General features: G+C 44.2%; 1 protein-coding gene across 4 annotated transcripts; it reads left to right on the forward strand.

The window, feature by feature from the left end:
- Window positions 1-2,882: 2,882 nt before the first annotated feature.
- Window positions 2,883-56,630, forward strand: CDHR5 (cadherin related family member 5). Of its 4 annotated transcripts, none has more exons than XM_084828610.1 (15): window positions 2,883-3,324; window positions 4,144-4,325; window positions 5,100-5,150; window positions 7,464-7,556; window positions 12,471-12,569; window positions 16,289-16,399; window positions 16,906-17,079; window positions 19,521-19,611; window positions 24,502-24,599; window positions 26,595-26,801; window positions 27,681-27,797; window positions 29,607-29,679; window positions 30,180-30,866; window positions 50,831-50,982; window positions 52,383-56,630. In XM_084828610.1, exons 1-15 carry the CDS (start codon window positions 3,246-3,248, stop codon window positions 52,863-52,865), a joined length of 2,697 nt encoding a protein of 898 aa, XP_084684736.1. In that variant the 5' UTR covers window positions 2,883-3,245; the 3' UTR covers window positions 52,866-56,630. The 4 variants fall into 4 exon arrangements, with proteins under 4 accessions (XP_084684736.1, XP_084684746.1, XP_084684756.1 ...); XM_084828620.1 differs by having other exon boundaries at window positions 3,114-3,324; window positions 30,204-30,866; window positions 52,383-53,639; XM_084828630.1 differs by having other exon boundaries at window positions 3,124-3,324; window positions 30,204-30,311; window positions 52,383-53,639.
- Window positions 56,631-72,089: the final 15,459 nt, after the last annotated feature.

The following is a 72,089-nucleotide window of genomic DNA, read 5'->3' on the forward strand; positions in this document are numbered from 1 at the left end:
GGCTGGAAAAATGGTTCGGTAAACGGAAACTTTTAGCAGCCTCTATCCTTATCTCGCTTGTAGTGGTAGTTGGAGTTTTGGTACTGTTTGGCTGTTGCATCATCCCCTGCGCTAGGGGTCTGTCCCAAAGATTAATTGAAGCTGCCTTGTCAAAACAAATGCTTTTGCTTTATGACAAAGTCGAGATGGCTGACTAACGTGTTTAATGCTCGATGAAAGGCTTTTAAGGGGGGATTGATAGAACCAAAGAGGCACCATCTTAAAGTATTGGCAGCTATCTGAGGCTGCCTCCTACAGTGGAAAAGTCCCAGAGGAAGATAGTCTTATCAACTGCCTTGTTGAAACCAACAGTAACGGTCTGTTTCATATTAGGTACAGCCAGAGGAGCCCCCCCCCCCCCGAGTAGCCGCCACTCCTGCAGCTGGTTAGAACCAGGTCCAGCTAGATCGCTTCCTGCCCAGCTTGCAAGGACAGGTCAGCCGTAGAGACAAGTCAACTACGCATGCTTAATGAAGTTCATGAATATTATGTGGCCCACCCCGCATAGCTAATGAGGTCATTATACTGAATGCATATAAGCTGTACCAAAAACATCTAGGGTGTGGTTCTCCTCTGTGGCGTTAGCCACGAGAATCCACCCGGGCAGCGCCGTTTGTCTCCTGCCAAATAAAACTGCGTTGGACTGAATCTCAGAGTTCTGTGTCTCTCTAAGGGGATATTGGCATACCCCTCCTGGAGGGAACGAACTTGAGCATAATTTGTGCAACAAAGGCGCCTAAACTGGTTGGATAAGTTTAGCCTGGCAGATCCCCTTTTGTAGGGAGATCGGCACTGGGGGCCCTGCAATGGCTGGCCTTTGCATGACTAAAGAAATGACCAGAGCTTCTGCAAGGGGAGTTACCTCCTGGCCACCACCGTCCTGTTTAAGCCGGCAGTCCCTAGGAGACTGATTCTGAAGGAGGAAGCCCTTTTCTGTCAAACGGTGAAATAGCTTTCCGGGGGGGAAGTCTGCCACTGACCCCAGCAGATTGATCAAGCCTGCCTGTAGTCCTTTGCCAACAGGAACGATGAAAGAAACGTCAAGAAGTTGCTTGGAAACTTGAAGATGTTGGCACAGCATGGGAGGAACAGGTGTAAGCTACAATAAAGGTTTGCCACTTGTTAAAGCCTAACTACAAAGTACTGCCTAAACTTTTCCCTTGGGAAGATTTACTGGGGGTGGGAATCCCCACATAGGGGGATAGTCTGCCATGGTGGATGATCACAAGCGGTGTCATGACCTTTATACACTACTTATGATAGCTTTTATGGGAATATGGAAAAGAAATGCTCTGCCATTCCTTCACGCCCACCTCAGCCCAGAATTTCAAAGCCTTGGATAGTTGCTAGGATCTAAATGTTGGGAAACAGATACATTCTCACAGTCCCTCCCATGGCATTTTATTTGGAAATAAAGTTGAAAGCACAGGCAACAAAAAAGAACACCACACATTGTAGCAGCCATATCGGGGGTCAGACTAAGTAGCCTCATGCAGTCTCATGCTTCGTGTTCTTGCTGAGCTCTTTCTCCCTTGAATATATTGTTGTAAGCTGACGAGACACAGGAATTCCTTATCTTGTCAAAGGTCATACAGTTGTATATCTTGTTCTCTGCTGTTCTCTTCTGTTCTCTCCTTATCATGGCTACCCTATAACCCAGTTCTTGTATTATAAACAATAGTGCTAAGAGAAGAAATGTTGAGGATTGCAACCCCATGCGGGAGGGGGAGGAGGAGCCGTTTCATATGTGTCACAATGTCTATAAAACCAATGTGCTAATGTAAATCGGGGCTTCTGGCTCTTTGGAAATGATTCCAGCCTTAAGCTCGCGCGTTAAATAAAGAATCTCTTTTTCCTTCACTCCGTGGTCTCTCTGACTCTGGGTTCTGCAACAACATAACAGTACAACAAGATCATTCAATTATAAGCCTTAGTACATCATAGATAAGTTTGCAGGACAATTAGAGTAAAATAGTCTGAAGAGAAGCTCACTATCTAATGAAAGCTGGGATACACGAATTACATAACATATAAGTGTGTGTGTATGGGCAGGTGCACACACGTGTGTGTGTGTGTGTGTGTGTGTGTGTCAGAGAGAGAGAGAGAATGGGGAGACCGTCCTTGCAGTCATTCCCTCTTGCTGGAAGGGTCTCGCCTTAAACCCCAGAGTGGTTGGATTTCCTCAGTCATGAGCAGTGATGTAATGGAGCCAGGGCTCACAGGGGTGTAGTGGAGGCACTTTTTGATCAGCAGGGGCTCTGACATCACCTGCCACCCACCTCAGAATTCCCTGTTCTCTCGGAGCTGAGCTACAGTCCTCTCAGTGGCTGGGGAAAAATGAATTGTCCTAACAGTAGTAACAGGATATTTGTAATGCAACGTATTTTGGGGTGGCTTGCTCTTGAATGGGCAATTACATTTTACGAAAGACCTGCTCCTGTTGCAGATGACAACTGTCAAAAGTGGTGTGCTGATAGGGATCAGTACAGCTGCCTGAATTTTGGGACTCTCTCTGGGGGAGTGGCTACTGGGACTGTCACGATAAATGCCCGCACTTCAAAATTTACTACTACAACACTGGTGGTGAGGCAAAAGTACTCTGTGCATGCCCAGAGTGATGTTCATTTTCCTTATCACTTGTTAAGTTCCCAGGCTGAGCCTGGGTATTACGCCCTGTGTGTGGGGCCTGACTCTAAACGGCGCCCCACTTCCTGGTGTTCAAGCTTCTCATTATGTTTTAGAAGTCCTTTAGCCCATTCAAATATTTCATGCACAGAGGGCAGGGATAAGGAAACCGCTCCCCCTGTTCTGTTCAGCAACATCCATTCCCATTTGGTTCTGGCGATTCGCATGTGATCTCTAAGGCTGAAACCCTAAACACATTTACCAGGGAGTAAGTCTCTTTGAACTCAGTGGCTTGTACAACTGAGTAGACATGCACAGGATGCACTGCGTAGTCGGAATAATCCAACCTCCAAGGCAGGATGAACTGCTTATCGCATTCAGCAAATGGTGATGGTGAATAAGTCATAAATAAGTGAATCAATAAACTAGGATGCAAAGGTTAAACTACTGTGTCTGCTCAGTGTCGTTTGTAACATTATTTCCTCATGGAACTGTGAAATGAAGATCCCTTGTGACAATAAAAGAAGAAAAGTGGATGGTTCTGCTTTCTCTAATTTTTGGATGTATTTTCCCACAGCCTGATGGCTTTCCTCAGTCACCTCTGTATCTGCATCCTCTTCCTCTTCGTACCAGCAACTCATCTTCAGGCAGTGGGTGAAAGTAAGTACGTTCTTTGGGTATGAGCAAAGCCTTTGATATGAGTTTGATTTTAAAAGCAATGAAAGAAGAATAATTGTTCATGTTAAGGTATACCAACAGAAGAATAGAAGCCATAGGTACTCTCCGTGTGCAGTGCAAGCCTGTACATGCTTTCTCGGGGGTTAAGTCCCATCATGTGCAGTGGATTTACTCCCAGGTAAGTGTGCACAGAAGTGCTGCTTGCGTCCTCTGTATTTCAAGCATAGTTCTTTGTCAGGGGTAGAATCTATATAACCTTTCTAATTTTCCAAGAAAATAAGTATTTTTATTCTTTGCATGGTCAGATCAAGAGTATCTAAACATTTTCAGGAACATAGGCCAAAAAAGAGGCAAATTCAAAAGAAACCAAGCTTTTTTAAATAATTTGATTAACAAATTTAAATAATTAATTTAGAATTAAATGTATGAATAAGAATAATTTTACATCATGCTCGGATTGAGGAATTCAGTTCCTACATTTGTTATGATCTTGGATTTGTCCCAAATTATAAGATAGTGGACTCCACAGAGATGTTTGCAAAGCTAACCATCTTGTAACACTGAACAGGCTGAGCGATTACATATCTATTACCTAGATATCGACTTGGATGAAAAGATTATTAGGTAGATTGTCTCACACCTGTCCATTGCGATGTTGCATAAAACGTCCAATAAAGCATTTTCAAGACAGTCAAGATGGTGGACAAAGCTCTAGCTGAATTCATGATAACAGAACTAATGGTTTCTGTTCTGTAGGTTTGTGATCTCATTGATACAAGATATTTTCTTTTGTTTCACTAGCCTGTTCGGTAGACAAGGACATTTTAAATATACAGGAGAACAATACGCCAGGGCTTGTGGTTACCAACATTACAGCTGCCGCCGGTATTACAGTAACAATTGACCACGCCTCAGGAACGGATTTTCAGTGGTTTGAGATAAAGGACTTGCAACTTATCCTGAAATATTCAGTGGATTATGAGGTAACTGATTGGAAAAAAGATACATACGTATGAGTGGGGATCAATGACATAATGGTATCCAGTCAGGCCCCTATCCAGAAATGTCATGATTTTGGGGCCTAAACTGTGTGTGGGGGTGGGGGGGGGGTGCATCAGTACAGCACAGCCAGAAGCTAAATACAAGTAGCCAAACATGGTAAGGTTTTTCAATAACCATGAATATTAATAAAATAAAAATTGAATATTAGTGCCTTGTGCTTGTCTGTTATCCCAGTGCTTTTGCACTCATTAGCCAAAACTCTGGCAAAGCAGTGTGCAGGCTTACCTGGGTAAATTAGGTAAAAAATAGACTGACATACTTTCTTATATCTCCACAAGTAAACAAGCTGCCAAGGTTCATTTTTTAAAAAGGAAGTTGAATGTTCAAAGAAGGGATTTGGAGTACACTTGAGGAAGTCACGCCTCCGCAGGCCCCATGTGACAACTTGGCTTCACCATTACAAGCTGCAGGAGAGACCCTGCTCTGGGAGGCAACTCCCATATCATAGCATCACCAACAGCAAGAAGCAGGGCCTTAAAAGTGGTACATCCTCTTGTGTGGAACATTCTAAGACACCCACCATTGCTCATCCTCTTTTGCCATTCAGAGACAAGTTAAAGTCACTTTGTTCAGGAATGAAGGCTTATGCACTTGTTCCTGGAGCCCAAATAATTGTGAATCAGCTTGTATGTAAGCAATACAGTTTCACTACAAATGCATGCTTTAAATTATAATATTTTATTTTTTTAATGCAGAATTTAACAGTGCTATTTGTACAACTAACATGCTCCAGTGGGGATATGAACGTGAGTAATATTTCAAATTGTATTCCTTCATATTAGAGTTAGATGTTGCAGAGGCATAATGCAAGAAACCTCTTTGCAGGGACATTGTGAGGGTTGATAGTGCTTCTCTAGATCAATGCTTTTGTGCTGTAACCCCCTATGTCATGTCAAAACTGCTGTGAATTTGCCCTTTCCTCTGATAAGTCCTCTTGTGTTTGTACTCTGGGCACTGGCATGGGTACACGTTACTCATCATGGGAAGTATAAGATAGGTATCTAAAGATGTCACTGAAAATGCTCATACAGCTACTGCAGCAATGCTGTTTATGCTTCAAGGGTATGGCTTTGGATTTTCCGTGGTCCATACTGACCATGTTAGAAAATTGTTCCATCTGGCCCAGTATTGTCGACACTGTCCGGCAGTGGCTGTCCAGCCTTTCAGGCAGGATTCTTTCCCCACCCTACCTGGAGATGCTGGGGATTGAACCTGGAACCTTCTGCAGGCAACCAAGTGCTCTACATCTAAGCTATGGCCTCACCCTGCTTCTGAGGGGTTTCCCATATTTGATCTCACCTGGTCCCTGCCTGTTGAGAAAAACGGAGCCAGGTTGGGAGTGGTCCGGAATTTATAAACAAACAAACAAACAGAAGGAAAATGAGACAGCTTTGAAAAGTAATGCATCCACATTTGCAAAGTCCTCTCACTAACAACTCACTGGCCCCGTTCACATGTAACAGCAGCAAATAATGGGTTAATTAAAAAATTGCTGGGTTAATTAACCCACGATTTGCTGCAGCGTGTGCCTGATACTAACCTAACTACTAATTGTAGGTTACTTTGGGTTGTTTAACCCATGATTAACCCATAGTGCCCTGGTTTAGACATTGGGAGTCCAATTGGGCCAATGGGAGGTTGCATACTTAAAGAGACAGCAGCATGCGCTACAACAAATCATGGGTTAATTAACCCACAATTTGCCACCACTATGTGCGAAGCAGGTCACTGTAGTCCCCATTGAGAGAAGGCTGATAGGCAGGTTGATAATTTATTTGATAGCAGCAAGTGAAAAGTGCTAGCAGTGCCCATTGTCATGAAATCACAGCCTCCAAGGTTTTGAATGAGAAGTGAAAATTGAAGTTCAGGCCTTTTCATCCTAACTTAGCTTACATTTTCACTCTATTCGCCCTATGTGTGTGGGAGTAAGTACAGTTGATCTTCCTCTTGTTGGAATGGTTTGACAAGGTTGTTTGTATGCTACACTCTGCAATTAATAACAGAGAAGTTACCACACAGAAGAGTGGGGAGGGAAGCAGATGTCTCCATTTTACTGCCCTCCCCACTTTCTACCTTTTGGTTATGTGTGATTCATTTGGCAGGCAACATTTGTTGATGGAACACTCACTAAATTAAACCTTGTTTACAGACACTGTACATATTTAGGGCCAAACTAGATGTGACACCAACTGATAGAATTGGTGCCAATGGGATCTTTTCTCTCCCATTGCAAATATCAGGCGCATAGGGGGTGGAGTTCTGATCCAGATCACAGTGAGTGAAAACAAAGGATTAACGCGTGCCCCCCACCCTATGGTACCGATTTGGCTCCCCCTCCACCCACCAGCTATTTCTTCAAGAAAAATGCTGCGTGCCAGGGCAAATTATGGCCTGATTCATGTCTAACAACAGCCCAGAGTATCAGTTGAGTATGGGTTGTTGAATCCTGGCTTGTTGCTATATGCAAACGTGGAATGATTGGTTAACTATCGGTTATTAACCATGAACAACCCAGGAAGAGAACCCATGGTTTCTGAACTATGGGTTGTTTTAACTCTGGGTTGTGGGTATGTGCAAACCCAGAACCATGGGCTGTTCATGGGTTGTTTCGCCAGTCTAAAGAGGCAAGGGGCAAGAGTGGTAAAGAACCCGACCACTCTATGTGCCAGTGTTACAGAGCCATAAAGGCATTTGGGATAAAGGGAGGGAGTGGGCAAAGGAAGAGGGAATCAACCAACCCAGGAATTGAAAAAAATAACCTGTGCTTTGAGCAAACATTTAGCAGACAAATCATGGGTAAACTCTGGGTAAGACAACAACCCATTTTCTGGGTTGTCATTATGTGTGAATCAGGTCTTTGTGACAAATGTTGCATTGTTAGGTTACCATCACTTTCAATCTCAGCTCATATTTATTGCCAAGTGGAATTGCCACACATTCCTTGTCTAAGCACGGAATTTCTAACATCACCAGCTTAATGGAATTCTATAGTGTTCTTGATTTTCAAGGTCTGACCAGTCAACCAACTGCTAAACATATTCTGCTTTATTCATCACCAGGTAAATAGTCTGGGCGTGACAGTGACAATTGAGAATGTGAATGACAACCCTCCCATGTTTAGTAAAACTAACATCACCATCAGTGTTAGTGAGGTGAGCAATTTTATTCATATGCCACTATAACAACAGGTAATGGGTCATAATTGCAATTCTGATGGAATCATAATCTTGGGAGGAAGAAAAACTTGTATGAGCAATAATGAAGTATGTGCATTAAGTATGTAAATGAATGGGTAACACAACCAAGAAGAAATCTTACTTAACTCCAAAACAACAACATGCAAATACCAAAGAGAGGTTAGACAAAATCATATACTAAAAAATGTATAGATTTATTACAGAATAAAAACTACCCCCATCCCCAAAATTCATGAAAACTTCCCATGCATTTATGTCCACTTTGTTAGCCACTTCAGCATAGATACAATATTGCTCTCTTTCCTGGAAATTTTTATGCTGCAGTTTTTTTGCATGATATGGTATTTTACTATTATATTTTATTTTTTATGTTGTGAACTGCCCAGAGAACAATGTTCTTGGGCAGTCTGTATAAATGCTGTAGATACATAAATAAATAATAAATACAATCATGTTGAATGCAAATCAACACAATCATCAGAAAAGATCTATACAAGATGCCAAATACAGTTCTATGCTCATATCTTCATCAGTTATAGAACATAACAGATATTCAAGACACCTCAAATCTTCAATAACCCCTGAAGTTCATTCATATCACTGGGGCACCTGTTGTTCTTTCAATCAGGTTCTTTAAGTATCGCCATTTATTTTAATATGCCTGTCTACTTTTATTAAACAATACTTCTATAGGGATAATATCTTGAGCCCCTTTTAGGCTGCAGTCCTATACAAATCAACCTGGGAGTAAGCCCCACCATTTTGCATGATCAAAACAGCCTGCCATGGCTTAAGGAGGGAGGCTATTTTACATGGCAACATGTGGTAATACAAGTTCCTTACAGTACTAACAATGCAATTTTGTACATGTTGAATCTGAAGTAAATCTCATTGGACCGGTTTGCATGTTTGAACAGCCCACCATGATTTATTTAAGACATGGTGGGCTGCACCGCAAGCTGGTGCGTGGTGGGTGGAATTTGCCTATTCAACACCTGGCCGCAGCTTGTTGGGTTGTGCAAACTCCAGCAGTGGGGGTTGTGAGAGGGTTAAACAACCCCTGTGTAACCTAACAGCAGACCATCGGTTATGTGAGGGTTGTTTAACCCTCACTCAGCCCCTGCTGCCTGGGTTTGCATGATGCGACAAGTCGCAACCAAGCACTGTATATTCGACATGACTGCACATACGCACCAGGACACTTAAGCCACAGTGTGAATCTGCCCAATGAGGTTTACTTCAGAGTCAACATGCACAGAATTGCATTGTTAAGACAGGAAAGAACTTTTATCTCCATATGTTGCATGTATAATAGCTTAACTCCTTTGGTGGTAACAACCTTGTCTCTGCAACTTGCAAGACATCTGCTTTAATTCCTTTACTTAACAGATACATATAGAGCAATATCCAATGTCACATGAGTGGGCTTCTGCTCATGCAAAGGGACTTTTCCCTCCCTCTCCTCCCACTTGCGCCCCCACGTGCCCCACAAATCGCCTCTGGAGGGTCCTCCAGCTCTGCAGCGCACAGCTGCACAGGGCTGGGGGACTGCAGAAGGGAAGGAGGAATCCACGCCGACAAAGGTGTCTGTTACGCTGGTGAATTTCACCTATAGAAAATTCCTTCTATAGAAATTTTACTATTAAGGTCGGTATCCATGGGGTGCTTATGCCCACGCCGATTCTTTTGTGCCCTGCCAATTCCGCTCCACAAGAGGCCCCCACCGCTTGCACGATGGTGATTTAGCACTTCTGGAGGGCAGCCTCTTTTTCCTTTTTCCTAGGTGCAGAACTTGGCATGTCTCCCTATTCAGTGTCATTCTGTTGTTTTCTGCCCCGCGCTCCAGTCTATCAAGATAACTCTGAATTTTGTTTCTGTCTTCCAAAGTATTTTGGAACTGGAGTATTTTGTGTCATCTGCAAATTTGATCAGCATTCCCTGCACCTCCTCCTCCAAGTCATTAATAAAAAATGTTGAAGAGCACTGGGCCCAGGACTGAGCCCTGCGGTACCCCACTCCTTACCTTTCCCCAGTTTGAGATGGTCCCATTGATAAGCACTCTTTGAGTCCGATTCTGTAGCCAACTGTGGATCCACCTGACCGTTGTTTCATCTAGCCCACTTTGAGCTAGTTTGTTCATCAGGATATCATGGGGCACTTTGTCAAAAGCTTTGCTGAAGTCGAGGTATATTATGTCCACAGCATTCCCACAATCCACAAGGGAGGTTACTTGATCAAAAAATGAGATCAGATTCGTCTGGCAGGATTTGTTCCTGACAAATCCATGTTGGCTTCGAGTAATCACTGCATTGTTTTCAAGGTGCTTACAGATGGATTGCTTTATAATCTGCTCCAGAATTTTCCCCAAGATTGATGTCAGACTGACTGGTCTGTAGTTCCCAGGTTCCTCTTTTTTACCCTTTTTGAAGACAGGGACAACATTAGCTCTCCTCCAGTCATCTGGCACTTCACCCGTTCTCCATGATTTCTCAAAGATAATGGACAGTGGTTCTGAGAGTTCTTCTGCCAGTTCCTTTATTTCTCTGGGGTGCAGTTCATCTGGCCCTGGAGATTTGAACTCATTCAAAGTAATTAGGTGTTCCTTGACCATATGCCTATCGATCTCAAGCTGCAGTCCTGCTCCTTCAGCCTGTACTTTGCCTTTGCCACGGGGGTCATAGACCCTCTTTTGGGAGAAAACTGAGCCAAAGTAGGAATCGAGGACTTCTGCCTTTTCTTTGTCATCTGTTATCATTTTGCCTTCCTTATTTAGTAGCTGAACCACCATTTCTTTCCTCTGTCTTTTACTACGCACGTAGCTGAAGAAAGTGTTTTTGTTGCTTTTAGCATCCCTCCCTAACCTCAGCTCATTCTCAGCTTCCTGATGCCATCCCTGCAATTCTGTGCTACCTGCCTGTACTCCTCCTTTGTTGCTTGGCCTTCCTTCCACTTCCTATATGTGTCCTTTTTTGTTTTCAGGTCACTTCTAAGCTTTTTGTGAAGCCACATTGGCTTCTTCTGTTGTCTTCCACCTTTTTTCTTGTTGGAATTGTTTGTAATTGTGCCTTGAGAATTTCCTTTTTTAAAAACTCCCACGCATCTTGGACTCCTTTTCTCGTTAGAGTCGCTTGCCATGGGACCTTACTGATCATTGTTCTGAGTTTATTAAAATCAGCTTTCCTAAAATCCAGGGTATACGTTTGGCTACACTCAGCTTTTGCTTCCTTTAGAACCAAGAACTCACATATAACATGGTCGCTTTCCCCCAGAGTTCCTGTAACTGCTACTTTATCCATTAAGTAGGATAAATACTTTATCCACTAACCAATCTCTGTTGGTTAGGCTCAAGTCAAGGATAGCCAATCCTCTAGTTCCTTCCTCTACTTTCTGTAAGAGGAAGTTATCTGCCACACAAGTCAGGAATTTCCTGGAGGGGCCATGTTTTGCAGAATTTGTCTCCCAACAAATATTGGAGAAATTGAAGTCCCCCCCACACATCATTCTTCCTTGAAACATTGGCTATTTGCTTTTCAAAAGTTTCATCCTCATCTTCTCCTTGATTGGGTGGCCAGTAGTAGACTCTGACCACCATATTCCTTTTATTATTTACTCCATTTATTTTAATCCAGATGCTCTTGATGGGGCTCAATGGGGCTACCAAGCTCATCCTCTGGCTTTCTTCCTACATGATTGTGAAGACTACTATTGGGCACTACTAGAGCTTTTCTCTCCGTTGCAGTGCATGAGCCTTCGTCCATTGTTACCCCCAATTTTACGTCTCCCTTCCCTTTAGGATTCAGTTTAAAGCCCTCCTGATAAAGTTCTTCATGCTGTGGCCAAACACATTCTTCCCAGCCTTTGTGAGGTGCAACCCATCCCTTGCCAACAGTCCATCTTCCAGGAAGTATAGCCCGTGGTCCCAGAATCCAAATCTGTTTCGTCGGCTTCACCTTCGTAGCCAGTCATTCACCCGGAGTATTTTTCGTTCCCTTTCTATCCCTCTTCTAACTACTGGAAGGATGGATGAGAAAACTATCTGGGTGCCAAAGTTCTTGAGTTTCCTTCCCAAAGCTTCAAAGTCTGATGTGATTTCTTCATAGCTCCGCTTGGTATGCTGTAGCCAAGCACTTTATTTTTAAACACTTCTCAGATTCCTATCTACCTATGAGAAATTGCTGTAGATCCATCCAATAACTGTGATGTATGAAGAAGCTGATGTGGTGTACTGGTTAGAGACTAAGACAAGGGAGACCTGGGTTCAAGTCCCCATCTAGCCATGAAGTTAATGAGGTGAATTTGAACCAGTCACTGACTTTCAGCCTAACCTACCTCACAGGATTGTTCTGAGGGTAATATGTGTGTGAGAGAGGAAGAGAACATATGCAACTCTGAGCACTTTGGAGGAGGGACAGTATAATTTTTTAAAATAAAAATGTGCATGTGTAAAAGGATTTAGCATAAGACCTTGTTTACATGACGGACTGATTCTTTTATTACATAAATGGGAGCCACAGGGAAGGCTGAACAGCTCCTATTGGTGCTAACAGAGGCAAGGCAATTTTTGTTGGGACAGTGGCTTGAAAAGAAAGACTTGAACTTCTAGCCACCCACTTACCCCATAGTCTGGAGGCTGTTTAGGCCTCATCTGGGGCTGTTATTTACATAGCAAAAAATGTGCACATTAATTGCATTCACAATTAATATCACATCTAATTTGGCCCTGAAATATACATGGAATTTGTAGCTCTTTTTTTCTGGATTGATTTGAATATTGTGAGTTGCATCGGTTGTGATATCTATATCTATCTTGTGTGAATTACATGTGACACATACAAAAAACTAAAATGTGTGTTCTCCCCCCCCCCCCAGGATACAAAAGTGAACACAACTGTTGTGCCCCAGGCTAATGTAACTGCTACTGATGAAGACAAAGATGTGATATCTTACAGCCTTACAGGAAGTCCATCAGTTAGTATCTATAGTTCAATTGAGCCCTTGGGATGGGGAGGAATATAAAGACGAATAAATCAATTGCTAAATAAAATGTAAAGAGGCTGTGAAAAGTTCTTCCTTTCTGATATGCGCTGGCAACTTCTTCCAGACAAGTGACTGCCAAAGCAGGTTGACCTTGTCTTCTTTGATGATCACTTATTGGGAAGAGAGGGGAGGCAGAGAGAAGAGGGACAATGGAATTCAGGCAACCCTGTCCAACCTTGCTTGCTCCATACACGTGGACATTGCTTGTCAGAGAAGACAGTGCTAAATTCATGTCTTTGGGGTATGGGGGGAGGACCTATGGATGGGGGCCAATGGGTTTAAGGGCTTTTCTAAACAAGGCCTTTTTCATTCACTTGTCTTTCCCAATGGTTTCTTTAGATGAAGTTGTGACCCTCCAGCTGCACTTCTGTGTCTAATCAGCATTTTCCACAAACTATTTTAGAGCAGGGAAAATGCAGTATTTAATTGTGAAACAAAGTGTGATTTCCTCTTGTGTATTTGTGGTATTCTGCTATACCTCAGTATCAAGGGCTTTGACAGAAAGGAATAACATAGAAGTCCTTACTATTCGAACTCCCAAATTCTCAGTTACTTCGATACATAAGCCACCAGAAGCTACCTTTGTTTTTAATGAACCTGATAATTTTATGTATGATCAGATAAATTTTATTATGGGTGATTTCAATTGTCATAGTGAAGAATGGGGATATACCCAGACTAATGAAGACGGGGCACAACTTGAAGCATGGGCAGATGCTAATGATTTTCAACTTATAAATGACCCGAAACTGCCCGCATCCTTCAATAGCGGTAGATGGAAGAGGGGATATAACCCGCATAACATCTTTGTGAGCAAGAAAATGGCAGCACAATGTATGAGATTTGTTGACGTCCCGATTCCTCGTACTCAACATAGACCTATTGGGTGTGTGGTTAACACCGTAGTGAGACCACAAGAGGTCCCTTTTTGTAGACGATTAAATTTTAAGAAAGCTAACTGGATAAACTTCTGAGAACAACTGGTCAAAGATGTAGGGAGAATACCCCCACATCCAGAGAAGTACAATCAATTCATTGACCTTGTGAAACAAATCTCAAAGAAAAATATCCCAAGAGGATGCTGTACCCATTATATCCTGGGGTTGACTAAGGAGACCAACCCTCTGCTAGATAGATACCGGTCCTTATTTGATCAAGACCCATTTAGGGAGGATACAATCGAGGCTGGGGAACAACTGATGGAAGCAATTGCTGAAGATAGGAGATTACGATGGTGTACGTTAGTAGAGAATCTGATATGAAGCAGAATAGCAGATGTGTGTGGAAACTGCTTAAAAACTTAGGTAGGAATCCAACCAAACCTCAACAAAACAAAACCAATGTAAAAGCAGACCAAATAGCTAGTCAACTCCTGAAAAATGGAAAAATTCAAGGGAAAAAAGAACGAGAACTGGCTATCAGAGTGGAAGAGCAAAAGGATGGATTCCTCAGTGTCCCTTTTACAATACTTGAATTAGAAGGAGCCATAAAGAGTCTGAAGCAAAACAAAGCCGCGGGCATTGATGATTTAAGGGTGGAACAGATAAAACAGTCTGGACCTAATTCCTTGGAGTGGCTCCGGCAAATGATGAACACCTGTATTACTGAATTTAAGATTCCGAGGCTTTGGAGACAGGCTAGAGTGGTAGCCTTGTTGAAGCCAGGAAAGGAACCAACTGATCCAAAGAACTATTGACCAGTATCACTCCTCTGTCTTCTTTACAAGGTGTTGGAGCAAATGATTCTTAATCGAGTGGCAGAGACTCTTGATGAAAAGATAATGAATGAGCAAGCTGGTTTTAGACCAGGAAGGTCATGTTGCGGACAAATATTGCATCTTACACAACACATAGAGGATGGATATGAAAGAAAACTAATCACTGGAGTGGTGTTCATTGATCTTACTGCAGCATATGATACGGTCAATCATAGAAAATTGCTGCGCAAGATAGACAACTTTACTGGAGACCATAAGCTCACCAGGGTTATATGGAGTTTCCTTCAAAACAGAAGGTTCTATATGACTCTTGAATGGTAAGAACAGTAGATGGAGGAAGCAAAAGAATGGATTACCACAAGGCAGCGTACTCTCTCTGATTTTATACAATATATATACTAACGATCAACCCGCCCCGGCCAATACGCAAATGTTTATATATGTGGATGATACAGCGATGGCCGTACAAGAACCGAGTTTCGATGAGTGTGCTGTAAAACTATCACGGGCTTTAGACAAACTGGAGTGATATTATGATAATAATCACTTAAAACCAAATCCAAGTAAAACTCAAGTATGTGCCTTTCATCTTTGTAATCGAGATGCAGGAGTTGAACTGGGTATTACGTGGAGAGGGAATAGATTACAACTTTTCCCAACACCTAAATACTTGGTTGTTATGTTGGATAGAATGCTTTCTTTTAAGCAACACTGCCTGAATACGAAGGCTAAAGTATGTGCTAGGAATAACATTATCCGACGATTGACAAAGTATACATGGGGAGCCCAGCCAGCTACGTTACGAGCATCAGCTATGGCTTTGAGTGTCTACTGCTGAATATGCGGCACCAGTATGGAACGCATCAGCACATGCGAAGCAAGTAGATATTGCTGTGAATGAGGCAATGCGCATGGTGACAGGATGCCTCAAACCGACGCCCGTTAATGAACTATATCCTCTTGTTGGCATTGCTCCACCTAAGATTAGAAGGGAAGTAGAAGCAGATGCCGAAAGAACTAAGCAAGAGACTGACTCTCGTCACCCTTTGAGCGGTTATATTCCCCCAATTCGTCAACTTAGATCTAGAAAGAGCTTTATGTCAAGCACTAACATCCTAGAGGGGACCAAAGAACAGAATCAGATAAATAAATGGAGGAATGAGCATACCGACTTGAGTATTTTAACGAGGGAAGAAATGGCCGCTGGAAATACTCTCCCTTATATAGTTTGGAGGACAATGAATAGGATGAGGGTGGGGGTACCAAGGTGTAAGACGAATTTATTTAAGTGGGGGTTGCTGGTTGATGACAATACATTCTGTGAATGTGGAGAAACCCAAGACCCAGCGCATCTGATGGTGTGTCGATTACTGCCGGAGTCTTGTACTGTTGACGATCTACAGCAAGCTAATGACAAAGCTGTGGCGGTGGCTACATTTTGGCAGAGCAAAGTTTGATCTGGACACGAAATAAATAAATAAAACCTAGAGGTTATGTAGTAGTGGAGCAGGAAAGGAAATACTCCTTGTGTGGTGCTCGGATCTCAATTCTGTGACAAAACCAAAAGTAGAAAGAGCAGATTAACAGTCGATGATCAGCCTCATGTAGAAAAGCTCTAAACTTCATGAAGATAGATTAAGTGAATCATGAGCTAAAACAAGAGCCATCCAGCAATGAAATAAAATTCACTGGGAGATAAGAGAATCTTTTCCCCCGAACATGAAAGACATTGGATAGTTGTATATTGGGGATGCTTGAAGTGTAGAATAGCCTCCCTTAGGACAGAGGCCATTCTTCCGCTGACCCATTTGCCTTGGCAGTTCAACAGAAAACCCTTGGCTTAATATGAAATTGTATATATTTTTTTAAAAATGATATTAGTCCCTGTATCTATGATTTAGATTGTCACCATCTCTTCCTTCTTGCCTCACAGGAAGCAACGGATTACTTCAATATACAAGGAGTTAATAACCCACAAATTTCCTTGCGCAAAGCCCTGGATTATGAAAAAATCAACTTCATGGTGCTTACCTTATATGCCATGGTGAGTTCCACTGTCAGCAAAATATCCATCTATTTGCAGCTGCTCCCCTGTATGGGATGTGTTATTATTTGCCAGGATCGTGCCGTTTATGTTTTCTGGGTTAAAGCTGACACTGGCAATCTTGGCAACGGTCAGATCCCAGAGGTCTGGCTTGGGTGCAAGAATTCCAATACAGTACACACACATGGAGTTCCCCAACTTGCAAAAGCTTCCTCATTCATTTCAGTACAGGGACCCGATCCACTTTCATTGAAGTGAGTGAGGAAGCTCAGTGATGCAGAGCTGGCTCTTCACATCAGAGCTCACACAGGGCCCTCAATCAGACGCATTGCATGCAAAACAACGCAGCTACTTGGATTTAGAACATCTGGTGGTGATAAACTATCCTGTTGGAATGTGCAAGTATCCTGGCAGGGATTGTTCTGATGTTGTGGTTATATCTAATGCTGTGTTTTGCCTGATGGACATGTTCCCATTTGTTATCCTTTACTTCTTCTTTTTTACAGGATGGCAAAGCCGATGAGTTAGGAACTCACACAGCCACAGCAACGATAAACATACATGTCCTCCAGGCTGACCTCAGACCTCCCTGGTTTCAGCCGTGCACTCTTTTTGGAGCCAGCAATATAGTGTGTGTCAGCAGTGGCTACACTGGCAAGATCAACATCTCAGAGACCATGGTATGCATAAGGGATTCTGACATTGTATTCCCACCAAGGGGCCTCACTTGTTTTGGCCTGCCTCTTTTTCCTTGTGCCTTTGCCTTCCATGGATTCAAAGAGCAGCAAAGGAATGCCTTGAGCATAAGCACCTCGGCCTGCCACATCAAACCCAGAATGGAATAGGAGGCACCACCCAGAATGAGGTGCAACCTGCACACCAGTTGTTCCCAAGAAAAGTAGCTGGGGCAGGCAAACTTTTATGCAATGTGGACCATTTCTGTCTTTTACAACCCAGTCAATGACACCTCATCTGATGAGGCTCACCCTACATGTTAAGTGAAGTTCTTTGGTTCTTTCCTCCATGTCCCAACACAGACTGTGTCAGGCTGTTTCTCAGCAGAAGGGCAGCAAAAAGAGGCTGCTTAACCCTTTCCCATCCCATCCTTGGAAAAGAAAACAGCTCAAATTCACTCTCCTCAGGTTTCTTTTTTATTCCCGAGAGGGAAAGAAATTGAGTCTTTGTATCTTCCTCTCCACACCTGAAAAGGCAGCTTGGGGAGCACAATTTTGAGAGGAAAATATGTCAGGAAGAGAAAGGGTTAAGCAGCTTCTCCCTGCTTGCTCTCCTTCTACTCAGATGCAGCCTGCCCCAAGAAGAGGTTTTTAGTTTAAAAAAAATTAAAAACTCCAAAGGAAAGCGGATGGAACATCACCTATTGTGTATTCTGAGCCTTAATACAGAATGGAATGGAGCATCACCTGAGATAATGAGGCAATTTATTTTCCTTCTACTTAATGACAGCCTGTACATTCCAAGAGGCTTAAGTTCACCTTCTGTGAGGTGCCACACAGCTGTGGATCATATGGCAATGCCACATCCACTAAGAACCTCCATATAAGAGAAGGAGACAGGAAAGAACAGGAAGGGGTACAGAAATGGAGAGGAAGAGGGCTGCAGATAGGCCCAATAGGAGAGCAGAAGGTAACAAAGAGGAGACAGAGCAAGCTCCCTCTTTTTCCCCACCCAAACCCTCTAACCTGCTACCTTAAGCAATGCCGAAGCTTCATTTTGGGGGCCCAGCATATACTTGCAACGCAGGCCCTCTCCCAAGCACATGCCATGACCCCATCCCATATATACAATCCCATTATCTGTATTATAGCCAGGTATGGCAGGGGTGTGTGTGTGTGTGTGTGTGTGAACTAGGCATTTACTCACATACATTTTGAGCAGAGCCTATAAATCCTATCTGCAGCATTGGTTCCCACTGTCCATGGGATCAATGTCCTTGATTATTATCATGCTCTATACCTCTTACCAGCTGTCCCTCCCTCCTGAGGGGACTGGTACTGATACTTGGGGACTGGTAGTTCTTGAGGGACTATGTCACATAGGGAAGCACAAATCTCCCTTGCCTCTTAAACTACAGGTCCTAGTTTACCGGTACATGCACACTCTCTCTGCTCTAGAGAAGGGCCTGGCCAGAAACTCTTTGTTCAGAATGCTGCTTGTTTTGCTCCAGCACTGCTTCATTGGCTCCAGCAAATCTCACATGGAAATATAATGTAGTATAATATAAAAAATATCCTCAAGTATGATCTACAAATTTAGCCTCATTTTTGTCCTGCATCATGGTAATGGGGTGCAATGAGGGCCCCCTTGGACCTCCAAGCCCTGGTAAAGCGCACTTTCTCCTTTGTATGCCTGGACCCTGACCTTTAATGAACTCCCATAGAGAAGCCCCTTATCCTTAACGGGACAGCTAATGCTGAGTCTTCTGCTTCTCTTCAGGTCAGTACCAGCAAGTTGGAACTGGAAGCCAGGCAAAGTCCAACTGCAACAGGGAGAATGCTTTATTCCCTCAGGGACTTTAGGATCAGACAGGAGCCAATAATGCATCTCTGAGCCGTGAGCAGTATACATCTGTCAATAACCATCTTGCAGGGATATGAAAAGATACTTTCCCATCTCATGAAAGGAGCCCCATATTAGGGACAGCACATACAAGCCTCTTCTTGTGTGGCAGCCATTCTTTTTTGCCCACGGTGGCTGCTTCTGTTCACCAAGAGACCAACCTGCAGTTTTGCATGTGAGCACACATCTTGCATTGAAGCTTGCAGTGGCAAGCAAAACAGCAGGTTCTGTTCATGGAAAACTTACTAGATTTCCCCCTTACCATGAGAGAAAGCAGAGATGGGACCAAGGGGTGGGGGAGACAGGAAGCCAGAACGAGAACAGTGATCATATACAGCGTCTTCAAAGGGCCAAGACCTCCCAAAGAGCCAGAGTGAATTGAGCCACTTCATTGTCACCTGGTTGCATCATCAGCCCTGTATCGTATCAGGTATCATTTCACTGGCCCCAATAGACCCCATTTGAGGTCAAACTTGTAACCTGTGAAAAGTACCATGCCTTGGTCTGAAACAGTTGAAAAAGATTTGCCATGTTGTTATTGCAGACTGAGCCCTTGATCTTGGAGCCAGGACCGCTCTATGCTATTGATGGGGACAAAACTTTGAATGAAAAAATCGTGTACGAAATTGCAGGTGGTGAGTAGATGGTTCCTACCTTCAGAAGTGATCATTTTGGCTACTGACATTTCCAGGCTTTTTTGCTAGTATAACCAGGGCTGGATCTACACTTACCGCCTTTTTTTGCTTCCAATGAGGTTTCACCGCCCGCCTTTCACACTACGCAGTAGCCGCCTTGAATTGGAACCTGAATTTCCCACTTCTGTGCTCCCGCTTTCAATACCCTAATATTTCCCCTTAATGTGCTCTGATTTTCCACCTTTGCTACCGTATCTGGTCGTAGTCCCCTCCCCCGCCTGTCCATATATGGCGGTGTTAGTTTTTCCCTCCTGTCCAATCACAGCTCTTGACAGCCCCATGTCTTCTTCTGGCTACTGTGATCGCATAGCTTCCTCAGCAGCCCCCATTTCCTCAGCAACAAGCAAAGGGCTGGATGTGCGCGCACTTGTCTGAGCTCGGAAGCTAAGCAGGTTCAGCCCCCGTCAGTAGTTGGATGGGCGACCGCCTGGGAATCAGGCTTTCTGCACTGAGCAGGGGGTTGTTCTATCCCTTCAAAAGAGACTAAGTTTTACCCCCTCCTATCCACTGCTCTGGATGTTTTTTTTAAAAAATTAAGGCGTTATCCTCGCAGAATCGGGGCTTCTTCGCGATGTTTTTTTTCTAATTCAGGCATGATCTTCGAAGATTTGAGGTTGTGAAACCTTAATTTAAAAAAAAACATCAGGAGCGGGGGATAGGAGGGGGTAGAACTTAGCCTCATTTGAGGGGATACAACAACCCCCTGCTCAATGCAGGAAGCCTGATTCCCAGGCGGTCGCCCATCCAACTACTGACCGGGGCCGACCCTGCTTAGCATCTGAGATCAGACAAGCGTGCACAGGAAAACAGCAGGAAAACAGCACAGCGCTCGAGTGTGAGCCGAGCTTGCACATTTGATGAAGCACTGCAACGGGGAAAATGGGTGAGTGTGAATAATCACATTTTAACGCGAGAGCGTTTAACTCCACGGGACACCTAATTCATTGCAATGGCGGGCGCAATGTAGATCGGCCCCAAGTCTCAGGGGCTTAGGGAATAAATCCTATAGCCCTATATTTCTACATGTTCTAAATAAGCTCAGCTGTATGTCCCATTGTGGTGTTAGGTTCTTAGGGAGTTTCCCACATATAACGGAAGGAAAGGATGGCAGAAAGTATTCCATCCCTAAAGTCTGTGCCTCTTCCAGTATACCTTATACCCAGAAATATGCTGATCCTAAAGGTCAAGGTAGGTTTACTTCATCTTATTTTGACATTCTTTAAGTCAGGGATGGGGGACGTATGGCCCTCTAGAATCTAGATGTTGCTGAACTACTACTCCCATCATCCCTCCCCATTGGCTATGTTGGCTAGGATTGATAGGAGTTGCAGTCCAACAACATCTGGAGAGCCAAACATTTCCCACCACTGCTTTAAGTCATGCTAACTTCAATCTGTATTACCCATGAACTACAGCCTAACGTGTAAGCAAGTGATATTAATAACGTCAGTTAGATCTCAGAATGGAAAGACAGAAGAGCTGAAGCAAAAATGTATCAAACCTCTAGCTGTCAGGTACATTTTGGCCAAATTAGAAATTAGCAGGGCCCATCCTAGGCCAAAGAAGACCCTGGGCAATGTGTGTTTTGCACCCCTTTCCATTTGCTCAGCTTAAAACTCCTTATTTCTTATTGCATTTGTAGCCCATTTCACAACTTCGATGCACGATTTGCGTGCATGATATGGCCCTGTCATATAAGATGGTAAATGTGCATGCGTAAATCTAATCCTAATAGTACACACACACACCACTTGTGAATGGGCGCAGATGTACATTTTCCCATGCATTAAAAATACATAAATAGTGCACCTCCAACCACACAGATCAACATAGCCAGCTATACAAGTGAAGATGGGTTGTTGGTGTAATTTGTTTCAGCTGGAGAACCACAGTTGTGTAGCCAAGGATTGGCACACAGACACCCTGAGCCCAGAGCCCCAACTGGTCGCTTGGGTCACCTGCTCCCAAATCCGGTCCTGGATGTGGTGGTATTGGAGTTGTCTCTTAAAGGCAGGTCTGTCACAATCACATATCAAGTGGGGGGTTGGTAAAGCTTCTGTCTAAAAAGCAAAAGGGGAGTGCAGGTGTGCATGGGGGGCTGAGCCTCCCACTCATGCCCATGCGTAAATTGGCATAGTCACCCTTTTCCTCCAGCCAGGCTCCAAAAGAAACAAGACTGGCCGTGACAAAAGTGCCTTGGGGAAAGTCTGTGGAGCGGTAAGCACAGGCGGGGGGAAGGTTCTGTTTCCTCTACCCATGTGCACCCCTTTGACTCTTTAAATTAGACTCCCTCCTCCATTCTATATGTGACTGGCAAACCTGCCTTTAAAGAGACAGATCGGCTGCTGTCACATCTAGTCTGGCCTTTGTACTGTGACTAGTAGATATATATTTTGCTCCTCCCACTTTCACTTCTAGTCTTCATTTCCTCCAAGGCTGCAATCCTATGCATGTTTAGACAGAAAGAATGTTCTACAGTTCCCAGCATGCCCAAGCCAGCCATGCTAGCTGGGGCATGCTGGGAGTTGTAGGACATTTATCTGTCTAAACATGCATAGGAGTGTGCCCTAAGAGCTTCTTCCCTTTAACATGACAGGCACTCTACAGTGCCACAGTTGGTAAGCAACGTGATAGACTCCAAGTTCTGAGTTTTGACTGACAGATTTAATAATACTTCTTTTTTTTTTACCCCCCCCCCACTTTCTTCTTCTTTTTTAAGGAAGTAATTAGCACGTCTCTTGATTTGGATTATGTGTGTACCACATTTCATCTTTCCATCATTTCTGGACAGTCAGTGTGTCCCAGGTGTTTTAGGAACATAGGAAGCTGCCTTATGCTGAGTCAGAACATTGGTCCATCTAGCCTAGTACTGTCAACACTGACTAGAAGCTGCTCTTTAAGGGTTTCAGACAGGAGTTTTTCCTGTCCTACCTGGAGATGCTGGGGATCGAACCCGGGACCTTCTGCATGCAAAGCAGGTGCTCTGCCATTGAGCTACAAACCTTCTCATGACAATTTTATGAGACTACTAATCATTTCTTTAGCAGTCTTCTGCCTATGGTGTACTTGATAGTTTCTAATCTGTCCTCACATCAGCCCCATGGCGTGGGCTAGCGTGAGAGATAGTGATTCACTCAGTGAGTGTCATAATCAAGTAGGGATTTTGGACTGGGTGTCAGTGCCAGACACCCTTGAACTCAAACCTGTGATTCACAGCCAGAGAATCCTTCCTGCTGGGCCATAGGTTGCACAGTGCTTATGTTCTCTGAGGTTTCCAGACTACCCTGCTCTATCCATAAGGGCAGTGATTGGTTCCTGCTAGGGATGTCAGAGAATTTCGCCACAAATCTCGGGGAGGCCGAATGCCAGCGCATTCGGCCCCCCGAAATTGGTGACGAAACGGTCTGCCCCCCCCACCCCCCCGGGATGGGAATTACCTTGGGCGAATCCTCTTGGCGGCGGCTCCGGCGGCGGTTCGGCAGCGGTTCGGTGGCGGCCAGTCTTCCGACCAGCTGCCACCGCCGCCATTTCCAGTAAAAAAAAAAAAAGTGATAGGCTACGTAAAGATTTACGTAGCCTATCACGGCTAAATTTTAAAAAACATCGTGATAGGCTACATAAATCTTTACGTAGCCTATCACGGCTGAGTAAAAAAAAAAAAGCGCATACGCAAATGGCGGCGCCCATGGGCGCCGCCATTTGCGTTCCTTATTTTGGCACGTCTTAGTCTACGAAATTTAGTCTACGTCTTAGTCTTTGGCACGAAATTCTGGCCCGGAGGGAGGCGCTCCGTCCCTCCACCCCCAAATCCTGGCCGGCCGGGCCCGCAAATGGCGGTGGCCGTAGCTGCCGCCGTTTGCGTCCCTGCAGTCAGCCGTGATAGGCTACGTAAATGTTTACGTAGCCTATCACGGCTGAGTAAAAAAAAAAAGCGCGTACGCAAATGGCGGCGCCTATTGGCGCCGCCATTTGCGTTCCTTATTTTGGCACGTCTTAGTCTACGTCCACATTTACGTAGACTACGGCGAAAATAAGGGGAACACAAATAGCGTAGATGCTACGCTATTTGCGTTCCCCTTATTTTCGCCGTAGTCTATGTAAATGTTTATGTAGACTAAGACGTGCCAAAATAAGGAACGCAAATGGCGGCGCCAATAGGCGCCGCCATTTGCGTTCGCGCTTTTTTTTTTTACTCAGCCGTGATAGGCTACGTAAACATTTACGTAGCCTATCACGGCTGACTGCAGGGACGCAAACGGCGGCAGCTACGGCCACCGCCATTTGCGGGCCCGGCCGGCCAGGATTTGGGGGTGGAGGGACGGAGCGCCTCCCTCCGGGCCAGAATTTCGGGGGGGAGGGATGGAGCGCCTCTCCCCCGGCCAGAATTTCGGGGGGAGGGACGGAGCGCCTCCCCCCACCGCGAATCAATTTCGTCAAAAGGTAAGTGACTTTCGTACATCCCTAGTCCTGCTGACCTTGCCTTCACCCTGGATTGTCTCCTTGCAACTTCTCTTTCTGCCGGTCTTCCTATTCCCACTCCACATTCCCAGAACTAGCCTCCAGTTCCCCATATCCCTGGATAGAGCTCTTGACCTGGCACCTGAAGACACCAGGATTAATCCTCTGTTAACCTTTGTGGGTCAGTGCTGTGGCTAAATGACTCTTTGCTTGTCTTGATCCCCATTAGGGCTAATCTAAAAATGGACTGTGACACCAGGCCTCACGTGTCCAAACACAATCGTATCCCTACTGCACGACATAGCATAACACCTTCACCCCAATCTAATCACAATTGCCAAGTAGTATTTTTCCCCCTCCCATTTTTCTTAGGAAATGATGACAATACATTCGTAATAAGCAGGGATTCTGGGAACATAACAATGAACAAGGCTGTCAACACCCTAAGGACATTTCTGTTGTATGTTGTGGTAAGTCTCTTGATCATTTCAGCATCCTGTAAGTCAGTGGTAGGTCTGAAACATGTGTTTGCCAAGGAGAAAGAGCTAGGCAGTGAGAAATGACATAAACATTCATTAGATCCAGGATAAACTGGATCTAATCCTGCACTTTTCTGCAGAGACTTTCTGAAGTTGCTGGGAATGTCTTGTCTGTTCTGAATTGCTTGTCATTTCTATTGCCTGGTCCAAGTATATTGCACAACAATAAAAGTGAAAGAGCATCCAAAGTAGATTACATTTTAGTCTTGTATGTCTGAGACTGTTGTGGCAACCACTTCACATTTCTCACGGGGCAAGTACTTGTAATTGTTTATTATTATTAATTACCCTCCTCCTCCTCTGTATTTATAGATTGCCCTGTAACTTATCCTGAAAGAATAAAATAAAACCAATAAAATATGTAACAATAAAGATACAATGCAGACACATAATAGCTATGTGCTCTTTAATGGTAGGATGCAGTCATTCCCAGACAGCAGATCTGCTTCCAAGGAAATGGACTGTGGTCTTAGTGATGTCTGTTTAGATACCATGTCACACACTGTGGGAAAGTGAATCCCACTTTAATGAGGGATTCAGTTTCTACAACAGCCCCAAATTAGAATCATTTTCTCCACCTAGGAGGTCAGAAAAAATGCAGCAGCTTCTCCAAGGATATTTCCCATAAAAGAGCTGGTAGAAGAATGTACCAACTCAGCCCAGCTCAGCCCCATGGGATGTGTGGGCCTCTTACTTGGTAAGATGTTTTGTGTTGGCAATGAGCTCCTATGCAAGCTACCCACGGGGGTGGAGGGGGCTGTGCTCTGCCCAGCTTGACTTCGGAAATTAGCTGGAGCCTGGAGGGGCAAGTATCTTCACAGCAGCAGGAGGCAACTGAACTTACTTTTGAAGCTCAGGCGCTTGATTAAATTATTGATCATATGCATTACTCAAATTAAGAAACTTGGAGTATAACAACCTGGGAAACATCTTATCTCTGGAGAAGGAAGGAAGGAAGCACTTTTTTTAACAGGGAGGTCATTCCTCTCCCCAATCCTACCCCTGAGTTGCAAGCCACTGCTGAAGGTTGAAGCATTGTACAAGGCAACAGCTTAAAAGCCAGAGCCAAGGACAGGAATGTAACCCTGTAATCTTAGGTCTCAAGGCCCTGCTCAAAAGAACCTCAACACTTACCATTAAGTCCAGTGGTGTGGTGGAGCCAGGTCTGGCAGGGACTCGGCGCTGGCACTTCTTGGTTAGCTGGGGCTCTGACATCATCTGCTACCCCTTTAGAATTCCCTCTTCCCTCTGAGCTTAGCTGCAATCCTCACATTAGGGGGGGGGGGGTTGAATTTTCCCAGCAGCAATATATAGCCCTGTTGTAATGCGAAGTATTTTGCCCTGGCTTGGTCTTGAATGGGCAATTAAGACCCAATAGCTTTACCAAAGTTCTGCTCCTGGTGGAGAACTGCTAGAACTGGTGTGTTGATATAGATCCAAACAGCTGCTTGCATTTTTGGCCTTTTGAGAGCTACTGTGGTCTAGTGGCTAGAGTGTTGGATTGGGAGTCAGGAGATCCGGGTTCTAGTCCCCACTTGGCCATGGAAGCTCACTGGGTGACTCTGGACCAGTCACAGGCTCTCAGCCCAACCTACCTCACAGGATTGTTGTTGTGAGGATAAAATAGAGAGGAGGAGGAGGATTATGTACACCGCCTGGGGTTCCTTATGGAGGAAAACAGGCAGGATATAAATGTAATAAATAAATAAATTTCCTTGCAGGTATGGCTATGGGGACTGTCATGACAAGCGCCTGTACTTCAAAATTTACCATTGTGTCACTGATTTAATCATGTTACATTTCGTCACTTAAGAAGAATGACTGAACTTTGTGAACCGCCCAGAGAGCGTTGGCTGTTGGGCAGTATAGAAATGTAATAAATAAATAAATAAATAAACGTGTGTATCTCGCTTTCTCTTTCTCCAGGCTTCCCAGGCCAACAATGCATTCAAATATTCTCAAACTACAGTGGAAATTGAAGTTATACCTAAAAGTAATCATAAGCCCCAGTTTGAGAAAACCACTTACACAGGAACAGTGTCTGTGGACCTACCTGTTTCCAGCCTGATCATGGAGGCTGGCGCACCTTCAGTACCCCTGCGGATCTTTGCAGCTGATGATGACTTCCCTGATGTAAGGAGCTTAAGAATCCATTGAGTATCACAGGGGTGGAGACATTAAGATGTGAAAAATGATGCCAGATATGAACAGGACAGTATGTGAGGCTGTGTGACTTAATGTATGGGGAATCTTAGCTTGGGGTAGAACAAGGATGGGGAATGTGCAGCCCTCCAGACTGCACTGCAGGTCCTGCCATCTATTGCCATTGGCTAGGGCTACTGGGAGTTGCAGTCCACCAATGCTTGGAGGGCTACACGTTCCCCACCCTGGACTGGAGGGTTGGAATGATCTTCAGATCCCTTCAGTGATATTTTATGTCTGTAGCTGTGCAAATCCTGACCGGCCTCTGACCTGAATCAAGCACTCTCTTGCAGGCACAGGAGAAATATTACAAAACATTGTGTGGAAAGGCTTCTGTATGTAACACATCCTTTTGATTTTCCTATCAAAAATATTTTTCTATAAAAAATGTTTTGGTAAAGTATCTTGAAGTTTCCAATTTAGAAACTCATTGAAATGATGTCAATTGAGGACTTCTGAGATGAAGGTGAATGCATACTGATGATTTTATTTTATTTTATTCTCACTCTGTATCAAGAGGGATACCAGAATGAGGATGGGAAAGGAAGAGACAGACACATAACATGCTACCCGGTTATATTACTGAGGGAAAGAACAGGGGCATGGTTATGCAGGTGGATATTTGGTTAAGCTGAAAGGAAATGTTTTGAAAGTGCTGGCAATGAGGGGCAGTTGATACAGGCAATCAAGAGCACCCCTAGCACATTGGCACAGGATGCATCATGCATAACCAGAGGATGGGGTGGACAGCAGTAGAGCTTACCTGTGGAAATCTAACGCCTAATGTAGTTTTGTATTCACTGTTTCCAGAAAGTGAATCCTTTTATCAAATACCATATCCAAAACAGCACGGATTTCAGGGTTACCACAGACGGATTGCTCCTGACCACTGTAGTTCTGAAGCAGGCCTCTACCATCATTCTTTTGGTAGGTCATCTTCTCTAAAATTATGATGGATAACTAAGGTTTACTGTAATGTCTGAGGCTACAAAGGAGAACCAGGGGCCCATTGTCCTGAGGTGCTGTTATGTCTCCCTCATTGTCCTTCATCACTCCAAAAATGTCGAGTCATGGATAAGTTTAAGTAGACAAAAGAAAACAGGTGTGAAAAACATGACACTTACGAACATTCTGATCAGGACCATAGCCAAGTTAAAATGCAAGCAATTTTCCCTAGATTTTCCCTAGATTTTAGGGAAGCAAATACAACAGCTCACTTTACATATCATGACAGCTCAGGGGTTTTAAAAGCCTTGGGTTACCTTGAAAGAATCTGCATGCTATTGCACATGGCTCGATCACTTCCACTTAGCTCCTACTGCTAGCAAAAATGGCTAAATGACCCAGGGATGCTTCATAGCTGGGTTGTTTAGTGTGATATCCAGATCCAGAATAGGCTTTAAAGAAAGAAACTGGCTATTTAAAAAAAAAAAAAAAACAACCCTGGGTTGCCATGATGCACAAACTGGGCCAATATATGTTTGTTTGCCAAATCCCAGAAGCAAATTATGGCTTTCCATCATTTGACATTGAAATGCCGATTGAAATGGAACTTTGCCCGATGATATTTTAACAACAGAATGGCAACGCATGGGTATGCATATATTTTTAAATAACAGGGAGTTGTATCCAATTATTGCCTCCCGCCGATGGAACAGCTTCTACCAGTGGAATGGGGAAGGGACACTCCCCCCCCCGCACCCTCAACATCTACTATGGAGAACTTCTGGAGCAGATTTTGGGGTGCAGGGGGCTCCAGGGAGAGGAAAGGAGGGCAAGTCCCTTTGCATGAGCAGAAAACCACTCACATGATGTTGGATTTTGCCTATTGAGCTCCTCAATGAGAAGTTAGGATGTTGGAGCTTATTGTGGAAAGTGCAGTTTATTGCTTATGTACACAAATGTTTAACATAAGGTGTTTAAGATTTTAAAAAAGGGTTAAGATTTTTTTAAAATAGGCTACACGAAGAATTAGGCTGTAGTAAACAAATTATTTACGTACAGACTGAGTAAACTTACATAGTTTCATAGACGGTAATAATAAGGTTATAACAACATTAGGGACTTAAGCATTGCAGTTTGGTTCTTTGAGTGACTTTTTTTAAAAAGGTATTTGCTCCAGAGTGTCAGGAAATAAAAAGATAAGTAAGGTCACGTATCTTTTTTGCAAGCTTTCCAATTACATCAGTATAAAATAAGATGATGTCTATGTAACTCAGAAGCTTGCATTCGACTGTACCAACAGAAGGTGGTCCAATATCAACTTACCCATCTTGTATTGTGTATAGTAAAGAGTGACACTACTCCACTGAGATGTTAGTGTGAGGATATTTTAATGAAGACTGTTCTTTTTCAACAAAGTGAACAGAAGCCCTTTTAATTCTACTTGTACAAGTCTAGTGGGATCATGATCCTGCTTGCTGGCTCCATTCCCTTGGGGGAACCTTGCTTACGTAAAGGCCTCCATCTGTAGGATGTCGTATGTTCTGCAAAACTGGAGTGTACAAATTAAAGCCACAGGGAATTCAATGCACATAGGTTTAAAGCATGTAGTGCCAGCCCCTATGCAAATGCAAAGTCCACTGCATAGACATGGGGTGTACCAAGTGGGTTGGGGCAGCTACCATGATCTCTACCACGTGTACACTTCATAACTAGTTTGTGGCCTTCCTAAATGGATTGACAGATTCAGTGCATTTCTGTAAAAGGTTAACACCCAGTTTCATGTCTGCACAGGCTATTGCTGAAGACACAACAGCACAGCAAGAGGCAAGCACGCTGATCATTGTAGATGTCACACCTCTGGCAAGTATGTTGGGAATCCCTTAGTGGCTCATACCGTGCAGATGAAATGTAGGGATGATAGAGATTGCTGAAGCAAACTCAGAGGAGATGCATTGTATTGTCTGGCCCTGGGGAACTTGGCCCAGCAAAGATCAATAGGAAGTCTGACAGCCTAGTATGTGTCTTTCCAAAATATGTGCTTCACAACTCTGGTACTGAATTAGCCATGCTCCCATTTTCCCAGTGTAACATGAAGGGCATAGGGTCTCTTTGCCACAAAGAGTCTGTTGTCATGGTTTAGTCTACATAGGATTGATGTAGGTTGCACCATAAGGGGATGGTTACAATACCATCCCCCTTTCATAATGGCAGCAGTCCTCCAACTTGCATGCCCTTAATGGATTTAGCTGCCAGCCCCTGAATGCTAGTGTTTGGTATTATAAAAACAACATGCTAAAAAGTGACGAATACTAAAGCCTGATGCATTTGCAACTACAAGTATTCTTTCTACAAATATATCCTCAGATTTACCTGGCACTCTACCTACAGCTGCTTCTGGATCTACAAAGTCCACAACACCTCCTGCAAGTACAACCAGGAACATTGGCATTACTGGGATTACAGGGAAGCCTGACACAGTTACAATGACCATCTCAGGTATCTCTCCTTTTGTGACTACAGTAAAGCCTCCCATTGTCACAGGAATCAGCCAACCAACAGCTGGGACAGGCAGGCCTACAGCTGGGACAGGCAGGCCTACAGTTGGGACTGGCAAGCCTACAGCTGGGACTGGCAAGCCTACAGCTGGAACTGGCAAGCCTACAGTTGGGACCGGCAAGCCTACAGTTGGGACCGGCAAGCCTACAGTTGGGACTGGCAAGTCTACTGCTCAAACACCTTCTCAGTCTGGAACCACTAAGCCAGGCATATCTATGGCAACAGGTAGGACTACCCATTCTACTTCACTAATTTCTTCTCGAAGTGCAGCAACCAAATCTTCAACAGCAGATTTAAAAGAAACAACTGGTGAAACCATCCGATCAACAAGCCCTACATCTAAAACTACCATGTCAAAAATAACTTCAACTACACTTATATCTTCTAAAACCTCAAGGCCTGGTGCCCAAATGACATCAACTCCAACAGGAAATGAACCTCATACAACAGCAAATCCTGTGTATCCTCAAATGTCCTCCACAACCCTCGCAACAGGTAGATTATACATATTAACAAACTTAGGCTGTATCTGGACATCACAATAAACCATAGTTTACAGTGATGGGAACGACCCTATCCTCCCCTTGGGTTCATGCATTTTCCTCTCCTTCAGTGCAGCTATGAGGAGATTGGAAGCTTTTGCTTCCATTTTAGATTTACCACAGTTTAGAGCGTTGCCTGAACCATAAACTGTGGTTATTCCTATCTATCTATCTATCTATCTATCTATCTATCTATCTATCTATCTATCTTATTATATAAATTTATATACTGCTTTAAACTATCAAAGCAGGTAACAGAAATAATAAAAACATAATGTATAATGATAAAAGCACAATAAAACACTCACTGGTAAATTATAATCATACTGGCTGGGTCACCCCTCAGGCAAAGCCTGTATGTAGAGGTAGGTCTTGAGCAGACGTCTAAAAATCAACACTGAAGATGCCTGTTTGTTGTAACAACACAAACTATGGTTTGTTGTAACAGGCCAGCTTCATAACCTATGTTTTGAAGTTGGCTTGTTTCAGACAAACCATAGTTCAGCTTAACCACAATTTATTGGTTTGGAAGCAAAGGCTTTTACACTCTTCCTCGCAGCTGTGCTGGAGGAGGAGATGAGAGAGGGAGTACGTGAGCCCGGGTGGGAAATTGGCTAATTCCTATCATGATAAACCATGTTCTATCATGATATCAGACTGCAGCTGTAATGCTTCTCTCTTGTTTTAGTACTTTATAGCATGCTTTTCCTCCCTGCTTTTTTCTACAAGAATTATGTGCTGTTATTTTAGTGGAGGACTCCATGTTCCTGTGTCAATTTCTAATTGAAAGGCTTGGAACTAGAGAGGCGTAAGAGCTGGTTAAGATCGTTACCTTAAAAACAATTGTCTTAAAAACAACAATTACCTTAAAAACTGACGTGTCTCCTGCTCATGTCATTATTGTTGTGGACTGCCCAGAGAGCTTTGGTTACTGGGCAGTACAGAAATGTCGTAAACAAAATAAAGAAATGCCTGGCACCCATGAGGAGCCACAGCCTAGAGGACAGAGGGGTTAGAGAGTGAAGGACCTGCAGTCCGAACCAGTGATAGATTGTGAGGCGTAACAGGCTGGCGGGCAACAGAGTAGACCACACAATGGAAGTCCAAAGTCAACAGACTGGATTCTAGACCACCTGGTGTTACACACAGGGGTCCCAAGCCAGCCAAAGTCATTTGTGAGAAACTTCTATGACTAATTTTAGCTGGAGGTGGTAATGACCAGATTACCACTTTGTATAGCATCAGACTACTAAACAAGATACATTTGAGGCCTGGTTCTCAGAAATAGATTTATCACCTCAGTCATGGAGAATCAGGCCTAAGACAGATCTTAACTCTCCCCTTGCAATTCAGTCCATATTCCCCTGTATATAAGAATATATATGAAAACGCTGACCTGCTGAAACTCTTCTTTAATCAATGGGCATTTAAATATCAAAGCGTTCTTCATACCACCTATAATTCCAGCCAGACTCCAAGCTGAAATATTAATTTTCAATTACGGCACAATCCTATGCAGATAGGCAGCCGCCTCCGAACTCGGAGGTGACCGCTTATCCAATGCAGGGCAGGAGAAGCATGGAGGGGATTGTTCCCTTCATGCTTCTCCTGCCCTGAATTTTCAGCTAGACAGCCAAATGCAGCTGTCTAGCCATGAGAGGGCAGAGCGGGGGAGGAGGCTGCCATACGACCCATTGGATGTGTTGTACAGGCATTTCCGCCCTCCCTCATTTCGGCTGTTCCACACTCCTCTTGCAAGTGTGGAGCACGGGGATTTTCTGCACTGCCTGCAAGGCAGCTCAGAAGTGGAGCAAGGTCAGTTCCCAGAAAACAAGATATCTATGGCCGTCTAGCCGCTGACTAGTGACCATAAGATTGCTCCCTTAATGGCATTTTTCTTTTGGATATCCAGCATTAATTAATCTCTATGTTCCCCCTGAACAAAGAATCCTTTAACCTCACCCCTAATGTGTTGTGTGTACCCCAGATTGGCAACACAGTTATTAGAATGCCGTTGAACGTCTGCATGAGGTGTCCAACAGATGCTTGTGCTTAAAGTGTTAACCAGAGTCCTTTCATGTTTGTTGCACCAACTCACCCTTGTTTTGGCAACACAGTCAGTGAGAAACAGATTACAGCCTGTCAGCAGTTTTCTCTGAGAATCAAAGGGAGGATGAGTTCCTCCCCAGGCAGTGGGCTGGTAACATTGTACTTCATGCAGTACCTGAGTGTCAGTAGCCAGCAAGCGTCCATCCTGTCCAAGAGAAAAAGCATTCAGCTCCTCTCCAGATAACAGGGGGTATGTGTAAGCCTCCAAGTAATGTGCCTAACAGAGCATGGCTAGAGTTCTTCCCTATATGTGACGTATTTCCCTGTATAAAAGTCTGCCCCATGGAATATTCGGGGCTCTCTGCCCCTTTGCTGACAGAGTGCCTGCGAGCCTCGTAATAAACACATGTCTGATCCAGAAGCTTACCCATGTCTAGTTGATTTATCGGACCATCAGCTAGCCAACGAACCGAACTGAGGGGCCTTTTGCCCCTCTTACTACAATTTTGTGACCACGGCAGGACTGGCATAGCTCGTCGCTCCTTCTGTCCCCCCAGCCTCACCAACCCCCAGCCGGCACTACGTGAGTTCACCTTCGGGTTACTTGGAGGAGTTCAGGGACAGAGGGACTTTGATAAGGCCAGGTCCTTTTTAAAAGGGTAAGCGGATCGCTGTCTGGTTCTGGTTGTGCACAGTGAGTATTCCATTAATAGCTCTAATTGTTATTCGTATTGTGGTATTGGATTTTAAATATGTGTATTAGAAGTTATTAACCTGTTAATATGGGAAATCAATGCAGTGCTTCTTCGGTGCACCTCTGGATGTAATACTGAAAATATGGAATACTCTTCTGGTATCTGGTAGTGCCGGCTTGTCTAAAAAGCGCTTATGTCATCTCTGTGTGGAAGAATGGCCAGTAACATCTCACACTTGGCCAAATACAGGATCCTTTAACCAACAAGATTTAAGAGATTTGAGACTAGTCTTAGAAGATAAATTTCCTGGCCAGATGGATTATTGGTACCTTAGGGCAAATGAGACTTATAAACAGAGCCAAAGAGGAAAGTTTTTGCCCCAGAAAGCCTTGGCTCCCCACTAACGGCTCTGCCTGGTTATTTAGCCACCCCTGCCCCATCCGGTTTGTATCCCCTTTTGAGTTCCACTGTACAAATTGTAACCCCCGCTGTCCCAGGTGGAGAATGATGCAGGCAGGCATGGCTCAAAGAAGATATTGAGGCATTAAAGCTGGGTAGCTCTAGAAAAACAATATCTCAAATTCTTCCTCTGTTTTGTGCATGTTACATGTTTGTTCTATGTTGCTCTTTGTCTCACGTTGGTGTCTAGGTGTTTTGTGTATTGGAAATAATTCTGGTTGGGAACTGTTGAAATGTTGAGAAACTGTTTAAAAGTTTGCTGAAAATCATCGCTCATGCTTGGTTAGCTTTGGTTATGCTGATAGGGCACTTTTGAGACTGTTTGGATTGAATTTTGAGACTGTTTGAGATGACAGAAAATGCCCAATAACTGGTTATTTGCTTGAAGAAAAGCTTGTAGACCACTCCTTGTCGGTGCTTTGCTCATTCCTTCCCCTCTGTTATTTTGAGACCTAAACAAAACTGCACTGGATAGCATTAGAAGTTATTCGGGGGCAAGGTCTGGCATAGCAGTTAGTTTTTGCACCCCAGGACCTTAGTGTGGAATAGGTAGTGTGGGGTCTCCTTTAACCCTTCCCTGTCCTCATTTGTGGCTTCCAAAGTTCTGGCTTCAGTGCCAACTGTACTGGGCGACAAAATCTGTCAGCATATCGGGAGGTATGATGGGAGTATTGCGCCAGATGAGACAGAAGACAGTGAATTAGTCAAAGGTAAAGGCTGTTCAACAAACGTCTTTGGAGAGTCCAGCGGATTTTTTTCACCCAATTGAGTCAGGCCATAAAAATGTATAGCAGAGGCTTTGATGTAGAGGTTGAAGAGAATAAAGCATTGGTTGTTGGAATATTTGTGGATCAGAGTGCACCCGACATCAAGGAATGTTTTACTAAGCATGTTCCCGAGTGGCACGGTGAGATGGTTGATAAGGTTTTGAGTGTAGCAAGTCATGTGTTTAATGGACGAGAGGCGAAGGAAAAGAAGAAGAAAGAGCAAGAGACAAGTGTGAAAATGTTGTCTGCTGTGTTGGGCGGCACAGACTTTCAAAGCCGCAGCAGGGGCCGTGGTCACGGAAGGGGGCATGGAAGGGGAAACTTCTTCAATCTACAGCCTAGTCCTGGTCAGCGGTTCAATACTGCTGGATGGGATATTGCAAGCAGCCAAGTAATTGGAAAAAGAGGTGCCCCTACCGGCCCCGAGAAAGACAGAATGTGGGTGGATACCAAAGAGCGGAGATGGGAGCTATAGAAAGTAGGCAATGACAGTCCCAGGAGATTTCCACATAAAAGCCAAAAAAACCTGCCCCGACACCCAACAGTTGGACACTGAAATTGAATGCCCTGTTCTTGAAAATCAAAGTTAAAAAAAAGAGAAAAAAGAAAAATGAGTACTCTTGTCTGGTTGGTACTGGCACCAGTTGTTGTTTATGTTAAATACCAAGGAACTTCCCCTCTCGGGACGTGGAGAGCAGGTGATGGGAAGTGATTGGATTCCAAATTACCAACCCCTTAGTAAAGAAGTCATGGTGTCTGCAGGCCCCTTTAAGACAGACCACGCTTTTATACTAATGAAACACAGAAGAGATTTGTTAAGTAAAATTTCAAGCTGAAATTTTGTGTGTGATCCTGATAGCTTGTGGGTTTTGCTGCCATCCACTCATTTGATGGCTCTTGTATGTGCTGGAATTGTTGTGATAGAAAAAATGAGACTTTTATATAGTCAAAGTAAGTGTAAATTTTTGCTAAAAGCCACCGGTGAGAAGCAAGTAGACAGAAAGTGTAGAGGGCACCAGGTTGGGGAAAGCTGGAGTAGAGGCTTGTAGAAAACCAGAGTGTAATAGAAATGTTGCAAAGCATAGTGAACTAATGAAGGTCAAGCGAGAGTTGCACAGGGAGCGAGAGGAGTTGCTTTGTGTGTAAAGCTGAATCCGTTACCCAGTTCATTCCCTCAACTGCTTGAATAAGAAAGTTAGTCATTGCTTTGGTTATTATTGTTTGCATAAAAATGGCTATTCCATGCTTTGTGCACTGTTATGTAAGCCTTGTTTCTCCATTATATAAGCACTGACAACTTCCTACAGGCCAGTATGCAGCTATGCCTATTGAAATGTCCAGCTATCCAACCCATTGCTTTAAACTTAAAGAATTCTAGTCATGATCCAAGAATGTACAAGAAGTACTATTTGGATCAAAGGGAGGATTGACGAAAGAATCTTTTAACCTCACCGCTAATGTGTTATGTGTACCACAGATTGGCAACGCAGTTATTAGAAGCCATTGAACAACTGCATGAGGTGTCCAACAGATGCTTGTGCTTAAAGCGTTAACCAGAATTCTTTCATGTTTGTTGCACCAACTCACCCTTGTTTTGGCAACACAGTCAGTGAGAAACAGATTACAGCCTGTCAGCAGTTTTCTCTGAGAATCAAAAGGAGAATGAGTTCCTCCCCAGGCAGTGGGCTGATAACATTGTACTTCGTGCAGTCCCTGAGTGTCAGTAGCTGGCAAGCGTCCATCCTGTCCAAGAGAAAAAGCATTCAGCTCCTCTCCAGATAACAGAGGGTGTGTGTAAGCCTCCAAGTAATGTGTCTAACAGAGCATGGCTAGAGTTCTTCCCTATATGTGACGTATTTCCCTGTATAAAAGTCTGCCCCACGGAACATTCAGGGCTCCCTGCCCCTTTGCTGACAGAGTGCCTGCGAGCCTTGTAATAAACACGTGTCTGATTCAGAAGCTTACCCATGTCTAGTTGATTTCTCAGACCATCAGCTAGCCAACGAACCAAACCAAGGGGTCTTTTGACCCTCTTACCACCCCACCCCCAACATTCATGTTTCCCTCCTCCTCCATGCCATGCTCCTACTAATTTGTGAGAAGACACTGAACTGAAAAGAGGCACCAGCTGTATTGATCTTTCCCATTTGCCCCCTCTCCATAGGGTAGATTCACATGACCATTGCTTTCACTGCTTCTTGCACTGAAAAACATAAAGGGTTGGATTGTGTGGGAAATATTCAACATACATCTGCATCTTTGGCTAATGCACATCTTCAGCAAGCCACAAAAGACAGGTCTACCGAAGTCATGCTAGCCCACAACTTCACGGAATGAGTTGGGGGGTGCTTCCAGACTAGGCTTTTATAATGCCATCTCCCTTAATCACTGAATTTTACAGGGAGTCCAAATGACATTGTCTTCAACTCATTATCTTCCTGCGTTTTCTCACCACTTCTTTCGTCATTTCTCTTACCTCAGAAAATGCGTTAAGGGCACAATCCTATGCAAGTTTAGACAGAAAAAAGTCCTATAACTCCCAGAATTCCCCAGCCAGTATACCTGGCTGGGGAACGCTGGGAGTTGTGGGAATTTTTTCTGTCTAAGCATGTATCATATTACACCTTAAGAAAGAAAAGACAGAATAGCTGTACAGTGCCTTCTCATTTGTAGCGCTAGGAGCACTCCATCTAGAAGGAAAGAGCTGGGATCTTTCCCGATCAGTTTATAGCACTGTTGTTACTAATTTTCTGCATGGGATTCAGACATCTCATCTCACCCTGGAGTAGTGCTGCTATTATGTAAAAGAATAATAATGATCGTGGCTTTAGGCTGCAATCCTATACCTTGAAGTAAGTTCCATTGCACTCAGGAGGACTAACTTCTGGATAGACATCCATTGGATTCTGCTAAGAGGTATTTTAATTGGAAAGGTATGGTATAAATATCAGAAAATTAATCATTATTATGAATTATTTTGAAAGCACTTTCAAAACAAAGCCCCGTACAATGAATAAAATGGATTGTAAAGGCTTACAATCTAATGGACTAGGAAAGAGAATGGACATGGGAGGAAGGAGATGCAGAGGAATGAAGGGAAACAGATGTCATTTTCAAATGCCGTTTAAAAATGGAAACTGATTGAGATATTTTACAGGGTTGGGGAATCGGTGGCCCAATGGCCAAATCTGTCCCTCAGCCTAATTTCATGCTGGGGGGGGGGGGTGAGCCAAGACGGAGAGAAGGAGGGAGGGAAAAAAACTGGGGGGAAAGCTGAAACAGACAGAGCAATGGAAAGGGGACGAGGAGAAGCCCTTTGGAAGCAATCTCTTGAGACCTCTGACAAGGGCAATCTGTCTCTCACCTGGCAGCTGGCTGTGTGGGGACAGAGGGAGAGAGAGAGGGAGGGAGAGAGAGAGAGAGAGGCCCCATCTACATGGCGGATTTACTCCAGGTCCACTGTGCCTCACAGTCGATCATGGCAGATGACTAACCCCCACCTGGCATCAACCGCGTATTTTTCTGCCCGAAAAGCAGCTCCTTTGCAAAGTCATTCTGCGACTGATTTTTCCATCAGGGTGGCCTCAGCGGTTTGGGGGTCTGTGTGATCTCAGTTGGCTTTGGTGTGGGCTGGGGGGAGCAGTGCTGATAGGTGGAAGGGAAAGTTGTATCATAAAACAGCAGACAAGAGGAGAGCTGTTAGCCAAATATGTCTGCTTGGAAGTAGCTCATTCACTTCCATCGCACTTCACTGAGCGCAGGAGCGAGGAGAGGGGTGGGCAGCAAGCCTCTGCTGATTCGCTGCCCCGCTCCGCAGTTGATGACATTCAGTTCTACTCGCAGGACGCCGCCCACCCAACCCCCAACATGGTTTCAGGTGCTGTTTGACCCGTGACAGTGTCTTTAAAAAAAAAAAGTATACACTGGCTGTGTTTGCTGTGAGTAGCAAACCTGATTTCATGAATTAAACAGAATCGCCTCAGAAAGTGTCTCTGTGTAGATGGTGCAAAAGAGAGAGAGAGAGAGAGAAGGGGTGGCAGAGAGAGGTGTGGGGAGAGAGAGAATATAACATTTGGAGGCAGGGCATCCAGAGTTAAGGAACAAAAGGAAAGGGATGCAAACTAAATATAACATATGAGATTTGGAGTCTGACAAGAAGTAAAGTACTCCTAGAACAAGGGGGAATATAAAGTGACAAGATAACTGGAAGACAGGAAAGAAACAAGGCATAAATACATTTATAAACTAATAAAGCATGTTTAAATAGAATCCTATAGGGCAACAGAAGCCAATATATTGCTGAAAGATGAGGAGAAAAATGAATAAAACATGGAGCAAGAAAAGCCAAATGAACTGCAGAATTTAAAATAGAGGAGAATGGTTGAAGTTAAGGAAAAGGAAAGTCAGAAAGAAGCACAATATAAGAATCGAAGGAATTCGGAGACATTGCTAGGTTCTTATAAGACCCTGGGCAGAGGCCTATCACACACATTTGCACACATTTTGCATGTGCTTATACGTTCATATGCAAATGCAGAAGTACTAGAATTGATTAAAATTTCACATATGTATGTAAGTAAAAAATAATAGTAAATGAAAGAGAGACCGGTGAGCGTATGGAGAATGCTTTTCTCACACAATGGAGCAATTACAGCCTCCTTCTCCCAACATACAGAGTGAGGTGTATCTCCCACACAGATTAAAGCCTCAGCACTGACCACACCTGTTGCAAGCACACTACAAGCAGGTCACTTGCATTATTTTCTCCTCTAGATAATTCCTCCCTGCTTTCATTCCTCCAGCACCTCTTCATAAAAACATATAATTTTTACAACTCTCCCCTATGTTCTCCTTCTATGCAAGCTTAATTTGTGTCCAGATCATACCACAATTTTGCCAAGGTATCTGTTTTTAATACTAGGGCTAAGCTCTACAACAGGTGTGGGCAACTTCGGCAGACCTGGAGGCCAATTCCCATCCTCAGGACCCTGCTGTGGGTTCCATCTCTGTTTTGTGGATTGTCAGGTGTCTTTTGTTCTGCCATCTGCTCATTGACAGAATTGGATTTTTTTTTTTACCAGAATTTTGTTCTACTTGCACTAATGTGCATTAGTGCTAAGGCACACTAACTAATGCGCTTTCGCGCTAAGACATTCTTTATGCTAATGTGAATTATTGCAAATCCGCCCATGGCTGGCTGGGGAATGCTGGGAGTTGCAGGACTTTTTCTGTTTAAACATGCATAGGATTGTGCCTTGAAAGACCCATGCCTGCTGGCAGTCTCCCACTTGGCACTTGGTATTTGCTGTATGGGTGAAGTTAAATCCTTTGCTCTTTTTTTTAATTAATCTTTTACTGTGAATTTTTACAAAACAAAACAAACTGAAAACATTACAAATCCTAAAAAATCTTATTTGCGGCTGCAGCAGCCTGGCAGTGGCTGCAGCCGCAGCCAGGTAGGCTCCATTTCGCGGGGCTTTCGCAGGGTGGAGGGGCGGGGGGCTCCGTTCTGCCATGGATTCCGGGGGGCTGAATTCACTGGAATGCGGCCCCCCTGGGATCCGTGGCGGAATTCTCTAACATCCCTACTTATATGGAACATTCAGAGGGGACAAAAGGGCAGATACATTAGAATAATTTTGTTTGCCACTTTCTTTGCCTCAAAGAATACTACACAAGGTATTTGAAAATTATAGCTCTGGCATCATCATAATCTCGTTTCCAGTCTACAGCCCATGTATCAGTCCATGCTAGCCATTTAATTTGTGGTGCCTGTATGTTGAGCTTTCACTTTAGATCAGGAGTGGGAAATGTGCAGGGGTCTGGTGGCCAAATCCCCCCCCCCAGAGCTCACCGGGGGCAATACCCACCCACCACCAGAGAAATTGCCACTACTGAATTTGCTGTGGCAGCAATCCCCCCCTCCCGATTTTACTTGAAAACACAGCACGCCACCACTGTAGCAAATTCAGTGATGGCAGGGGCAACAGGTGGCGGGGTAATGAGGGCTGCAGGCCACATGTTGCCCACCCTGCTTTGAATGCTAAAGCCACATAGAGTAGAAAAACAGGGAGTGACCCAAACCAAAAGGAGCAGGATGGGAAAAGAAAGGTGGCAGCGTCTCCTATAGTTTAAAAAGCTACTGGTCTGCTAAGAAAGCAAGTCACAGACCCGTTAAACAGTTCCTGTTTAACCCAGGAATTGTGAGGACAGCATAATGTGTGAGCCATTTCTGTTCTTCCGTGATGGGCAAGCCTGAAACTCTGGGTTGTTTATTGGTTAAACATCCCAGAGTTAACCGCTCATCCCCGCAATTCCTGGGTTAAACAATTCAGAAATTGCAGCTGTGACATGCAAACTGGGCCTTAGGGTCTCCTCGAGCGCAATCCTATTGAGGTAGTCAGCAGCCTCCAAAGTCGGAGGCTGCCGAGTATCTAATGCAGGGCGGCTGGAGCATGGAAGTGATCCCTGCCTCTGTGCTCTGGCTGCCCTGCATTTTTGCTAGACAGGCGATTTTGGCTATCTAGTGGTGGCTTCGGGGGGGGGGAGGGAAGGAGGCCATGTGGTGCATAGGAAGCTGCGTAAAGCAGCTTCCTCAGTCTCCTCCCTCCCCACCCCCCACGACTGCCCCCTTTTTGCCATCTCTGCGCTCCGTTTCCGAGCGTGGAGACGTAGCAGAGAGAACTGCACTGGCTATGAGGAGGAGGGGGCGGGGAGCATGGTTTGTGGGAACAGCATTCGGAGCCCTGGCTCCAACCTCAGTTCCCAGAAACTGAAAAATCCTATGGCCCTCTAGACCAGGGGTCCCCAACCCCCAGGCCGCGGACCAGTACCAGTCCATGGCCTGTTAGGAACCGGTCCGTGGAGGTCCGCAGGGGGGTGGGATCCGTCCCTCCCCCCCTGAAATCCTCACCAGCCCTGGCCACCTCCGCTCCACGGCAAGTCCGGGGAGCTCCCAGCAGGTTCCGGCCGCTGGCAGACTTCCAGGTGCTGGGACGCAAATGGCGTCCGCTATGCGGACGCCATTTGAGTCCCTGTTCTTCAAGTAATAGGCTATATAAATCATTACGTAGCCTATTACTTGAAGAACAGGGACGCAAATGGCGTCGGCAATGCCGGACGCCATTTGCGTCCACAGTCCGGGCGCAGCGGGCGCAGTCCGGGCGCAGCTACCCTGGTGCCAAACTACTGGTGCCAAAAAGGTTGGTGCCAAAAAGGCTACTGGTGCCAAAAAGGTTGGGGACTGCTGCTCTAGACAATGTCTAGTAGCCATTGAATTGCTCCCTTAGTCAATGATTCATGTTAGGACTACTGAGCTCAGAGGGAAGAGGAAGCCTTGTTCAGGCAGTTGATGTCATGATTCAGGGCAGCTCAAATAAGGTCTGGGTGAGAAAATTCAGGCCCTGGTCCCACCTGTAAATAAACAAAGAATAAGTGAAGAAAAGAGCCGTCAAGATACTCAAAGCTGGAAACAACAACATTTAGCCATTGGAGAAACAAAAGGATGAAAAGAAGAATCAGAGTGAAAGGGAGCACCCAAACTACAGACATATGAAGAAGGGGAAATAGTTACAGACCCCAACGAAAGAGAAAAAACTGAAGAGGCACAGACAAAACCAGGAAGACAATTTTTAAAAAAAATCAGTTATACATAAATTCAGTTTGAACAAATGAAACTTGAAGATATTATAGCTGTCTGCTCATAGATGCCTTTTCACCAGTCATAAGAATAACATAAAGTACAAGGAAAGTCAGGCATGAAAAGATCAGCATAAAATGATAATTAACATGAAAGGAATGAATACAGGAAGCCAAAATAAGTAAACAAATTGAAAACTAAAATGGGCCAAGAATATAACCCTGCAGAACTACAACTGAAAGAGGGAAAGGAGAAGAAAAAGGAATCATTAACAGAAACAATCAAAGAATGCTTAGAAAAATAAGATCAAAAAGAAGCAAGAACAAGAGTGCCAAAACCTAAGGCATGAAGAGAAAAAGAGAGTGAGCTATAAAAAAGAACCCCACAAAAAAATCAAAAAGAAGAATAGAATAATGATCCCAAACTTTAATCCAAAAAAGATGATTAAAAATAAAAATGAGAGCAATTTCAGTAGAGTGGGTAAAAAAAGGCAATTAGAAGGAATCAAAGGAGGATTCTCAATAAAGAAAAGGCACACCAAAGGAGAAGGGAACAGGGAGCATGTCAGCCCAAGTTCCACACGGGCTCATTCTCATAATGCCAAACCATGGTTTAGCATTATCTGTGGAGGCAGTTGGAAATAAAAGGAAGCAGAGAGACAGGTCAATAAATGGCAAAATCACTAGGTTTATGAGATTTTTTTAAGGATAGAACAGACAACAGCCAATTTGAAATTGGTAGGAAAAGAGGCAGAAGAAAATGTCAACTTGAAATATGATGAACAGGTTGTTGTTGTTCAGTCGTTCAGTTGTGTCCGACTCTTCGTGACCCCATGGACTTCCTGTCCTGCGCTCTCTCCCGGAGCATGCTCAAGTCCATATTCATTGCATCAGTGATGCTATCTAGCCATGTCATCCTCTGCCGTCCCCTTCTCTTTTTGCCTTCAGTCTTTCCCAGCATCAGGGTCTTTTCCAGAGAGTTTTCTCTTCGCATTAGGTGGCCAAAATATTGGAGCTTCAGCTTCAGTATCTGTCCTTCCAATGAGCACTCAGGGTTGATTTCCTTTAGGATTGACTGATTTGACCTCCTTGCAGTCCTGGGGACTCGTAAGAGTCTTCTCCAGCACCACAGTTTGAAAGCATCAATTCTTCGGCGCTCAGCCTTCCTTATAGTTCAGCTCTCACATCCATACGTTACTACTGGGAAAACCATAGCTTTGATTATGCGGACCTTGGTCGGCAAGGTGATGTCTCTGCTTCTGACTATGCTGTCTAGGTTTGCCATAGCTTTCCTCCCAAGGAGCAAGCATCTTTTAATTTCATGGCTACAGTCACCGGCGTCTGCGGTGATCTTGGAGCCCAAGAAAATAAAATCTGTCACTGCTTCCATTTCTTCCCCTTCTATATGCCAGGAAGTGATGGGGCCAGATGCCATGATCTTCGTTTTTTTAATGTTGAGTTTCAAACCAGCTTTTGCACTCTCCTCTTTCACCCTCAACAAGAGGCTCTTGAGATCCTCTTCGCTTTCTGCCATTAGGGTGGTATCATCTGCATATCTGAGGTTGTTGATAATTCTCCCGGCAATCTTAATTCCGACCTGTGATTCATCCAACCCGGCGTTTCTCATGATGGACTCTGCATATAAGTTAAATAAGCAGGGCGACAATATGCAGCCTTGTCGTACTCCTTTCCCAATTTTGAACCAATCGGTTGTTCCATGTCTGATTCTTACTGTTGCTTCTTGACCCTCATATAGGTTTCTCAGGAGACAGGTAAAGTAGTCTGGTACCCCCATCTCTTTCAGAATTTGCCACAGTTTGTTGTGATCCACACAATCCAAGGCTTTAGCGTAGTCAGTGAAGCAGAAATAGACATTTTTCTGGAATTCTCTTGCTTTTTCCATGGTCCAGCAAAAGTTGGCGATTTGATCTCTAGTTCCTCTGCCTTTTCGAAACCCAGCTTGTACTTCCGGTAGTTCTTGGTTCACATACTGCTGAAGCCTAGCTTGTAGGATTTTGAGCATAACTTTGCTGGCATGTGAAATGAGCGCAATTGTACAGTAGTTTGAACACACTTTGCCGTTGCCCTTCTTTGGAATTGGAATGTAAACTGACCTTTTCCAGTCTTGTGGCCACTGCTGAGTGTTCCAAATTTGTTGGCATATTGAGTGCAGCACTTTAACAGCATCATCTTTTAGGATTTTAAATAGCTCAGCTGGAATACTGTCATCTCCGCTAGCTTTGTTGTTACTAATGCTTCCTAAGGCCCACTTGACTTCACTCTCTACGATGTCCGGCTCAAGTTCAGTGACGGCACTGTCATGGCTATCAGGGACATAAAGATCTTTTCTGTATAGTTCTTCTGTGTATTCTTTCCACCTCTTCTTAATCTCATCTGCTTCTGTGAGGTCCCTGCCTTCTTTGTCCTTTATCATGCCCGTCTTTGCACAAAACGTTCCCTTGAGATCTCCAATTTTCTTGAAGAGATCCCTAGTCTTTCCCATTCTGATGTTTTCCTCGATTTCTTTGCATTGTTCATTTAAGAAGGCCTTCTTGTCTCTCCTTGCTATTCTCTGGAACTCTGCATTCGGTTGGCTATATCTTCCCCTTTCTCCCTTGCTTTTCGCTTCCCTTCTTTCCTCAGCTACTTGTAAAGCCTCCTCAGACAGGATGAACAGGTAGCAAGAGCCTTTTAAAGAGAAAGAATATGGTCAAAAGGAAAGAACCAATGGTAGCCTTAGAAGAAGAAAGGAGGGGAGCAATATCAGAAATAACTGTTTTCTAGCATTCAGACCATACTATATTGGGTTGGATTCAGACTTAGTGTTACTTAGAGCAGATCCACTGAAATCAATGGGGCAAGTTAGTCATCCTACTGATTTCAGTGGGTTTACTCTTAAGTGTGACTAAGACTAGATCTAGCCCATTGTCGTTGTCACTGTCACTGGGAAAACACCATTCTTCCCCCATCGAATGAGGGTATTGCTATTCTGAATGTTGCATGGAATACTGCTGCATACGTTAGAGGCTGCATAAGCTACCAATGATGGTGGCACTAGTGACACAACCCCAGCCCTTGAAGGCCTGCAACACTGTGTGAGCTTTGAAAATGTTGTTCTTCCTATTTTTCCTTCTCTGTTTCCCTCTTTTTATCCCTTTCCTTATATATTAAGAAAGAAGAGGTGGGGAAGGTAGATGGGCAATATAGCCTGTGCGCTATTCAGATATTATTTGTATGTTTTATTTCAACAGAGGCTGAGCACGCCTCTACTTTACCATTCAAGCACAGGCCCACCCGTTTATCTTAAATAAAAAGAAAGCAAACAGGCAATCCTCCGCCATAGGGCCCGCCACGTTGTGTACCTCGTCTACCCTCCAGATGTTGGTTGGACTCCAACTCCTGTCAGCCTCAGGTGGCCACTTATGAATCACTGAAAAAGAGGACTGAAAAAGACGACAAAAGTGGACACTGGTTTGCATAAAATTTGCATGTGCTCATTTAGCTGTATAGGTGCAAATGTAGACATTGTTATTATAATTTAAACAGAAGTGCAACACATCTGACGGTATTGGGGAAGAGTGTGACTAGGTGACCTGTGTGCCTGTTCTATCTGCTGTCCAGCTGCTAAGTGTGGATGGCAACTTCAAGGCCCTTGCTGGCTCTCCCTCCTGGTAGTTCTTTAACTTTAAACCGGACTTAGACTGGAAACCCCTTCAAATAGATTGGATGCCTTTGAAATAGAGGACTGTCCTCTGACAGCCCTAGAAGACTGTTCTATGTAAAAGAGGAAACGTAGCCACCCAATGTCAGCCCCGGCCAGTATGGCCAATGGATGGCAGGAGCTGGAGTCCAACAACAGCTGGAGGGCCACAGGTTGCCCTCACCCTCAGTGTACCTGTTGCCTTGATTCTTTTTCAGCATAGTTGTCTGAATGCTGTGCACTTCCCCTCTTCAGTGCCACATCTTCCTAATTTCTCCCCCAAAGCAGCAAACAGGAGTACTGCCGTCTCCACTCCCCCACTCCACTCCCCCATAAAGAGCAAAGTGATGCTTCCCAGTCACAGCACATCAACCCTCCCACCCATTATTGGGGACTAAGATATTGTGACATTAGTTTCAGAGGGGAGCTGGTTTGAGTACAGAGCTAAGGAAGAATAAAGTGTCTGGAATTAGGCCTTTGAGCCTAATACTTCTTTCAGTTTATAGCCACTATTATCCCTATTTCCAAGTGTTTGGTGTCAAGGGATTCATCTGTGAAGGACTACAATGTGCTTTAAAGGTCCCATCCAAACTTACTGCGGTCATCCTACTAATAAGAAAAAGCCTTCCACAAATCTCGGTGGGTTTTGGATTGCCACTTAAAGGAAGACACTTTATATGGCATTTAAGAAATGGCAGGAGCAACAAACAATATTCCACTTAAATTGTTATTTATTTTCTGGGAGGAATGCAGCTGGGTTTGGAGCCAGTCCTGTTAAAGTCAGTGGGATTTTTCTTATCAACTTTAGTGGGATTTCTGTCGAACTCTGTAGCCAGTAGATGACATTGGAATATATGAAGCCACTTAATACTGTCAAGACCCCGCCTCGGTCCATGTACCCTCTCCTTGTTCTCTCCCACTGGCAATGGCTCTCTAGGGTTTCAGGCTGGGGGTCTTTTGCAAACCCTGCTACCTTGCATTTTACTTGGGGACCTTCTGCAGGCAACGTATTCACTTCACCACCGAACTCTTCCTGCTCATAGTTTTAAAAAGCAGGCCCTTGTATTATTTCTGCTGACTTTCTCTCTCTCCAAAGATTCTTTTATTGTTAAAGAGTGTGGGGGAAACCCCAAATAAATAAGTAACAAGTAAACAACATTAAAAAGGAATTAAATGTGACCATGCAATTCTAACACTGAAAAATAAGGATGGATATTATCTTAGAACTTATGGTTCCAGCAAAACATTGTCAAAAGGCTCCATTATTCAATTAATTTATTGGATTGTTTTCTGAAATAGCCCATTGTGAACTACACTAACTGCATCAAATTTTACTGAACTAGTCAGAGTGGTGCTGTAAGCTGTCTCTAGTACTTCTGCAGATTATTAGAACTCTTTCCCATTGTAGTATTGTTCATTTCTGAGGGCTGAGGTTTAATTAATGTACCAGTCATTTCAGCTCATGTACCTGAGCATGCTCCGGGAGAGAGCGGAGGACAGGAAGGCTTGGCGTGCTGTGGTCCATGAGGTCACAAAGAGTTGGACACGACTTAACGACGGAACAACAACAACATTTCAGCTCACGTTAATGATAAACTCTTTGGGGTAATCGAAACTTGCAAGCAATATTCAAAGTCCATGGCACTAGAGATTATAGGTTGGGCACATTTTTATTCATACCATAAAGCTTTAAAAAAAATGAAAAAAGATTGCTTAACAGTTATGACATAAGCATGTGAAGTGTGAAATGATAAAATACAAATTCCTACCACAAGCAAAACCAAGTCAACCTAAGAAAATGCTAGTCTGTGTTTCCTGATGGATGGAAATTTGGAGCACAGCTGTTTGGTGGAGACCAGTACAGTACTCAGTGTGTTGTAGGGATGTACGAGAGTCACTTACCTGGTCTCACAGCTTGCTTCGCGGTGGGGGGGAGGCGCTTCGCTGCTCCCCCCGAAGTTCAGGCCGGGGGGGGACGCTTCCCGCCTCGCCCGGCCGAAATTTAGGCTGGGGAGAAGCGCCCCGTCTCCCCGGCTGCGAACTTCAAAAGAAACAAAAAACAAAAAAACGCCCCTGTGATAGGCTACATAATGATTAACGTAGCCTATCACGGCTAGATCTGCAAAGTCAGCCGTGATAGGCTACGTTAATTGTCACGTAGCCTATCACGGGTGACTTTGAAAAAAAAAAAAAGCGCGTACACAAATGGCGGCCCCCATAGGGAGCTGCCATTCGCGTTCCTTATTTGGTCCATGTAGTCTACGTAAAGATTTACGTAGACTATGGCGAAAATAAGGGCAACGCTATTTGCGTTGTCCTTATTTTCGCCGTAGTCTACGTAAATCTTTACATAGACTACAGGGACCAAATAAGGAACGCGAATGGTGGCTCCCTATGGGGGCCGCCATTAGCCGTACACGCTTTTTTTTTTCAAAGTCACCCGTGATAGGCTACGTGACGATTAACGTAGCCTATCATGGCTGACTTTGCAAATCTAGCTGTGATAGGCTACGTTAATCGTTACGTAGCCTATCACATGGGTTTTTTTTTTTTTTTACTTTTCTTGTAATGGCGGCGGCAGCAGCCGGTCAAAAGACCGGCTGCCGCCCCCGCCCCTGACGAAGACCTGCCGAACCGCCGCCGGGACCCGCTGCCGGGAGGGACATTCGTGAAAGGTAAGTCCCATCCCGGGGGAGGGGGGCGGGGGGGCGGAGAAGTTCTCCCCGAACAACCTTCGGAGGACCGAATGCATTGGCGCTCGGCCCCCCGAAGTTTCGGGGAGAAATTCTCCCCCATCCCTAGTTAAAAGTCTTGGGACACTCTTAGGAATCTTACATTAAGGAAATTGGAAGAGCTCAGAAATCAAGGGAAGAAGGTTAGTAATGACATTACAACTTGTTCAATATATTCTCCAAAGTGGACTATTAAAAAAAAAGTGGAGAAAAGAAGCCTTTGTGTGCCTCCCCATCTCTCAAAGCTATGTATCATTCATATCACGTACGTATCAGTTTCCTGCCTCTTATATCAAAGCAATCTCATTTTTCTCAGTACAAAAAAGTAGGCCACATAAAATGCCTTTTTTGTTTGGAATGCATCACTGTTGAATGTGGTTTATGTGGCATGGAAATTAGAAAGAGAAAGGCAGCCATTTTTTAATTGAATGCACATCCAATTTACAGTTGCAACATACATACATACATACATACATACATAGCATCATTTGTAAAAACAGACTTCATCATCGACATCTATGGCAAAGAGGGGTTCAGAGAAACCTATGGCGATGCAGAGGGAGGAGAACATGCTAGGAGAGTGTAGAGTGAAAAGTGAAGTTAATTGGATTAAAAAGAAAATACTGAGGGTCAAAGTAGACATGACATCAGAAGACCCATGGTTAGATCTCTTGGGTTCCCCCACCCAAGGGTAAAAGTGGAGTATAATCTCTAGTGCCATGGACTTTGAATATTGCTTGCAAGTTTCGACTACCCTGAAGAGTTTATCACGTGGAACTCTGTAACCACATTCAGTTGAACGTGGTTACAGCCCTATTGCAGACCTTCCCCATCAAAATGGGGAGGTCACAGGCAGGGGTGGGGGTTGCTCTCCAGGCTTACAAAAAATCGTTTGTATTGTTGCTGGAATCAGTATGCTCATTATAGTCCAAACTATGGTTGCTTTCACACTTGCAGTTGGGGCAATCTACATTACAACTTTAAACTGGTTTCAAACCGGTTTATCTAAAGGGATCCTGCAGTTTCATGAGGGTAATGAGAATTCTTTGCTAGAGACCCCTGTCCCCTGCCCAAGCGGCCCCTCTTCCTAGAGCTACAATTCCCAGAATTCCTATATTTGGTAGCCATAATTGCTAAAAACAGGTTTGAAACCAGTTTAAAGTTGTAATGTAGATTGCCCCTCAGTCTAAAACTGCTATCCTTTGTTCACTCGTTTTTATAGAGAATCCAGATTATGACATTGCCAGCGCATTGCATTATAGTATTTTCTGTGTTGTCCTCACATCTTTTTTCAGATAATATTTGTGGATATTTAAATGTTTTAATGTAATAGCAGTGAGAGCCTGCTCAGTGTGGTCAGGCAAATCACTACTGAAGCTGGCCAGGGCTACTGTTCCTTTCATTCCTTCTAGGTTTCAGGTTGGCATTTAAAGGACGAGCACAGGTCCAGTAAAAAGAAAAAAAAGTTAACATAATTCACTCTTAGGATTCTTTTTAGCTGCTGTGGAAGAGCGAAAGCAGCTCCATTGGATGGGATACTTAGGCACGTAAGATGTGGAATTTGCTACCACAAGATGTGGTGATGGCCACCAATTTGGATGGCTTTAAAAGGGGGTTAGAAAAATTCCTGGAGAAGTCTATCAATGCCTACTAGTCCTGATGGCTCTGTGCTACCTCAGTATCAGAGGCAGTATGCCCATGTACAGCAGTTGCTGGAGAACATGGGCGGGAGGGTGGTGTTGCACTTGAGTCCTGCTTTTGGGTTCCCGGTTGACAGCTGGTTGGCCACTGTGTGAACAGAATGCTGGACTAGATGGACCCTTGGTCTGATCCAGCACAACTCTTCTTATGGTCTTATGTCTTTGTTTTCTTTGCAGTTGTAAACACATCCTCTAAATATACAGCGCGGCACATGGCTGCTCTGGGTGCCACTTTGGGTTGTTTGTTGGTAGTCGCACTGGTGCTGCTTGGACTGATCTCCTACAAGTATTACAAAATGAAACGTGAATATGGAGAAGGCAGCTGCAAAGTGAGTGGGCCTTTGCCATACATTTATTTATTTCAGAGAGGCCACATACAAATATGAAGAGAGACCCTAGTGCACGCTCTCCGCTGCATATGCTGTGAGTGGGTGGAATGTCGCAATTTGCAGTGACAACTGCAGTGTTGGCACTGCAAGGTGTCATGTTGGTACAGCAGAAAGGCTTGGTGCTGGCATGAGAGTGACAGCCATTGCAGTGCAACATGTGTCGTGCGGCACAGAATTCCCAGCATGCTGTACTTGCTAGGTCATCCAATGTTTCACCAAATGAGCAAAAGTGACAAAATGCTGAGCAGCACTTGAACACACACATAGCCGGTTCTGTGATATAGTCACAGTAACGTATGCAGCCTGTCACAGACGTGGGACAGGCAGGAGGTTAAACCCAGTTAAGCAACCTTCCTTTTAACCACTTGATCTACTCAAATCATCACGTAATGTGTCAGCTGCACAATCAGCAATCACAAGTGAGCTTTGATATGTATGAAGTCATTGCATTGTTGTGGTGTATTCAGTGGGTCCCTATTCTCTCACCCAGGAGTGGGCAACTGGTGGCCCTCCAGATGTTTTGGCCTACAACTCCCAGGATCCTTCACCATTGGCTATGCTGGCTAAGGATGAGGGAGATGTAAGCCATAACTTCTGGAGGGCCACAAGTGTGCATCCAAGCAGTGCCAGGTCAAGGCTTCATACCAGCCTTCCCCAACCTCAGGCCCTCCAGACATGTTGGGACTGCAATTCCCATAGATCCCAGCCAGCATGGTAATGCTACTGGGGGTGATGGGATTTGTAATCCCAACATGCCTGGAGGGCACCAGGTTGGGGAACACTGCTCCATACCACCACTTTATTTGTTTATTTATTTATTTACAATATTTATATACTGCTCCACATCAAAGATTTCAGAGTGGTGAACCACAAGATAAAAGAATAAAGCCCCATAAGTAAAACAATTAAAATGTTTGAAAAGAACAGATGTCACATAGATCACTATGTGAAATGGCTTTCCCAAGCCTACTTTATCCTATTAAAATTGACAGGGAATGTAAACTCTGGCAACTGTTCTGCCTCAAAGATGGATTGGGTAAATTGACTCATGATTATATAGAATTATACCACATGGAGATCAGGCTCAGACATTTTCAAGGTGGGTGAATCATAGAATCATAGAATAGTAGGGTTGGAAGGGGCCTACAAGACCATCGAGTCCAACCCCCTGCTCAATGCAGGAATCCAGGTCAGAGCATCCCTGACAGATGGCTGTCCAGCCTTGTCTTGAATGCCTCCAGTGTGGGAGAGCCCACCACCTCCCTAGGTGATCCTCCTTTGCACACATCAGTTCCCTTCCCCTTCATGCAGCTGTGAAAACCTTTGTCCTTCTTTTGCAGCTTACTGAAGGCTTTACCAATGCCAACTTCCAAGACGATGAGAAGCCTAACTCAGGTGAAAAGGCCAGTTTGTCGTCAGAGAGTATTGTGGCTGAGAATAATCTCCCAGACACCTTGGCTCCCTTGGGAAGCAGCCTGGCAGCAACAGCAGCTTTTGGAGCAATCATGGAGAAGGAGGAGGAAGAAAATGGGGATACCGACAGTCAAAAGGAAGTAAAGTCCATTCTCACTAAAGATAGGAGGGTGGGAGATGATGGCTACAAAGCGGTGTGGTTTAAAGAAGACATTGACCCAGAAGCCAAGGATGATGTTATGGTGATTGAAGATGACAGTGATACGGAACGGAACAGGAATGACGATGCTGCTGACGATGACAGCAACAGTGATGACGACAACGACAGCGGCAGAGGTGGCAGTGATGCGTCCATCATTCCAGGAAGAGCCCGGCTCTGGGAGACAGAGGAAAATAGCATTTACTTGTAAAGCCAACGCAGTAAAATGCTCTTTCTGAGATACCATAAGAGTGTGTGTGTGTGTGTGTGTGTGTGTGTGTGTGTGTGTTTTCTGACCAAGTTTCTGCAGCCATTTGCTGAATGGTGTGTGTCTGGTCAATCAGTGAGCAGCATTCATTACGAAGGGTTCGTATGCAATCTTGTCCCCCAGGATTCGGGAATCCATCACACCTTCCCCAAGTATAAAGCCTCGGGCAGAAAATTCAAATGGCAGCTTCCCACACAAACCAGCAAGTGCCTGTCATCGCAGGTATCGGGAGCGACAGTTGCTGGTTTATTTTTAAGCAACCGCTGCTTTTCCCTTTTTGATTCTGCTAGTATGTTTGGACTAGTACTGAGAAAAATGGGGATGTCCCACTTGTCGGTATCCATGTTCCAGTTACCTGCAAAAGCCAGCATATGGAAGAACTCCCTAAGAGCAAGTCAGCATTGGAATAAGTTGTTTAAGGTAAAGCTGGCATAGTACTGTTATGCTCCTGTACCCCAATCCTGAGAGGGGAGACCTTGTAGGGGCTTCAGTGCTTACGCAGACTTCCGCCCTGGAGACTTGTGGCGTTTCTTTTATAAAGGTTTATTTACACTGTGCTCAGGATGAAGGCCTACAACATCCTACAACAAGCTCCAAGCAATCCTTCCTTCCTCTCCCCTTTGGGTAACTTGCCCCAAAGACTGCATTGGGGGAAATTCTCAGTCTCTTTGTACTCAGCCGCACTGAATGGTAAGGGAGTCAATATAGACTGACTCCAAACACATAACTGTTTTCAGAAGTGTTATTTGAAACCAGGGAAAACTTAGTACTAGTTTATGGGCTTACTATCTTCTTCACAAATGTTTCATTGCACTGGAGCTGTTATGCTCCAGTGGATGGGCTTGGAACCAAGAGCCATGGGTTCATCCCAGTTCTGCCATAGTTTTATCCCTACAGCCTTGGACAAGTTACATCTCACTCTCTCAACTGCAACTACCCACCTGTGAGAACAGAATAATCATGATCTGCTAAAGACTGCAAAGTTGGTAGCTAACAGTGCAGTCCTATACATGTCTACTCAGAAGTAAGCCCCATTGAGTTTGATGAGATCAGGGGCAGCCCTAGACAGTGACCTAGGTGAGCCGTGCAATCGGTGCCTCCACCCCCAACCCCCAAGGGCAGATCTAGGCTGACATTTTTCTTAAACCGGGAAACATTTTGCCCCTATTTTCCATTTAATGAAGAAGCACCCCCCTCCCCCGCTGCATCTTCGGAAGCAGAAATATTAGTATTTATAATAAAACACACTCAAAATGTTTTATTTTTAAGAAACTGCAACTAAGCACTGTATGAGCACAGAGGGTCTGATAAAAACAGCAAAGGAGAAGAACACAGCCATTGGCTCTGCGAAGGACCAGAAGTCTCATCCACAATGCTCAAGGGAGGTACCTGGAAGAAGGGTCCAGGGGGCTGTCTTCACAAGCAATTTAGTGTGATGTTAGAGCAGTTTGAGTTGCTTCGCAACAGATGACATTGTCACCAATCCGCTGTCAACCAGCCACTTCCTCTTGAAAAGCCACATTTTCTGAAACTCCTTTTACTCCGACTTTTTACAGAAAGTGGCTCCCTGGCAGTTTTACCACAGTGTGCCATGTGTCCCCCCCCCGCATTAAATCCTAGGCGTGCCTCTGTGACCTAGCAGTGACGTGGTCAAGGGGGTGGGATGCCCCATTCCCTCTTGTTTCCCCAATCTAAGTAGTATTTTCCCATTGAAAAAATTCCCAGGAGCACAGCAGCGTCCCCACACATTACTGCAATAATGGGGACACTCATTCACCGTAGGTAGCCTGCTTAATATTTAGCATATCCCCCTGTTCTGTGCAAATTTACTCAGAAGAAATAAATCTCACTCCCCTGCAGTATCTGTAGTAATTTGCCCTAAAGCACTCTTTCGCTAGTTGTTCTCTTAAATCGCTATTGCAGTGCAGTGCTTCTTTGATGTTCTGTAGTTTCTCTGATATAAAGTCATTTCTCCATTGTTATGTAAAGTCCCTTTTCCACTTTATCGCTTTATCACAGTAACGATCTTTCAGGTCTATGGGAGCTTCTCATTGCGAGTAGGGAGAAGGAGAAAGGGAGAAGGGGGATTGGAAGCAATAGGCAAAAGTAGACACATGGGGGGAAATAGGATGGGAGCAATAACTCTGCGGCAGGTTGCTGGAATGCAGCAAAATTGGGATGGAGGGAAGCTCTCAGGGAAGCCTTCAGATGCTGCACTGAAGAACTGGGGTTTTTGGCTTCTTCAGGGAAATCTGCACACATGGAGAAAATTAGTTGTTCTCCATTCTTAATAATGTAGTAGCAGGGGGAGCCCTGACAGGGGTGGAAAACAAGCCTCCTCACTGGCTGAGCAGCCCCTCCCAGTTTGGTGACATTCAGTTCTACTCCACCCCACCCCACCCAGAAGTATGTTCCTTTCAAGCACTGTGTGATGCCTGAAAACTGGATTTTGAAGGTACACTACACTTGGCTTTTCTTGTTTTGTGTGTCCCTGATGGACCAAAGTTAATCCCATGAAAATCCGGGTAATACTCCAACGCACTTCTCATTCCGTTGCTGTGAAGAACCCTCACCCCCACCCCCAGTTGCATCCTCAGGGTGACCCAGCCAGCAAAGCGTTGCCAGCCCCTAGCCTCGGTCATATTCCCTCTGTATGCGCATGGGTTTTCTTGGCATTTTCCCCCTTGAATTTGATGCCCCACTTAACTTGGTGCCCTAGGCAACTGCCTAGTTTGCCCATGTCAATGAGCTGCCCCTGGATGAGATGTACTCTAAGTTAAGCATGGAAATGCAGCCTAAGGTTGTAATTCTAAGTACACTCACTAGGAAACAGTTGACCAGGAATAGAACTTACTTTTGGATAAACAAGTATAGGACTGAACTGTAGAGCTGCTATTTAAATAGGTAGTATTTTTCCTTTTTTGAGCACCCACATCTTTTGGTTGCCCCTGTACTGTTTTTCCCCAAGGTATTTATTCAAGATCTTCCAGTTTTTAATATAAAAGCTAAAATAATACATTAGATTATGTTAACATCAACAGTTATACTAAGCTCTTCTCTTAAAGCATTAAAAAAAGCATGACGAGCCTCAAGATGATGACATGAAGGTGTGCTACGGATGACAGCAGGGTGTATTACACAAGCAAAATTAAATTAAATACATAAGAAATATACCAATAATTGATGGAAATGTCAGAAAGAAAAATATTTTCTCTATCTGTGGCAGAATTGCCCTTCAGCAAAGAATTATCGATAAACGGGAAGAAATGAGAGAAAAAAATCTGATGAATAATGGATTCATTCCTTTTCTGACTGGCTTATGTAAGAAACATAAAAAAAAAAGACTAGGAATGGGGCCTTAATATGATTGTGACAGCAAGAAAAGTGTATGAGAAATACTGCAGACAGAGACTCCAATGATCAAAGAATGGATAAATAATGTGTTTCGACAGCAAAGTCAAAGTTAACAAGTTGTGTTTGAATTAAAGGAAGTAGACAAAAGATTAATATATTCTCTGTAGAATGGATTGCAGATGTCAGTTAGAGGGAAAGAAATATATTAACATCTAATCACGTCGATTGCTTAGACTTTCTGTGATAATTACTTGGGGGGGGGAATAATATAATGATTATTGGTAGCTGCATTTTTTAAAGAAATGCTATCTCCGTTCAAGGTCTCCAACATTACTGTTCTATTAAAGTCGATTATAAGAACTAACGTTTGCATCGAGTGTTGTGTAGTGCCAGGGCTGGCCCTCCCATGAAGCACGGCGAGGCACCTGCACCAGGTGGTGGAGCGGGAGCAGCAGCAAATTATCCTGCTTCCCCCTACTCCCGCCCCACCAGAAGGGCCTGCCGCTGCCCCACAATCACCAGCAGGAGCTTTGCGAAGGTGCTTTGAGGTTTTCCGCCTCATGTGCCAAAATAACTTTGCCAGATTTGAGTACTGTGCACTTGGACTCGAGTGCGGGAGGCGGGGTGCCTATTTGCTGTTCTGGCTCAGGCAGCAGACCATCCTGGGCTAGCCCTGAGCCAACCGCATTTCTCCTGCTTCCTCCCCTTGTTTCCGCTCAGCAGCTGGGCCTGAGAGTGCACCCTTCTCTGAAGTGCACTGTGTGACCTGGGCCTATGCATGGAGCTACTCTTTCTCCTCGTGCAAGGACTTGCAGTAGATCAGGAATAGTGGCAACAGCCTTGCTACAGCTGGACCGATCTGGTTTGTAAACGAACCTGAAGGTATATCACCTTCCCGCAGAGGACTGAAGACTGCTCTGTACCAAATGTGTCACCTGAAGCCTACGTGTTTCCTCGTAGAATACCCAGGGCTTTGTTATCTTTTTCACCTTCCTTGCATTTCCCACCTAACACTTCTCTGTGCAGCTGCAATGTCTTTTAGATCACTGAGAAGTAATTGACATACCATGACTAATCTACAAAGTAGTTCATAGGGAATTGGATCTAATGATCTTGAGCCTATATATTTTAGGGATTTCCCAACTCCCTGTAAGTGCCCGCTCCACAGCTGATGTAATCAACTGATGGTGCCCACCTCCCTTGAAATCCTATATATTACCAAGGAGGGATCAGACATTAGGTAAGGCATCCCAGTTGTACAGGGCTATAATCTCTAACTTTTCCATGGTTTGGCAGCATTGCTGTGTTGTACTGTACTTTGGAACCTCTTTGTTTTCTCACCTGGGTTTCCATGGAGTAGCTAACTAGGAGATGTGACTGGGAGGGAATGAGACAAGTCAGTATTTACGCTTGTGCACAAACACAGAAGAGAATTGCTATAATTTAATAGGTTACAGCCATGGGAAGAAAAATCCTATCAGAATAAGAACAATTTCCACTAGCAAACTGCAGAACTTGTCATCTTTTGTTGGATTTTGTATTTGGGTGTGATGGACAAGCTGGCCTTTCTGTTTTCTGTAGCTGCTATTTATCATGATCTTCTTATGGATATGCACCATCTAATTCTATTATGTATGTATGTATTATATTTTTTGTCTGCCCAATAACCAATGTTCTCTGGGCAGATATTTGCATGTTGCTCACTTTCTTTCCTTGGTTTTTTCCCTCCAGCTAAATATTCAAATTATTCTCCATTACTGGGGTCCTTGCAGACTCATTTTGCAAATGCAAAATAGTTCTAAGTTCCTCTCATTTCTAATCTTGTGATTTACTCCAAGATACTTTGTGTCGGTCATATCAATTAAGACATTTTCTTGAAGATGTCTTTTTCTCAAGAGAGGGGGAAATAATCTTTCTCTTTCTTAGCACAAGCAACATCAAACTGTCCCAGTGCTCATGTAATGGCATGGGTCAGGCCTAGCTTTGCTGCCAACAGAAAACAGTTGTGGGGGGACGACAACAGCTGAATTTTTTTTTATATATTGCTAGAGATGTGTGTTCACAGTCACTGCAGATGTGGAGTGCACAGGAAGGAAGGAGAGAAAGAAAGAAAGAAAGAAAGAAAGAGATTAGGAAAGCAAAAACCAGGGCATTTCAAAGAGCAGGACACTCAAAATGGCACAGGTAAGCAAGGGAGAAACTTGTGGCATGCCTTGGGGTGATGTCACAGACACCACTCAACAGGTGGCTATGACAGCAGTGCAAATGTCATTAGCACAGCAAAAACATTAGCTACTTGGTACTTCCTGGAGCAAGAATGGCCATTTCCTAGCCATTACATTTAGCAGTTGAGTATAAGGAAGAGGTGATTCCTTGAAAGGGAAGCACTTGCTGGGGCAACATTGTCTGGACAGATTAGTAATGGCTGTGCTGTCAGCACCCTGGGAAAACAATAGTGTCTACGCAACCCCATCACCCAATGTGAACAGCATTTTTTGTTCTTTTTGATGACAATAAGTTCCATTAAAGTTAAGGCGTATGAGAATTTACAGCACACACACTGGACACATGAAAGAACAGCAGCAATTTCATCATGCAGCTTCCGAAAATACTGGTGAAGTCTATTTGGTATTTGTGTACAAACCCAACAATAAAGACTACTCACTGTCACAATTTAACTCTGATTAGATTGTAGTAGTGGTTATTTGACTGCATCACTGCTTGCTTATAAGCACTAATTCTTACAGATATTCAGTTACAGTAGATAAGCACAGACTCTTGAATAAAGATAGAATGTCTCAAACCATGTACACTGACATCCATTTACCATCCAGGCCTTAGATACATGATAGCTTTACAAGACCAACTAGTCAAAGGCTGACTACTGCAAGGCATTATATGTGGGCTGCCCTTGGAGATTGTACAAACTCTGTAGCTAGTGCAAAATGCAGCAGCAGGCTTCCTTCCGCGTGTGCGCCACTGGAAGAATATAAGTCCAGTGCAACATCAATTCCACTGATATCAAAGAACTTTTGGATACCATTCCGATACGACTTATAAAGCCCGGTACAACCTAGGTCTAGCATATCATATCTTCCTTCTTTCACAGGAAGATGCCTTGTTGATTGCTGTTAGCTTCCCTTAGTTAATCTACACATCATGTGAAATATTTTCTTATTTATGATTACTATAGTAGTTATTAATTAACAGCAGGGAAAGAATCAAACTGCAAATCTCTAGTCTCTTGATTTTCACACATACTTTTATTAACCAGAAAGAGTGGGTAAGAAACAAAAAAGACTAGAACATATGTGTAAGAAAAATGGTCCTTCTGGGTAGCTAACTGCCTAACGGTTGTCTTTCATATTCTAAACTTGCCTTCCTCAACCTGATGCCCTCCAGATATGTTGGACTATAACTTCCATAATCCTCAGCCAGCAGGGTGGGAGTTGTCGACCAACACATCTGGAGGGCATGAGGTTGGGGATAGTAAGACTAGAACATGAAAGAAGATGGGTATGCAGTTAGCTACCCAGGAGGACTATTTTCCTTACATTTATGTGTAGAATTCTCATAACTCATGGTTTGGTCCCTACAAAAATATGTGTAAGTAGATTAGGAGAGTTAGGCATGCCTGATGAACATGTGAATTTCCATCCATGTATTCCACAGCCTATCCAGTCATAGGTTAGCCTGTCTCTGGCAGATGTATTGTAGAAATCACTCATTGAGTGAGCAACAAGGACAGGTTCTTACACCATTTGCCTTGACAATGTCCAACGTTCACGTGTCTTTCAAGCACAGTTGAATCATTGTATGTATTTTGCTGGCAAAGAGATGCATGGTTTCATGCAGGTTTGTGATTTTGATATAATATGTATGTTTCCGTCATAGCATTAGTTCCAAGAGAACTTAGGGCAATAGTGAATGCACTGGGATACATGAACACCTCTTTTTAATCTCGCTTTCTCCCAGGGCTGAGCCTACCGTTAGACAGAGTGAAGCAGCTGCCTCAGACGGCAGATGATGAGGAGCAACAAGGTGTTGGGAGGACAGAGCTGTGTAGCTTAGGGGGTGCAGAGTCTTCCCTGCACCCCCTAAGCTAGCCTCCTGCCCTCAAGTGTAGTGCAGGATGCTGTCCCACTGCCAGTGATGAAATAAAGTTCAACTCTCAGTCTGGTTGACTTCTGTACTTGGAATGCATGAGGCACCATCTACCCTTCACCTCAGGCAGCAAAATGGCTGGGACCAGCCCTGCTTTCTCCTGTTACTGCTTTCATGCCCCAAGATCCATTTGCTGCTGCTGCTGCTGCTGCTGCTGCTGTGGTACATGCAGTTAAAACGGACAGGCACGCTATTTTGGCATAGTTAGTTTTGCCGGGCTCCTAACTTCCCCACACCATGGCATTTAAATCTCTGCATGCTGCTAGGTTTTATTCTGGTTGTACTTTTATACTGTAGTTTTAAACATTCATATTTGTATATTGTTTTATGTTGTACTTTGTGGTTTTAATTTTTGTGAACTACCCAGCTTCAGCTCTTGGGCGGTACAGAAATGGAATGAATGAATGAATGAATGAATGAATAAATAAGGCTTTATGCACATTCAAAGTGTGAGTGCCAAGAAATCTTAAACATTCTTTTCTATGCATTAGGACTAGGAGACTGTGGATGTCGCTACATCTTGTATTTTCGCCCTGTGTAGAAATGTCACAGACCAGCTGCTGCCCTTTACATTTCATGGACATTTGGCCACAGTGTTAACCTTTTACATTCCCCCACCCTCTGTGTGTATTCGCACACCTGTGCATATGTGCACATCTGCCAACTGAGGATAACATATCATGCATCGTCTGAAGAAGGCTCCAATCCACAAAAGCTTAAACCACAATCATCTGTTACAGCAAAATCCTACATTTGTTTGCTCAGAAGTAAGTTCCATTGAGTTCAGTGGGGTTTACATTCAAGTAAATGCATAGGATTGCAACATTAATCTTTATGATGCCACAAGTCTCTACTCTTCTTTGTACAACATGGGCTAGCATATAAAGAAACATATTAAATTAATGGCCTTCATGATTATTGTTCATATTTGGGAAGATTAGCATGTATCAGACATTTTATTCCCACGTTATTTAAACTGAACCATATGTTTTGAGTTTCCATCTAATTTATAGAGTTAGGGTGAAAGTTCACCCCAGGTATGTTCAGAATTACTGTGCATAAGCCATTTCAAAAAATGGGGTTATAAGGATAGGAGTGACACCTACTGGTTGAAGCAGGGATTTCCTTGCATCATGAGATACTTCTGTTTTAAGGAGATGTTAGATCAATACATTTAAAAACTATAATTCTTAACTTTATTGTTGAACTACCAAGCTCACTGTGCATCTTTTGCTATGTCACAAATTACACTGACAGTTTCATACTTTACCTAACTAAATACAAGAGGAATAGATTTCTCAAACATTCCATTTTAACGTAAGGGATGGACAGGGAAGCAGATTGGTTTAAAATGGTAACAACAACAAGGAGGATAAAAAACAGCTGTAAAGTCAAAGACAAGACAAAAGAAGACAGCTGCATGAATATATTGTTCCTGATGCATTTTGAGATGCATCTCTTTCTAAAGGGAAACTAGAAAAAAAGTAAAACACAGAATTAAGACATCTGAAAAGTGACAAATGTACATATCCTAAATTTTTCAGATACGAACATTTGTGTCCTAGGTGTCTTAAAGGTGAAATCCTATGCATGTTTAGATAGAAAACAGTCCTACAACTCCCAGCATTCCCCATACAGCATGGCCAGCTTATTTTTGTATCTCAGAACACCTTGGGAACAATATATTTGTGCAGCTCTCTTTTTTAATCTTGGTTTCAAATGGTCGAGATTAGCAAATTAAACAACAAAAGAATACTTCTCTGTTATAAATGCTGGATGTTTTTCCTGCATCAAGCTGTGAGTTCCTATGAGGGAGACATAACAACAGAACTCAACCAGTCTTAAATAAACAATTTCTGTCTATATAAGTTTTCTTATGATATAGCAGTAAGGAAATAAATGCTGCTCTGTGAAGTTTCAAAGAGCATGGCTCAGTGTTACAACAACAACAACAACAACAATCCTTTAACACTGAAGCTGAAAATTGGTACAATCCTGAGAAAATTAGTGGTGCCAGCTTTCCATTGAACTAATGGGATTTACCCACACAAACAATGGGAAAGAGTTCCACTGATATTCTTGTGAATAATGTGCACCTTAATTTCCCTGGCTTGTGCCAAGAGATGGTGACAGTGGTTTTTATGGCATGTAATCCTTATGGATAAGTAGGACAGAAGTGGCAGATATGAAACATAACAATTTTATGGTTGTTTAACTATGTTTTTATTTTATTTCTTTATTTTAAATTTTGGTTCTTATTATTGTCAGCCACCTTAAGCACCCTTTTCTTGGTGGAAAGGTGGGCTATAAATCAAATAAATTAGGTTAATAAGGGAAATCTGTTCACCAGGCAAGCAAGTTCATACGTGTATCACCCTGCAAACTGGTGACACACTTCCCACTATCTTGCTGATGTCACCAGTGGGATGCATTTCAGAGAATGTAGTAACCCCCCTTCCCCCATTCAGGATCTGAGGGCAATGCGCAGATCAGTGTCTATGTGGGTTAATGACATCAAATAAATACACATGCATTCAGATGTCTCCATTGTAATGTCCAAGGCATTCTCAGAATTATTTCTTCTAAGGTTGCTATCTCTCTCAGACCCAATATCCACAGCCAACCAGCATTGGAGATAAGAGAAAAGCACCCCCTGTATTTCATTTAATTGATGGTTTATATACTTCTCTAAGGGCCGCGGTGGCTTAGTGGTTAAGACGCTGAACTGCAGACTGGAAGGTCGGCAGGACAGCAGTTCGAGACCCGAGTGCTGCGTGACAGAGTGAGCTCCCGTCTTCAGTCCCAGCTCCTGCCAACCTAGCAGTTCGAAAGCAAGAAATTGCAAGTAGATAAATAGGTATCGCTTCGGCGGGAAAGGTAACAGCATTCCATGCACCTCGGTGTTCAGTCATGCCAGCCACATGACTACAGAAGCGTCTTTGGACACCGCTGGCTCTTCGGCTTAGAAATGGAGATGAGCACCACACCCTAGAGTTGGACATGACTGGTTGGGGACACCTTTACCTTTACCTTTTTATACTTCACAAGTTGTCCATCAGAACTGTAACCCCTTCTGGGCCAAAACAGTAAGAGTTCCTCTAGTGATAACAAAAGACCCACCTAGGAGTTTATACTATAAAAGTATCGTATAGTTGTATACTATGCAACATCACAGCTACTGTTTACATTTATGGAGCTTTTACCCTCCTCAGACTCAGAGATGGTAAATGAGCAACAACTTGTTCTAACTTGTACCACAATGGTTAACTATCACTAATAAATACTGTAATGCTGGGTTGTGTATTCACTCCCTGCAGGAGTGAAGAACCCTAATGTTGCTCATCTCTTGTTATAACTTCAAAAAAGCATTGGCGATAACCTTGCTCGTGTTGATATTGAATGGCACATGCCAGTACCTGGAGGCTTCTTCAAAGGCCTAGCAAGGTCCGAAGGCACCAGGGGAGAGCAGACATCTAAAATCAGACAGTCCCAGCAGCAAGTCAATTTAAAAATCCACTGTTGAGTCCAGTTGGTCAGATTGTCCTATCTACTGCTGCGTTCCAGTTTAGGGCAGCATTTGGTAGCATCCCTGCATCTGGGTTTGTCAAGAGTTGTTCGGAATAGGGATGACGCTGAAAATAATAGTGGTGGTGGTGTTAAATCAAAGCCTCTTGCCACATGTTATGTTAACACTTCCAATGGGATGGGACAGAAACTCTGGATGCCTGCAAAGCACTGCAGATGTGGAAAGAGCATAACTGTTCTAATTGCTGCCAAACAATACCAGCAAGGTTACTCTGACCCTCAAAGAGAAATCTGCTTTCCTTCTTTCCGTCTTTTAACTCCACATGCCTTTCTTATCTGTTCCTGTGGGCATTGACATTGCTTCTTTAATCCTGAGAGAAACGACAATCCTGTACTGTTTTTGTTTCAGATGCACCTCTGGAATGTAGGTGTCAAGGGCTCCTTGGAGGCCTCTCTCAGTCTAATCCAGTAGCCAAGTCCAGACACAGACAAAGGGATTCTTTTCAAAGCTTTATTCCTCTTTTACAACTTAACAACTCTACCGTTAGCAACTAGATATGAGCAGCAGAGTACCTATGCCCTATGTTGGAACAGTTGGTCCCCGTTTGAAAGGGAATTACTTGCAGACCCCTGAACTTAAGGACAAGGGAGAGTCCCTCCCCTTTTCCCTTGGAGCCTCTGGGCGCAGCCGTTGTTTGCGCGCCAACCGGGCACTATGCCTCCTTTCGGCGCCCTCCATTTGGCGCTGCTCTCTGCGTCGGTGTCGCGCGTCCATCAAGTCTGCTTTCCGCGCTCTGTCATTCCCATGACTGCTATCTAAGCTAGGAATGCTGGTGGGAGGAATCTCCATCAGCTGTTGGGCCTGGGAAAAAGGAGCACGCTCCTCTCCCAGGAGCGACTGCTCTTCCTCAGAATCAGAACTACTCTGGGATTCTATGGGCTCAGTGTCCACCCTGACAGTAGGCTCCCATGGTAGAAATGGAGACAAGGAATATCCTTGACATCCAGTGTTTACTAGGCCTGTTATTCACATTGCAGTGGGTGGACAAATGGTAGCTGAGGATGATTTACAGCACAGTGGCCTAGTAGGCAAGGCAGAAAATATGTAGGGTCACTCTGTCATCCAGCCACTGTAGTGACATGACATGTGGGGGGAGGTGTTAGTGAGCACATGGGTACAACTGAATCCACAGCAAAGCTGTTGCCTGATTGTTTACCACCCATCTAGACCAGGGATAGGCAACTTGATGTAGCCCCAAACATCTGGAGGGCGATTGCCATAATCCCAGGGCATTGGCCATGCTGTTTGGGCTTATGGGAGTTGAACATCACAACACCATGTTATGGAAGAACACTGAGTAGAAGTATGCAAAAGAAAAGGTATCTAAAGGGCTGCCCAACTGGTACTCTAACCAGCTGATCTCCCTGGGGTGGGAATGCTTCAGGATTGGCCCATATGTCCTGCTAAGGCTCTGGATTGTCTGATTTACAGGTACCCTTGAGGGTTATCTGGCTGGATGCTGACTTGGCAGCCTAAGCATTTGCAGGTATCAGCAGTTCTAGGGGAACAAAACCCTTTAGGGTGCAATCCCATGCAAATTTAGACAGGAAAAAAAAGGCCTACACTGTCTGGGGCATGGTGGGATTTGTAGGCCTTTTTTTCTGTCTAAACTTGCATGGGATTGCACCTTTAATTGAATAAATAGAGGAAGCTCATAGCCAATTTGATTCTGACCCCACTGCAACCATCTGGGGTTCTCTTCTTGTTCCTGGCAGCTTTCAAGCCTCTGGTTATGTTACCTTTTCGGGAACAAAATAGATTCTTTAGCCAAGGTGTCAGGGTGATGCCAACAAAAGTATAAAGCACAACTACACGTGACCAGAGAGACAGCATGTCTGAACTCCACTGTAGTATAACCTAGCACAGCCTATTGTGCCCAACCCTCCTTGCAACCCCCCCCCCCACCTCCTGTGTTGTTGCTCAACTTGTGTCCCGCCATTGCATTTACCGGCAAAGTGGCTGCTTGGCTCTGTTGATTTCTTATAGAAGCCTAGCAGTGGCTTCAACTGAGTGTGTGTACCAACCGCACGTGCTCAAATCATTCCCCTGCTGCAGAAGACAATAGAGACTTTCTGTTGGAGGTGCCTGTGTCTTCTTGTCGGATGGCATTTACAGGAAACGATCCCCCATAGAAGGTAAAGAGGCAACTCGCTCTCCTCACTGAAAAGCTAGAAGGCAGAGAAGCTGAGCGCCAGGCTATTTCTTTTGTCCATGGGGGCAGGGCAGGCACTGGAAGGCCCTTCTGAGGTATTGGTAGGGGTGGAGACAATGATCTCTAGGAGGAAAAAACCCCTAAGTGACATCAAGACGACCTTTCCTTTTTTTGAAAAACTGCCATTTTGCAAGTCTACCTGACTGACTCCCCAGTAGGAGAGCATAAGTGAGATCGATTGAGCAGTGGAGAGAAATGAAAAATGATTTTTAAAATTAATGTTTAAATCAAGAAATCAAAGAGGAGAGGCAGAGGTGGGGAGAGAGGGGGAGGGAGGTGTGCATGTTTGAATAAATTTCTTCAAAGCGAAGTTTCTTTCCCTGAGAAGCCAGAGGCCAGTGGTGAACTGTGTGTAATCTTTTCCCCCATGTTTTTATGTGTGTGTGTGTGGTGTGGTAAAAGTCCAAAACTGGACTTGGAGGTCCGTGCCCAGCTGCCCAATTAAGCTCTGGACACGCGGGTAAGATCCAACTCGAGTTTATTCGTGTACAACGAAGACAGCTCTGTCAATCCAGAGGCAGCGCAGATCAACATTCACCAGTTACATTTATAATCATAGTTTAGCTAAATAAGCGACATTAGCCAAGCCTAGCACGCATGTCTGCTTATTATCAACTAAACTTTTACTGAACCCCCCCCGGTTCCTCCCTGAGAGTCTTGCAACTTTCTTAAAATTTATGACCCAATTATTTTGAAAGCACAATGATTCATAGGTGTGGGGTGAGTTGCTGTGCCAACAAGAGAACCAGTCTCTACTGCCCTAGCACTTTTCCCTTCAATATGGAAGAAACGGAGACAACAGTTTTAGGCCTTTAAGGAATCTGCCACATAGGCACAAAGAAGCCGAGACAGCTTTGCCTTAGTTATTTTCCACAGGGGTGAGGGGTGTTATTGCCTGCATGTTTTGTTTTAAAAAGTAATTATTCCTCAAAGCCCATTTCTGGAGCTTAGGTTGGGTGGGGCATTTAAAAAACAACAACAACAACCAATTTCCTGAGCCCCATCTACATGGGAGGTTTTCTCTGATGCTGCTGTGGCTTAAAGTCAGTAGGGACACATGATGTCATGGCCACTCTGCAGCCACCCTGGAGTTTACCTGTGGGGAAGCTGCATTTTTGCAGAGTACTTTTATTCCATTGTTTTTTTTTCAGTTCAGCTCCCCTGTGGTTCAGCTGCTGTGTGCCCATCCCTCCACTTTAAATTCAGTATGATGGGGCATTCCTAGGGATGTGTCTTTCACCTGGCCATGCCTTTAGTAACCTAGGCAACTGGAATAGCTCACCTGCCTTTCCCACCCATTAAAGCCCTGGAGTGCTCTTTCAAGCCTTCAGAATCACCCTGCACTTCCTTTTCGCCAGTGGGACTAATTAGCCTCCATGATGATGCACTCTGTGATGTTTGCAATGGGAGTTGTTGCTGGAACAGGAGAATGTGGGTCCAAATAAGTGTTTTGTGTGGCTTTGTGAATCTTGCACCCCACCCTTCTTTGCACTCATGACCTTAAGGTGGTGGGGATGCCTGTGTAAAAGTGGATTTCGGATGCTGTGATTTTGGCTTGCTGCTGGTGGAATAGGATATATGGGCTCAAAGGAATGTTTTCTGGTGGAGTTCATAGAATCACAGAATCATAGAATAGTGGGGTTGGAAGGGGCCTGTAAGACCATCAAGTCCAACCCCCTGCTCAATGCAGGAATCCAAGTCAGAGCATCCCTGACAGATGGCTGTCCAGCCACATCTTGAATGCCTCCAGTGTGGGATTGCCCACCACCTCCCTAGGTAATTGGTTCCATTGTCGTATTGCTCTAACAGTCAGGAAGTTTTTCCTGATGTTCAGCCGGAATCTGGATTCCTGTCACTTCAGCCCATTATTCCGTGTCCTGCACTCTGGGATGATTGAGAAGAGATCCTGGCCTTCCTCTCTGTGACAACCTTTCAAGTACTTGAAGAGCGCCATCATATCTCCCCTCAGTCTTCTCTTCTCAAGACTAAACATGCCCATTTCTTTCAGTCTCTCTTCATAGGGCTTTGTTTCCAGTCCCCTGATCATCTTTGTTGCCCTCCTCTGAACCCTCTCCAGCTTGCTGCATCCTTCTTAAAGTGTGGTGCCCAGAACTGGACACAGTACTCCAGATGAGGCCTAACCAGTGCTGAGTAGAGGGGAACTAGTACTTCCCAGGATTTGAAAGCTATGCTTCTGTTAATGCAGCCCAAAATAGCATTTGCCTTTTTTGCAGCCACATCACATTGTTGGCTCGTATTCAGCTGTGATCGACAACAATTCCAAGATCCTTCTCGCTTGTAGTGTTGTTGAGCCACGTATCCCCCATCTTGTAACTGTGCATTTGGTTTCTTTTTCCTAGGTGCAGAACTTGACATGTATCCCTATTAAATGTCATTCTGTTGTTTTCTGCCCAGCGCTCCAGTCTGTCAAGATCACTCTGAATTTTGTTTCTGTCTTCCAAAGTATTAGCTATCCTGGCCAATTTTGTGTCATCCACAAATTTGATCAGCATTCCCTGCATCTCCTCCTCCAAGTCATTAATAAAAACGTTGAAGAGCACCGGGCCCAGGACTGAGCCCTGCAGTACCCTGCTCGTTACCTTTCCCCAGTTTGAGAAGATCCCATTGATAAGCACTCTTTGAGTCCGATTCTGTAGCCAACTGTGGATCCACCGGATCGTTGTTTCATCTAGCCCACTTTGAGGTAGTTTGCTCATCAGGATATCATGGGGCACTTTGTCGAAAGCTTTGCTGAAGTTGAAGTATATTATGTCCACAGCATTCCCACAGTCCACAAGGGAGGTTGTTGTTGTTCAGTCATTAAGTCGTGTCCGACTCTTCATGACCCCATGGACCATAGCACACCAGACCTTCCTGTTTCGCTCTCTCCCAGACTGTGCTCAAGTTCATATTCATTGCATCAGTGATGCTATCTAGCCATCTCATCCTCTGCCATCCCCTTCTCCTTTTGCCTTCAATCTTTCCCAGCATCAGGGCCTTTTCCAGAGAGTTTTCTCTTCGCATTAGGTGGCCAAAATATTTGAGCTTCAGATTCAGTATCTGTCCTTCCAATGAGCAGTCAGGGTTGATTTCCTTTAGGATTGACTGATTTGACCTCCTTGCAGTCCAGGGGACTCGTAAGAGTCTTCTCCAGCACCACAATTCGAAAGCATCAATTCTTCGGCGCTCAGCCTTCCTTATAGTCCAGCTCTCACAGCCATACGTTGCTACTGGGAAAACCATAGCTTTGATTATGCGGACCTTTGTCGGCAAGGTGATGTCTCTGCTTCTTACTATGCTGTCTAGGTTTGCCATAGCTTTCCTCCCAAGGAGCAAGCGTCTTTTAATTTCATGGCTACAGTCACCGTCTGCAGTGATCTTGGAGCCCAAGAAAATAAAATCTGTCACTGCTTCCATTTCTTCCCCTTCTATATGCCAGGAAGTGATGGGGCCAGATGCCATGATCTTAGTTTTTTTAATGTTGAGTTTCAAACCAGCTTGACCACCTCCAGCTTACCTTGATTCATTGATCTTACATTCCAGGTTCCTAAACAATATTGTTCTTTACAGCATCGGATTTTCTTTTCACCACCAGACACATCCACAGCTGAGTGTCCTTTCGGCTTTGGCCCAGCCGCTTCACTCTTTCTGGCGCTACTTGGAAACACCCTCTGCTCTTCCCCAGTAGTATATTGGACACCTTCCGACCTGAGGGGCTCATCTTCTGGCGTCATATCTTTTAACCTTGTGATACGTTCCATGGGGTTTTCTTGGCAAGAATACTGGAGTGGGTTGCCATTTCCTTCTCCAGTGGACCACATTTTGTCAGAACTCTCCACCATGACCTGTCCGTCTTGGGTGGCCCTGCACAGCATAGCTTATGGCTTCACTGAGTTACGCAAGCCCCTTCACTACAACAAGGCAGTGATCCATGAAGGGGACAAGGGAGGTTACCTGATCAAAAAATGAGATCAGATTTGTCTGACAGGATTTGTTCTTGACAAATCCATGTTGGCTTCGAATAATCACTGCATTGTTTTCTAGGTGCTTACAGATGGATTGCTTTATAATCTGCTCCAGAATTTTCCGAGGGATTGATGTCAGACTGACTGGTCTGTAGTTCCCAGGTTCCTCCTTTTTACCCTTTTTGAAGATAGGGACAACATTAGCCCTCCTCCAGTCACCATTAGCCCTCCTCCACTTCACCCATCCTCCATGATTTCTCAAAGATAATAGACAGTGGTTCTATGGGTCAGAGACACCACCAGTCCTTTGCCACTTGTAATCCCTTGGCTCCACCTCTCATGACCCTTTGGCCCCACCTCTGCCCCATCAGCCACAGTGGCCACCAAGTGCCACAGGCTGAAGTCCAAAATATCTGGAGAGCATCAGGTTGGGGAAGGCTGACCTGGCACATCTAAGCCGCACCCTTGCTCTTCCAGCAGTACCCCCTGCAATTGATTGCAATTAACACTCTGGGATACTGGATCATGGAATGTCATGACCTGAGTACTACAATAAACTCCTTCATTGTCTCTTTGTTTCTGTCTGGCTTAAACTAACATCATCTTTGGAGCTCCATTTCTAGGTACCCTCCTGCCTCCAGAGGTTAGATGGATGGTGGTGATCAGAAATGGGGCTTTTTCAGTGGTGGCACCCTGCTTGTGGAATACCACTTCCCCAAGATTACAATGGGACTTACTTTTGCATAGACATATATAGGATTGCCTTGTAAGGTATTGTTTTAACAGACAATAATGTTGGTGTATTTTTGTGGCTGGTGCTGTTTTAACTGCTGATTATATTGGATGTGTACTAGGTCTGGACCTCAGGGCTGAGGTCTAGAGCCCTTCAGCCCAGGGGAGCCCCAAATGACCACCCAGATCATGGCAGATGATGATGATGACAGCAGAAGCAACCTCCATTACATTTCTGTAGTCATGATGGTGCTATGATTTACGTGAGTTTAAAATGTGAAACTACACATGCTCAGAGTACTTTTTTAAAATCAGCGTTGGTAAATCAGGAATGTAGAAGCAGTTGTAAAGCATGGAATGGCAGGGGGAGGGGAGCTGTGTGCTTCACAACTGAAGTCATACACTTGCCCATCCCAAGTGAGTCCCCCATGAGACCAGTATGCCCAGCTTCTAGAATTACCTAGTTGCACCACTGGGTGTGTATTTTTGTAATGACATAATCTTATTTTGATCATATTTTATTGCATTGTCTTATTTATGTTGGAAGCTGCCTTGTATATTCTTTGACTTGAAAAGGAGGGCACAGACACCTTGAATAAATAAATGGAACACATTTTGCTCTCACTACTGTCACAGAGGATGCTTTTGTACTCGCCGATTTCTCCGGAATTGATATCAGCCACTCACTCAGTTATTACAGAGAATTCAGACAACAACAAAGTATGCATGATGCAAGAAAGAAAAGGGACCTAGGATGAAATCATAAAGACCTAGATATCAGCATTGCATATAGATTGCCTAAGGAATGAAAAATAATTGCTGTGGCAGCTATTGTCAAAAGATGGTGTTTAACACTCAGTACTGTGCTGTAGCTAAACTGAAACAGAAAGTAAAACCAGGTGAGTCCAGGATGGTGTCAGCAGTCTTTTGATCCAGGTAGCAGAGGGACCTCCTACGAAAAGATGGCAAACTTTGTGCAAGCCGGCCTGTCCCAGCTAGAGATGTCAGAGAATTCCACCACGGATCTTGGGGAGGCCGAATGCCAGTGCATTCAGCCCCCCGAAATCGGTGGCGGAATGGTCTGCCCCCCCCCCGCCGCCCCCAGGACGAGACTTACCTGGGGCGGATTTTCCTGGCGGCAGCAGCTCCAGCGG

The sequence above is a fragment of the Heloderma suspectum genome, chromosome 1 (assembly GCF_057233095.1).
Source record: "Heloderma suspectum isolate Gila_16-S chromosome 1, 16-S_ref, whole genome shotgun sequence".
Taxonomy (NCBI): domain Eukaryota; kingdom Metazoa; phylum Chordata; class Lepidosauria; order Squamata; family Helodermatidae; genus Heloderma; species Heloderma suspectum.

Coding starts and splice junctions, on each gene's coding strand:
- CDHR5 (XM_084828610.1), top strand. CDS start 3,246: ATGGCTTTCCTCAGTCACCTCTGTATCTGCATCCTCTTCCTCTTCGTA. Junction 5,151..7,463: donor GCTCCAGTGGGGATATGAAC/GTGAGTAATATT, acceptor ATTCATCACCAG/GTAAATAGTCTGGGCGTGAC. Junction 16,400..16,905: donor TGCTTACCTTATATGCCATG/GTGAGTTCCACT, acceptor TCTTTTTTACAG/GATGGCAAAGCCGATGAGTT.